We start from the raw sequence: 72,089 nt of genomic DNA on the forward strand, positions 1-72,089 counted from the left end.
TTCTGCTAGGTCAATCTCTTGTTCGTCTAAGTTACTTGGTTCATTTTCGTCGTACTCATCATCTTGGCGAACCCCTACGTAGGTTACCCTCTCTTTTTTATTCTTATTTGCTCTGAATTTTTCGTCCCTTAACCTTTCGACCTGTCTCACCCTATCTGCTAATTGCGCCATATCCCTCAGATACTGGGTATCTAGTTTCTTCCTTATAGAATAATCTAGTCCCCCTGCGGCCATTTCGACCAACTCATGTTCTGGCACCGGGGTGAAACATCTAGCCTTTAGCAATCTGAACCTATTCAAATAATCATCTATTGGTTCTGAGTGTTTTCTCTTAACACTGGCTAATTCTTTCAGACTTATTTTTGTTTGTCCCATGTAGAATTGTTCATGGAACAACTTTTCTAATTGGGTCCACGTATACACTGAGTTTGCAGGCAAAGATGTAAACCAAGTAAACGCATTTTTTGTTAAGGAGCTAGGGAAATATTTTATTTTCAAATTTTCATTACGGGCTATTTCCCCTGCCTCGATCAGAGAACGTGCCACATGTTCTATGGTGGACTCACTAGTGTCCCCTGAGAACTTTGTGAACTTAGGGACTTTCCACCTTGGTGGCAGTTCTTCTTGCAGAATATATTCTGATAGTGGGGATGCGTAACTAGGCCTTTGTAATCCCATGTTCATCCCATTTTGTGCCATTATCGTTTCGACCATGGCTGCCAAATTGTTTTCGACAGGCGGATTATTATACCGTATCCGTTGTTGCAATACAGCATCCGCGTCTTGGCCTCTCTGGATTACTATCCTTCTAGGCTCTTGTGGAATAGGGATTTCGACACGAGGCTGTTCGACTACATCCTCTTGGTTTCTGACGTTTGTTTGAGGATTATCCAACGGTATCTGGTTTATCGTAGGCTCTTCCTAGACCGCTACCACTGGGTTGTGAATCACTTGTTCTCTGTGTCGAGTTTGAGGGACTCCAAAGAAATCAGCAATGCGCGTCATTTGCACTGCCAACAATTGGTTTGTTTGGGTGGTGTTTTGTATTAGAGGGTTAAACATCGCTCCCATTTGTTGTGTCAACATTTGGACCATATCATGATTACTCTCGTCCATTTGTTGTCTAATTACCTGCGCAGAATTATTTGTTATCGGCGGCACATAAAGTGGTTGCTGATTCAGTCTACTCATGTTTCCACCATATCCTGACCCTTGTAAGGGTGAAGACACGTTGGCCATCGAATCAGAATATATTAACGGGGAATTGTGTAAATTTGCCATTACCGAAGTTGGCATTCCAAAGGGTTGTTCCCTACCAGGCGGAGGCATGGTGAAATTCGTTACAAAAGGCCTAGAAGTGTTTCCCATAGGAGGGGGTGTCCCAAGGGGCATTTGTTGTGCCCTGACATTGACCGCTGGCATTGACCCTGTTGGCGAAGGTACAACCTCTGACACAGGGACTGATCCTATATTGCCTTCTGTCGAAGGAACAGGGTTGGATACTGGGATGGATTCGTTTGGATCATTTGGCTGGTTCGCCATTTTCTTTACTCTTGTTCTTTTTGGTATTTCTACGTCGGATACGGCTAATTTACCGCTTCTCAGTCTCATACAACGAAGAACAAACTTTGACTAGCGATTATCTAACTTTCTAGATTTCTGCACTGTCCCACTGGGCGTGCCAATTTGTTCGCCGTGAATTTTGGCGAACAACCTCTGGTTTACCAAAACTTGTAGAATTGGGTTACTTGCAGGATCAACCACACAAATCCTGGGACATGTGCAGATCTAGATGACTTTGAAGATATCTAGAACAACTTTCATATCTTTCATTTTGGTTCTCTAAGTGTTTTATGTCGAAAGATATTGATTAAAACGTTTAAACAGATGTAAATTTAACAAGATAAAGTAAATGACGGAAAATAACTGACGAAATGTAAAGTGTCGAAAAAGAAAGTGCAGAAAGATAATTGACTGGAAAACGTAAAAAGGAACTTGCAAAGAACTTTAGCTTTATAAAATAAACTTTGAAGGGATTGGTGTTTGTTTACACATACATGTTCCAAATATGACTCTTTTCTCTCACACGGGTACTTTGAGTGTTTTCAGGAATTTTGTACAAGTAAATTCTCACACTTTTTTCGATAACAACTACCCTATTTATATACAAATAACATAACCGTTACTAACTACTAAATCCTAAAACTGTGACAAACGGCTTTCTTCTTTTCGCCAGATGCTTCCACGCGTCTTCTGCCAAACGTCACAACTCTTCTGAATTTGAAATTTACAGTTTACGTCGAACTGACGTCTTTCTCCAAGCTTTGTCGAATTGTCGAAACACTACAACATCCCCCATGTCTGTCAAAGTGCCTTCCCATCTGCAGATACCTTGTCGAAATATCGAAGCTTCAATTTTGTCGAAGTGTCAAACAACACTTATCAAACAAACCGTTTATCTCATGTCATCATCTGTCGAAAGAACCATTCTACATATCAAATCTCATGGCGTCGAAAACGCATGTATACACTATGACCCTTTGAACTGTTGTGTCCCTGATTTTTACCTCTGAAATAGTTGGTACCTTGCCTTGCATTAGAATGTCCTTCATGAGTTTGCACCTGCAAAGCAGCTACTTCCTCATTGATGCTGACAGAGGGAATTTCCATAGAGATGGAGCTATTCATCTCTCTTTCTTGTTGAATAACAAGTGAAAAAGCATGATTGATATCGGGGAGAGGATTCATCATCATAATTTGCGACTTTGAGTGGGCGAATTTTTCATTTAATCCCTTTAAGAATCGTATAACATAATCATGTTCTCTATATTTCTTAACTGATGCAATGGCACCACATGAACACGAAATCACACAAGAACAATACGGAATATGACGATAATTTTCTAACTCATCCCACATGACTTTCAATTGAGTGAAGTAGTTAGAAACATCGAGAGTACCTTGACGAAATTTGTAGATATCTTCTTGAATGTCAGAAATGCAGAAAATGACGCCATGTGAAAACCTAATTTGCAAGTTCTTCCAAACACCTGCAGCACTATCGATCCACAAGACGGATTTGGCAATGGATTCAGATATAGAACGTTGAATCCACGCAAGAACCATGGTATTGCATCGAATCCATGGCGCATAGAGAGGATCTGATACTGGAGGCTTGAGCAGAGTTCCATCAATAAATTTCTCTTTGTTCTTGGAGATTAAAGCGATTTGCATCGAACGAGCCCAAACATGATAGTTCTTATCGTTGAGCGGTGGAGCAACAAGAACAAGGGATGAATTTTCGTTTGGATGAAGGTAATTAGGATTTGCAGAATTGGTTGTGAAATCGGCATAGCTCTGGTTTGCCATTGGAAGATTCAAGAAAGAAAGGATTCGCGATCGAAAGAGGGCAAACAGAGGCGCTGGCAATCACGAAAAGAAAGGGAGAAAAAGAAGATTGAAACAATGGCTACCAGAGCTCAGTTAGCTCTGATACCATGTTGATAATGGAAGATATCATAAGAAAAATTGCAGAGTAAAACAGAAAGCATTGAAGATGAAGAAGAAAATAAAATATGTTATATTTTCGTTATCACCCAATGAGCAGGATCACTACTATATATACAACAAAGTTGATCCAATATAAGAGTGCCACCTAAGCTAGCTATATATAACCTTATCTATGTACAAGTAATACAATAAGGGAAATATACACAGTAATACTTATGTATACTCCAATAATAATGATCTAAAAGAGTAATGTTTAAATATTCTTTTGACTCTTTAGCCCTTATAATTCTCTCTTTCCAACACATTTCGTTTGAATGGTTTAGAGTATCCATCTTTCCTTAAAAATTGGTTTTGATAGCCACTTCTCTTTCCTTGGCCACATATGCCAAAATTTGAATAATAAAGCTCGAAGTGCTCATGTTAAAGTCCATTCATTGGTAGAACAATCACCCTGATCATCTTCATCCTCATTGTTGTTCACGTAAAAAAATTCCCATTATAGGTTCAACCTTGCAGTTAAAAAACATCTCCATTGCTTAATAATTTTAGATTTACATGGGCCAAATCTTCCCACATATTTTCATCTTTGAAAATACTAGAATTTACAACTTTGAAAGCATATTCATCATGTTCAACATGTTCCACGTAGGCTTCTTCATCCAACATAAAACAATTCTAAACCTAACAATAAATTATAGTTATCTTTCGAAGAAACAACAATAAACACGGTGGATCTAACCATAGGCCATAACTTCAAATTCAATGCAATCACTCCATTCAACATAGAAGTTTTTCCATTGAAATTTGCGACAAACATTTCATAAGGAATTAAATATTATTCAATATTCTTTGACTTTTCTATGAATCTTTCACTCATTAAATTTATTGTCAATCAACACAATATGAATTGTATTCCTTCATCAAATTTTAGTTGAACAAATAGGGTCTTTAGATTACTCTTCTTTTTATTAATAGCGCAATCAAAGAAAGATGAACTCCATAAAGGTTTCTACATTGCCATTGGCGATACACAATCATTTCTAAAGCATTAAGACCAAATACTTCGTCAACATACTCTGTAGGTAGAACGAAAAATCAAACCAACACCATTAATATCATGAATATCATCATTGAAATCTACTATAAAATCTCCATAGTTTTCCAATTTAGCATCCACATGTTTAGTTATAGTTCCTATGCTTTTTCCAAAAAAGTTATGATACATAACTTTATCATCAATGTGTTGCTTTATGGGAACATTGACATGCATGTTACGAGTTTCATAGTTTTGGTAAACTTACTTTTGAGTCCTTTGAGCCCTTCGAATTAGGTTCCTAGTCATTATATCCATTAACCAATTCAGGAGTACTTACTTTGAAAAAATGGCTTGAACTCCCCTTTTGGATAATTGGCTCCAACTGTCTCCCCTTTAGAGAATTCCTCGGTCTTTGAGTAGTTGGTATTTGAATGATTGATATAAGATAATTTTGGAAAATTGTTTAGTAAGAAGGCTATAGAAACTATATGGTTATAGGAAGTTATATTAGAATAGGGAGTTATATTAGAATAGGGACCGTAGTTTAAAGCTTTATGGGAGGAAATGACATTGGTTTTTTTAATGTATCAATTGTTTATTATTTTAGTTCTTTTTAAATATTTTATAATAGATTAGTATCATAATAGTTCTATATTTTTCTAACATTTTCATACACATTATATCTGAGAGAAATCTAAAATTTGTAACAATTTCAACACTCCTCCCTGATTCAAATTTCTGTGACTCTAAGCGTAGCTCGTAGCTCTTCAAATGTTAGTCTCGGCAAGGCCTTCATGAATATGTCTATAATTTGATTGTTTGTCATGTAGTAGTTGAGTTTGATTTCTTTAGTTGCTTCAGCTTCTTTGATAAAGTGATACTTTATTGATATGTGTTTTGTTCTGATGTGATGCCCGAGAATCTTCGACTTTGCAATTGCTGATTTGTTGTCCCAGTTGACTGTGATAAGCTTATCTTATTTTTCTCTCATGTCTTCAAGTATTCTGCGAAACCATAAAGATGAAATTCCTATGCCCTATAGGGCTTTGGTTTTGTTGCTTGTCTCGTTTATTATCATTTATCATTCATCATTTTAGTAATTGAGTCTCCTCTAGTTAGATATTTTCAAATATTCTAGAATTAAGTGCATTGTTTTTTAAATGGTGTTTTGCAATAATTCGTATTTTGCATGCATAGATCAAAGTCTTTGTAGTATGATCATTATGCTTTAAGTCAGCTGAATTAATTGAACAAGAATCATATTTGAGGTTGTGCAAGTTATGTAGAAAATGAAATCTCAAACTATTTTGAAAATTTTGAAAAATGAGATTTCATGTGTGTGACTTGAATCTCACATAATATTTGACTCGAATCAAATCTAAATAGGGGAAATAAAAGAATTTGCTGTCAGTGATTCGAATCACGGTTTATACTTTATTCGAATCATGCAACATTGTGACTCGAGTTACAAGATACACATGATTCGAATCACACAAGCTTCTATTAGTCAGTGCTCACTTTGATTCGAATCACAACTTACACATAACTCGAATCACATAGTTGCACATATTTTTCTGTTGGCCCTGTCCAATTTGACTCGAATCATAGTTTCTACTTGATTTGAATAATGACCCGTCATGACTCGAATCACAATTTTAACTTGACTCGAATCACAAGAAAATAGGTACCTTCTTTTATGTTGATCTTGTTCCACTCTACTTGTTCACTTAACTCAAATCAACAAATATTCTTGACTCGAATTAAACATTATTTTTCACTCATTTTGTGCATAATCTCAGTCACCTATATAAATAATTTTCCTCTCTTCCTCACCATCAATTTTTCAGATTATCATTTTTTATTTCTCACCATAATAATGAGAATGATTATTGTGACGATAAGCATATCTTTGAAAGCCTTTTTAAAAACTTGAAAATACACTTTCAAATAACAAGTAGAGTGGAATGTGAAATCTATTTCTTCTCAAATATCTAGCAAGATTAACATCATATTTTCTTCTCAAATATAGGGAATGTGAGATTTATTGTGGAGGAGGTTAATTCATGTTGATGTTTGTGAAGTTCTTGAGTTACATGTAAATATTCAGATTGTGTGTTGTTGTTGGAGTTTGGCAATCCAATAGGAAAAAGAAGAAGTTTTTTCTCCAGGATTACTTTGGTAGAGTTGTGTGGAATCCTACAGACGAAGTCAAAGTTTTTGTGCTCTTCAGATAGATCAAGAAATCCATGGGATCGGGGGGATTATGACATACGGAAGACTTGGAGCAGGTTAGTGATTATGGAAGATTTAAGTCGAGATCAGGTGGAACTTGCAAGATCGACGAAGCAGACACCGAATGCAACAGGAGAGGATCAAGATAAGAAGACTAGTTATTTTTAGGAGTATCTTGTATCAAGTGGTTGTATAATTTCTGTAAGCAATTGTCATTTTATTATCATTGGAAGACTAACAAATTTCCAATGGGAGACTATTGAAGAGTGGATTAAGCTGATGTGAGGATGATAGAGATGAACCATTACATATCTGGTGTACTCTTCTTCTTACATCTCTCTCTCTCTCTCTCTCTCTCTCTCATATTTAGGTTTGTATCACTTTCATAGAATAATATGTTGTTAGGATTTATCTGCTTATAGTGATTTCGTGATGAAAGTTTAGGTGTGTGATAAATCTAGTCATTTGAACATTATTTCTTATGATTATTGGTGTATGAACTCTTGATCGTTAAATTGATCATTCGATTAATCAAATTCAATTTAATCTTTGTGTGAAAATTGAATTATGATAATTGTTGAATAGGTTGTTTAAGAAAATTCATATTTCTCAGTTGTTTTGATTTATGATAATATGAGTTAACTGAAATATTCATTTAATTGTATGCTTTATAAAACAGCCAATATCTTTGACTTCTGTTTGCAATATGTTTTTACGATATCAACAATTGGCCTCAGAGCATGTAATATGTGTAACTATTGGTAAAACTCTAATTTTCTAAAAGGAAATGCTTTTGAAAATGGTTTTAAGGGAATGGTTTATTCACCCCCTCTAGACCATTTGGATCCCAATACCCTCCACCAACAAATGGTATCAGAGCCTACTCTTTTTATCAGGTCTAAGCGACTCAAAAGTTGAAGATATGTACTAGAAAAATTTGAATGGTGTGTTCAATTGAGCTCCCAACTTCAAATAGCGGAATCTATACAATTAAATAGATATTGTGTTTCTTACTTGATATAAGTTGATTAAATGACTTTAAGTTATATAAAGCAATCTAATATCATTATTTTAACAGTTTATATAATCATAAGTTAGAGTTTCAATGTGACTTTACCTAACCAGGATTGGGCTGAAAACGTGTTAAGGTATATGTGCAGGAATGGCCACTTAGCCATATGATTTAAATACTTTAAATATTTCAATTATGTTTAGAAATCTTACTTATCATGAAGCTTAAATTATCTGAATCTAATAAAAAGGAAAGAGAAAAGGATTTTTAAAATAAAGTAGAAGCATCTCTTTGAAGACATACTCTTCCAAGGTCACCGTGAAGGAAGATGGATATAGTTTCTATGAAGATGTTGGTGTGTTCGTTAATTATTCAACAATAATATGAGAAGACTCAAAGAAATAAGTTTTTGAGTGAGCCAAATTAATGTCAAGTGTTGAATAAGTTATCCAAGCTTGGCAACGCAAAGTTCAAGCAACGAAGTAATTAATCATTGATGAAAGGTAGACACAAACAAAAATAACCAAAACAAAGATAAAGAAAAGTAATTTAATCATTGATATACCTTTTCACTTTATTTGATATCTTATTAAGGAGTGTCTGATAATTTTTCTCCAGATATGAAAAGGAAGACGTATCCAATTGTATTTTATTTTGATCATATTATTATTTTGCTTAAGTTTTCTGTACTAACCATTACTTGTACAGCAAGATAGAGCCTAGATCATCAAATTGATATGATTTTTCCACCCTTCTTCATATTTTATCAGTGTACCTTTAATTACTTGTCAATATTTGTTTGTTTTATGTATTTTGTGTATATTTAGTATATGTTTTCTATGTGTGCATGATTTATACATCTCATTCATTTGTATTTCCATCTAGATCATTTCTTTCATATGTTATTTTTTGTGTATTCATCTGCATCATGGTATTAATTGCTATTAAAGTTTTTTTTTTGCATTAAAATACCTTCATTAATATCTTGCATCAAGTTGTTGTTATTCATTTGTGCATATTCTTATCCATTCTTCCATGCATCATTAAAATTATTTTTCATTTAGCATTAACCCTTTTAGCATATTCATTAAAATACGTTAGCTTTTAGAAACCCTAATTACCACTTTCGTAATTTCATAAAAGCTATTTTTTGTGCATTTAAATTTTTAAGATTTTTGATTAATGATTTGAATCATAGAGCATCATGATTCAAATCATATATCTTCATTTTTCTTGAAAAACTATCGATTCATTTGATTCAATCACACCACCATCTAATTTGAATTACAGATAGCTTCTCATAAAAAATTGAGTACTTGATTTTAATCATATTTATACCTAATCTGAATCATAGCTTTCAATTTTGAAATTTAGTGCATGTCTCCTCAATTTTCACTCAATAATTCTATTTCATCATTAAACACTTCCATTTTTTTACGAAAAGTATCTCATTTTATTTCATTCATATCATTTAATTGCGTTACATGTGCATATCATACTAGTTTCATTTTGATCATTCATTACTTCTTGTCATCTGCATCAAAATCATTTTCTTCATCTTGTTTTTTCATTTTGACTCCCTGATTTTATATTTAAAATATTATTAAGTGCACTCTTTGATTATGTGCATGAACATATCAACTAGGTTTAACCATTGTACTATCTTCAAATATTTGATGTCTTCTTGTTCCTTTGCCTAGTACTTTCCGACGACTTGCTTTGCCATAATTGAGAGTCACTTTTGGCATTTCGAGTTGATTCTCCCACTAACAGTGAAGTTGCATGTCTCTAATATATTAAGGGAGAGAACCCTAATAAGTTTTTGTTGTTTGTCTCTTAAGTTTTTGTTTCGATATTATTGTTTATTGATTCTCCTATTCAATTGTACATTTTTGGATTAAGTTTTGAATCTATGTGTTTTAGCATGCACAATTCAAGTATTTGCATTTGAGTATGATCATTATGTTTTAAGTCAATTGGTTGAGTTTATGGAAAAATAACCATATTTGATGTTGGTTCAAGTTATGTGGGAAGTGGAATCTCAAATTATTTTAAAAAACATGAAAAATTAAGATTTCATGTGTGTGACTCGAATCAGTCATAAACCATGATTCGAATCAAATCAAACAGACGAAAATAGGAAGAATTTTACATTTGTCACTCTAATTACAACTTTCATTTTATTCGTATCATGCAACAGTGTGACTCGAATCACAATTTCCACCTGATTCGAATCACACAATTCATGTTAGCCACTGCCTAGTTTGATTCGAATCATCACTTATACATGACTCAAATCACAAATTTCTAAAATTTTCCTATTTGGCTCTGTCCAAATTGATTTGAATCACAATTTATACATAACTCAAATCATGAACCATTATGACTCTAATCACACCTATAACTTGACTCGAATCACAAGAAAAATATGTCACTTCCTTTATGTTGATGTTGTTTTATTTTACTTGTTCACTTGACTCAAATCACCAAATTTTCTTTGTCATACCCTAAAATTTGTCATCCTGTTTTGCACTTTCATTTAACTTTTGGTCTATGGTTCATCTGCATATTCATTAGCATCATAACACATTCATTTTACCATTTACATTAAACATCATGGATTCAAAGGCTTTGATGTTTATAATCAACAGGGAGCTAGGGTTTCCGTGAAATTCAAATCCAGGGCACACCATGATACATTGACTAATGGTGACATTTCTCTTGAATTCAAGGTCATGAAACCTTAATCCTTGATATTTGACATCCATGGGTCATGTGGGAGGAATCTTAGTTTTGTATTTAATCAGGGATTGCAGATATCATATTTGTCGTACCCCAAATTTTGACCATCATTTTTTCCATTCACCTGAGTAAGAGTATAGGATATTAACCTATCCAGGGACCCATACAGATCATCTGATCAACCCTAATGACCTAAAAGATCAATGGGGGGCGTTTTGACTTTTTATTCTCTCTTAGGAGTTTCATCTTAGCTTAGGCTATAGTTGCTATTTTTGGACTCTTAAGGATATTATTTAGATTTTAAATTAACATATAGTTTTTATTCAGTTAACTAATTAGAATGACATAATTAGTAGAAATTAGGCTAAAAGGTTATTATTATTATTAGCTTACTAGGAAAATATTATAATTGGAAATTAAGATAATTATTATTTAGTAATTAGAAGTTAATTAGTGTTTTATTATTAATAATATAAAGTAATTAGTAGGATTATTAATAATATTATATATTAGTTATGGTTTTCTATAGGTTTAATATTAAGACATGTTCTATTGTTATGTTTAATAATTATTAATAGTCTTATTATTATTATATTTTTTGTTAATATTAAGATAAAGTTTATTATTAGACCAAATAATTATTAGAATTATTAATAGTTATTATATTTTTTCATGTGGTTGGTTAGTATTAAGTTTAGCCCGATTTTATTTATTAACGGTGTTTCATTATTATGGTAGATGTACCTGGTCAACTTTGTGATCAGGTTAGTCAAAATTGAACACAAGGCCCTCAAAAACTCTAGTTTGCGTGGAATCAAAAATCAAAATGAATCAAAAGGCATTGAATAGCAAAATTAGATCAAATATCCCTTTTATTGCATAAATATATCAGAACAATATGATTTACAAAGAAATCAGTCCAAATACATTACAAACCCTAAAATTTCTAACTGAATCAAATTAATCAGATTACAAGATTCCTAAAACATCAAGCAAATTAAATTTCAAAACCCTAAAAATCAATCTATAAATAAGAAGAAAAATCATAATAGAAGAAGAAGAAAAATGAAAAACCCAAAGATTATTATTGCTGCAAATCCGACCAAGCACTCAAAGCTCCAATTACAAAGTGTTTAAGGTTTCATATTGAAACCCTAACTCACTTGAGCTCTTCCTCATACATCATTGTCGGTGGTACCTTGCATAGAAGGAATAGGAAAAAGTCAGAAGGAGGGGGAGATAAATAATTCAAAACAAAAAGTTAAAGGAGAAGCTTTTACCTTCATCGAGGGAAGCCACGCTCCCGTATGTTGGTCTTCTTCTTCATAATTGAATCTATGATGCTTAATTTATACTGATATAAAGGTTAAGGTTCATATTATTTGCGTGACTGTTTACGTTTTCTTGATGTTTATAACTTAGGGTTTGATTCTTGGAAGAAGTTGGGGTTAACAAAAGAGGTTAGGGTTTGGGATTAGAAAATTATTGTTTGGTTTTTGGGATTTGAGAGTTGGTTTAAGATTCAGAGGAGACCAATCTATGGATCAACCAGAGTTTGGGAAGGATGTTGGTGGATTTAGGGCTAGTTTGGGTTTGGGTTAGAAGAAGAAGATGAAGCTTCATATTCTTCAAGCTAGGGTTCTTACACTTTTAGGGTTAGGGTTCTTTAAAACCCAATTAGGGTTCATTTGGGAATAGCTAGGGTTCAACTGGGTAGTATGTTAGGGTTAGGGTTCTAAGGAATTGAAGGTTGCTAGGGAAAGGATGAAGAATGTTTGAAGTTTCTAGTTTAATGTCAACTGGAAACTGGGGAATATAGTGGTTGATGAGGTGGTTTATGGTTTTGGAAGGTGGCCGAAAGGGAGGTTGAGAGGGAGAAGAGGGAGAGTAGAGAGAGGGGACGAGAGAAGAGAGGGGAAGAGAGATAAATAAAGTAAGTAAATAAAATGGTTATGAGGAACTTCCCCGTATATACTCCTTCCCCCGTGTCCAGGTCACACCCATGTGGCTCAAGAAGAGCAAGTGAATTAGCCTAGTCTGGCCAGTCGTTGTGTACACACGTTTACCATATGCTTCCTTTGACTTTCAATTTCCACCTCCCATTGTGCTTACCATTGACTAGTATACCAAGCCAAAGGTTATGATCTAATCCAGTCTTATGCCTCTGATCATGATCAGATGCCCCCTAGAGAGTCAACCATTGACTTTCTCTCATGGGCACTCTAGCCAAGCGTAGGGCTCAGAGGTCTCATGGGCCAGACTCTTTTGCTTTCTAAACCCCCAGCGAATGGGTCATTGCTCTTCACAACTAGGTTTACACCTTCTGGTTTATTTAACTTATTTTCTTATTTATTTTATTTTTACTTTTAATTATTTTTATTATGGTTAATTTTAGGATTAATTTCAAAATTAATTAGGATAACTAGAATAATTAGTTAACTTAATTAATATAATTAGGTTAATTTATAACTAAGTATTTTATAATATAAAAAAAATATTTTTATCTTTAATATTAAAAATCCCAAAAAATAAAGAAATATCTCTAAAAATTCTGCCAAAAGATTCAAAGAGAGAAGAATTGTGGCATCGTTGATTAGAAGTGACCATGGGAAGGAATTTGAGAACAACAAGTTTGAGGAATTCTGCATCTCTGAAGGAATTAGTCATGAGTTCTCTTCACCCATCACCCCATAACAGAATGGTGTGGTTGAGTACAAAAATAGAACCATTGAAGAATGTGTCAGGGTCATGCTTCATGCTAAGAAACTACCATATCACTTTTAGGCTGAAACAATGAACACTACCTGATATATTCTTAATAGAGTGACTATCAGATCTGGAACTTCTACCACATTGTATGAACTATGGAAAGGAAGAAAGACAAATGTGAAATATTTCCATGTATTTGGAAGCAAATGTTATATTCTAGAAGATCGTGAGCAGAGGAGAAAAATGGACCTTAAAAGTGATGAGGGAATTTTTCTAGGGTACTCCACAAACAGCCGAGCATACAGAGTGTTCAACTCCATAACCAAGGTAATTATGGAATCCATCAACATTGTAGTGGAGGACTCAACTAACGAAGTTGATGTCACAGATGATGTTGAAACATCAATGAATGATGTCCCAGAAGATGTTGCAGACACAAATATTAATACTGAACCTACAAAGAATGATTCAACTAACAAAGGGCCTTCCATCAGAATTCAGAAAGATCACCCTAAGGAGCTTATAAGAGGAAATCCAAATTAAGGAATTATCACCATATCAAAGGAAGTTGTGTCAAATGCTTGTTTTGTCTCTAAATTTGAACCCAAGAATATCAAGGAAGCTTTGACTGATGAGTTCTGGATTAATGTTATGCAAGATGAACTTGGGCAATTCAAAAGAAATGAGGTGTGGGATTTGGTTCCAAGACCTGCAGGAACAAATGTTATTGACACTAGATGGATGTACAAGAACAAGTCTGATGAACAAGGGGTTGTCACCAGAAACAAAGCCAGACTTGTTGCTCAAGGATACACCCAAGTGGAAGGAGTAGACTTTGATGAACCTTTGCTTTATTTGCTCGCTTGGAGTCCATCAGATTGTTGCTTGGAATGGCATGTCTTTTAAAGTTCAAATTGTTCCAAATGGATGTTAAAGGTGTCTTCCTAAATGGCTATTTAAATGAAGATGTGTATGTTGAACAGCCAAAAGGATTTATTGATCTTACATTCCCAAATCATGTGTACAAATTAAAGAAGAAATTATATGGATTAAAACAAGCCCCAAGATCTTTGTATGAAAGGTTGATTGAGTTTCTCATCAATCATGGATATAGAAAGGGTGGAATTGATAAAACTCTCTTTGTCAAAGAAAAGGATGGAAAACTTATGATGGCTCATATCTATGTGGATGACATTGTGTTTGGAGGGATGTAAGATGAGATGGTCCAACATTTTGTCAAGCAAATGCAATCTGAGTTTGAAATGAGTTTGGTAGGAGAATTGACATACTTCCTTGGGCTCCAAGACAAACAGATGGAAGACTTCATCTTTTTGTGTCAAAGCAAATATGCTAAGAGTATTGTGAAGAAATTTGGATTGGATAATGCTAGTCACAAAAGAACTCCTGCACCTACCCACTTGAAGTTATCTAAAGATGAAAAAGGCTTAAGTATTTACCAAAGCTTATATAAAAGTATGATTGGCAGCCTTCTATACCTTACAGCAAGCAGACCAGATGTAACTTGTGTTGTTGGTGTGTGTGTTATGTATCAAGCAAAACCCAAAGTAAGTCACATCAATCAAGTAAAGAGGATTCTAAAGTATGTGAATGGCACAAGTGAGTATGGAATGTTGTACTCCCATGATTTGAATTCTATGTTAGTAGGATATTGTGATGCTAATTAGGCTGGTAGTGTTGATGATAGAAAAAGTACCTTTGGAGGATGTTTCTTCTTGGGAAACAATTTGATCTCATGGTTCAGCAAGAAACAAAATTGTGTATCCCTATCCACTACTGAAGTTGAGTACATAGCAGCAAGCAGTAGCTGCTCTCAACTAATATGGATGAAACAAATGTTGACAAAATACAATGTCACACAAGATATCATGACATTATTCTGTGACAACTTGATTGTTATTAATATCTCTAAAAATTCTATTCAACACAGTAGAACTAAACACATTGACATTAGGCATCATTTTATCATAGAACTTGTTGAAGACAAAGTCATAACACTTGAGCATGTTAACACAAAGAATCAGCTTGTAGATATTTTTACCAAAGCCTCGGATGCAAGTCAATTTGAAAAATTAAGAGGAAAACTTGGGATTTGTGTTAATGAGCATTTATAGTAAAACAGCTAATTAAGTGTGTCAGACACGAGCATATATCTCATCATTACATTGGACACGCTTACCTAAACCACCTTACCTCATTGTGTGCCCGTTTGGACAAAACTACACTACCTTTTCCACTCAAACGCCTCATTCTCTTCCAGTCATTTGTGCTCTCTCTCTCTCTCTCAAAAACCTTTCCCAATTCCATTTGCCTCAAGTGGCTACTAACATGTCTCAACAATCTTCACCCACTCACATGCATGTCCCAACTGACACAAGTGGATATTCCTCACTAATGTCTATAGAAAATGCACAATTTCAAATGATCAACCTGGCAGATCTGGTTTTGGACGTTGCCCTTCTATCCACAGTTCATCCCCCTCCTCAAAAGAAAGCTACACCTTCTGTATCAAAAATGTCAAGACTTCTGGTAAGTCTTCTGAACCTATAATCCCCGATAAAGATAAAAAATGTTATTGAAGAAGAATCTTGGTTTAAAGGGTCTGATTTAAGAAATCCTAGTATGCATGTTGACGGCTCTGAAAATCCCACGGAAGCAGAAAGAAATGCAACTGATAAGGAACTTAGGAAGTTTGTTGCATCTGTTTTGAAGGAAGTAAACTCAAACGTTTTTCCAGATGTTCAAACATCTTTGACAAAAGATCCAAGCCCTGACAATGACTCTAGTGAAAAGGCTGAGGAAAGCGTTCCTGAACATGTTGCTCGTGAGAGAAGTAAAAATAAAATTGAGCTTGCTATCAATGTTGAAGAACTTACTTCTAATGAAGAACCCCTTACAAACATTGTTGCGCCTAGTATTGCCAAGAGATTACAAAGACGTAAAGGAAAGACTGTTGTTTTTGAAGACTCTCCCTCCAAGGAAGTGAAGAGAAAAGTTGATGGTTTAAAAGGTACTCCTTCTAGAAGCTCTACGGGAAAATCCCCTGTTGGGCCCACTAGATTATGGAGTAAAGTTGTTACCCTTACTAGAAAGAGGAAAGTTGTCTCTTCTAGTGAATCCGAGTTTGATGTTGAATAGGATGTCCATGACATCGCCCCTATAAAAAGATCTACTAACAAGAAACCTCATGATGCTAGGCCTAAAGCTCCACTGGACAGTGCTTCCTTACATTATGTACAAAATGCAGAATGGTGAAAGTATCAGAGGAAGGTAGCCCTAGAAAGGGAATTGGGGAAGTATGCCCTTAAGTGTAAGGAGGTCATGGAACTGATAGAAGTTGTTGGGCTGATGAAGAATGTCACTCACTTTGGACCTTTCTATGAAAACTTAGTTAAGGAGTTTGTGGTGACTATCCCTGATGGATGTGATGATACAAAGAGTGTTGACTATGGTAAAGTTTATGTGAGAGGAAATGTTGTAACATTCTCCCCAACTATGATTAATAAATTTCTAGGAAGAACAAATGAACCTCGAGCTGAGCTGGAAGTTACTGATGATCAGGTGTGTAAAGAGATCACGACCAAGCAGGTTAAACATTGGTCAAACAAAGGGAAGTTGTTTGCTAGTAACTTGAGTGTAAAATATGCCACCCTTCATAGGATTGTTACTGCCAATTGGGTGCCCACTAACCATACCTCAACAATATTTATTGGTCTTCGTAAATTTATCTATTTTGTTGGTACAAAAAGAGCGTTTGACTTTGGAAATTACATCTTTGAACAAGTGTTGAAACAAGCCTTCTCTACTGCTGTAAAAATGCCCATCTGTTTTCCATCCCTCATTTGTGGAATCATCCTAAATCAACATTCTGGTATCTTGTTACCCATTGACAGTGTGAAGAAAAGGGATTCTCCTTTATCACTCCACTACAAACTCTTTGCAGGAACTCATGTCCTAGACATTGTTATGACATCCTCTCAGGCACCTGGCCCTGTAACATCTAAGAAGAGTGTCATTGCTCAGCTGAAGGAAACTTGTAAAGAGCTAAAGGATTCCATCAGATCTATCACTGCAACAAAGATTAAACTAGAGACATTGATGAAGGCTATGATAGAAGAGAAGAAGAATGAAGTTGTACATAGTGGTGATGTTAATGAAGGGACTGATGATGAAGATTATGCTAGTGAAGATAATGCTAATAATGAGAAAAAAGATGAAGGAGAAGAGTATGCAACAGCTGACTCAGATAGTCAGGAAGATATCTAATTACAGTCTTGTTTTGTTTTGTTTGTTTTCTTTGGTTTTTGGTCTGTGACCAGGATATTTTTTCCCCCTTGTGTGGGATCTTGTACTTTATGAATACGGTTTTATCTTCTTTTGGTTAGATGATTACCTTTGTCAGATTATGGCTAAAAAAGGGGAGTATTGTCTGCGCTAACCACTAACCACTAACCTCTCTTTGCTGAAGGAGTAAGGCGATACAGGTCTGGCTCTGTCTAGGCTGTTGTATTGTGATGTATAGGTATGATGTCAAACTTGATGTTCTGACATCAACATGCTGGTGTGACATCAACTTGATTAAGGAAGTGTTTTGTGTGATGGACTTGAAGTGTTTTTCCATTGCATATGACTCTGATATGTGAGGAACCCTTGAGGGGGAGTCCTGGTTATATGAAACAAGGGCGGTACTGACTCTGACGGTTGTGATGGCATGTATACCCTTGTTATTTGTGTGTTTGATTTTGGTATGTTTGTGTTTCAATCCTATGATGTTATCATGGACTGTGGTACAGATGTGCAGAGTGTACTTGGTTGTTTTAGCCAAAATTTTCCAAAGGGGAAGATTTTTAATTCCTTGTATTTTTTATTGGCAGTAATTTTGGTAAAACAAACTTAGCTGCAACATGTTATACAAGATGTCCTAACATGTGGTTGTGACATCTTGTCTGAAACAAGTGTTACTCTTGGTAATGTTTGTGTCTAACTGATTCTAGAATATTCGTGGAATATTAAGCATTCCCATGTGGCGTTCATGATTGAGGAGTCAGAGATTCTAATTGTGGTTAACAGATTATGTTTTCTAAATGTTGAGATATTTTAGGAAACTTTTGATTGATAACCTAATGTTGTGCAGCTGGTTCATATGGAGTACAAGGCCCAAATCCAGTTCATTCTATGGCTATATATAGAATGTCTCAAAACCTAATTGAGCACGAAGAAAAGAAGATAGTTGATTGCATTAGGGTTTGAGTGTCTGTATTATTTGTGAGCCTCTCAAATATCCTCCTGGTTGTAAGAATTGTCAAGCACTCATAAGCTTTTAAGCATTGAGTGATTGTGTGTCTGTGAAGTGTGACTTCTGAATTCTTGTAATTGTTTAAGTATCACTGTTGTGATTAAAATGGACGTAAGAAGGGTCTCACACCTAAGAGATTCTTAGGTAAAAGTTAAGTGCGGGTAATGATTAGGGTGTTAATTGTAAATTAGAGATAGTTTGCAGAAGGCCTACAAACTAATACTATTTAGTGAATTTCCTCCTTGGCTTGGTAGCCTCACGATGTAGGTGTTGTTGTACACTGAACTGGGTTAACAACTTTGTGTGTTCTATTATTTTATGTTCCTCTGTATGTAAGTTGTCATGTTATTGATCAGATATCAGTGTCTTGATATCTCATAGGACATCTGATATCTGCATACCATAATTTCAATGACGTTGTAAGGGATGTGGCGTCTATTACAATATACTTCACCTTGATGGTTCTGGTACTCGCCCCTGAGATGAATGTTGTTTTGAGTGAGATGTGGACTTTGACATGCACCTGTTTTTCCAAAAGGCCAACCAGAGACTCTTGGAAATATCCAATGTTATTGGGATTCATTTGGAGCCCCTAAAAGCCCCTCCAGAATAGGAACCCCTAGAAGGAATTCTAGAACAGGATGTCTGCTGAGATGCCAAAGTTGATTAACACTTATTTCACACTACAATTGGCATATTTAATCATCATGACTAGGGGATCATTATTGTGGGGGAGTACACTGATTGTATTTTCTCTCAAAAAGATGATTTTGGGTCATAGTTCCTGCCATAGGCGTTATGAGCTTTTACGAGTACGATGTTTTCAATTAACACCTATTGGGTGTACCTTCTCCGAGATGAGCTAAATTCCCTCCCCCCCCCCCCCCCCTCACTCACACACACACAACCCTCCAACAATGGTGTTGGTGGTTGTTAGATGCCCAAAAGTGCTTATTTGAGCTATCAAATGTGGGCATCTTTCACTCCTTTTTGTTGCTAAAGTGTTCGAAACCGCCTTTGTTTTAGATGAATTGTAATACAATGTTAAACGATCTTGGTACCTTTAACTTGTGTGTTATTGTGCAGGAATTAGGCATGAAATAATAGAAAATGAAGGCACAAGAAAGTTGGCAAAGGGACCAAGAGAAGAAAGCATTCATCAGCATGCTCGCTAGGCAAGTGGTGTAGCGAAGTGCTCGCTAGGCGAGCACCTAGCGAGATGCTAGCGAGCATTGCCAGAATTTTACAGTAGCAAAAGTCAGCAAACTCGCTAGGCAAGCAGCCAGCGAAGGTGGTAGTGAACGTGCCCAGACTTGGTCAAAAGCACAGCCAGCACTTACTCGCTAGGCGAGCCACTAGCGAGCTCCCAGCGAGCAATTCCAGTAGCAAAACCATCCAAACTCGCTGGAGCGAAGGTTGAAGCGTAGGCTTTGCCTAGCGAAGGTTTTGTTCTCCTAGCGAACATACTTTTTGGAACTTAGATATTTCTCTGGGCGCAGGTGCCTCTGGTGCCTATTTTAGGGCTCGCTAGGCGAACCATTCTGCTCGCCTAGCGAGCATGACAGCTCAAACCTCACTTCTATAAGTAGCAGGGGCTACTTTTTGGAACCATACTTTGTACTTTTACTTAGCATTTTTCTTAGATATTTTCCAGCATTGCTCTAGAGATATTTTGTAACCTAGAAACCCATTTTTCTTCATCTCTTAACATTATTCTACAAAAAGAAGGTGGATTCCCATCCAATCTCGATTCTTCGACGTGGATGTTGATCAACCTTCAACCGAGACTTGTTTTGCAAGCCACCATGAAAATGAGTGGCTAATTTCTTCATTTTGTCAAGGTTAGATGTAGATGATCATAAGCTTTGTGTGTAAATGGGATGATCTTCATTTGTAAACTCTTTAATGATGAATATATGGTGAAAACTTTGTTTTATCGATAACTCTTTGTGTTGGTTTATGATCGAGAGATGTTTACCAACTCTTTACCTAGGTTTTCATCCAATCTTGTTTGTTAGCTAGAGATAGTAATGAATGATTTTGTTCACCATAAAGTTGAACCAAAAAGTTGTCATTTTGATAGATTGTGTTAGAGATAAACAATGGATCAAAATGGGAAAACCCACAATGTGTGTTAGAGATAAACACATTGGGAGGACTTCGTGAAATAGTTTATCATCTAAAGGAGTTTATGAGTTTTATTTATCGAACATATACATGCAAAGTGATCGTCGAACCCTAACTTTGACAATCTTTCTCAAATAGAAAAACCAAAACTTTCACCGCATTTTCTTACACTTTTATGCAAGCTACCGTGACTAAAACCAAAACCCCTTGTTACTACGAGTTAAGAATTAAAACAACTGTCGAACGGCGGCGATATCTCACAATCCCTGTGGAGACGATAACAAAAACCCGACACCAAAACTACACTCAACAAAATGGCGCCGTTGCCGGGGATTGTGAATTGATATTGCGAGCATCACAATAGTTGTTTAATTTTTAACTTTTGAATTTTTGACTTGTGCTTGTAATTTGTTTGGTTTTGTGTGCAACTTTCGTTTTATACGAGGGCAGGTACCTGAGGACAAACTTCTTTTTGATCCTGAGATCGAAAGAACCGCCAGGAGACTGAATAGCAGAACGAGGCGAAGGAGGCAACAAGCTAGACAACGACAAGAACAAGGAGAAAGTTCTTCTACAACACATCCACCACCTTTCATACCTATCATGGATCAACCACCACAACCACCGCCCATGTCCACACCTTGTGTCAACAGTCCAAGGAATACTGCTCAGTTTTCCAACCACACGAGAAGGCAAGCCGAGATGAAAACGGGAACTCTTAACCTACTATATGGAAGTCCATTCACCGGAATGGACCATGAAGACCCCTTTGCTTTTCTCACCAAATTTTATGAGATAGCATTGGCGGCTGGAGTTGATCAAGCTCAAGAGCTACCGTTGTTCAAAAGATTATTTCCCCACGCTTTGCTCGGCAAAGCAAAAGATTGGTACTTGGATCAAACACCTGCAGTCATGACGGATTGGAACGTGTTGGAAGAGAAGTTCACTGAAAGATTTTTCTCCCACAATCGTTTCATGGAATCCAAAACGGCAATCTCCGTGTTTTCACAAGGGACCAACGAATCATTGAATGAGGCGTGGGAAAGATTCAAATCCATGCTTCAGAAGTGTAAAGGGCATGGTTTTGAGAATTGACTCAAATCCACATTTTCAAAAATGGCCTTCAACCAAATTTAAAAACTTTGTTGGATGCTACTGTCATACGGTGAACTGACTTTAATGTGTTTTTAATCGCAATGTCGCGGTTAGCAAGAGTCGCCACCGACTTTTCTTTTATCCAATAAGGAAAGGTGGAAAAGAACAGGAAAGACCTTAATTTAGATTCTTAGGTTCGGGAGGTACATTATACAAAGGGAAGGTGTTAGCACCCTTTGTATCCATGGTTATCCATGGGCTCTTAATTGCTCAATCATTTATGTTTTTCTAGTTTGAAAAAGTGGTTGAGAGATGTGTAGGAAATGTTTTGAAAAGGAGAATTTAACTTTGTAATGATTCTTGAATGAATGTATACAAAGTGGTTATCTCGTTTAGTTTTGAAAATAGTTTAGAAAAATATAACTCGGCAATGATTCTAGTGCGAATGTATGCCAAGTGGTGATTTTCTAATGGAAGTTTTGAAAGGTGTAAGGTGTGAAAAGTAGTTTTAAATTGTGAATAAGCAATTAAGAGTTATACCTATCCGAGGTCTTTCCGGGCATTTCCTATCCTTATGAGGGTAAAACTGTCCTTACTATTGAGAAGTAAGTATTTTTATCCTTTGGATGTGAAAGGGTCATCGTAGGGTCATCGATTGGTCATTGAAGGCAACAGTTGTGAGGATACCTTAGCATTCGAAGGGACGATCATCATTTAACCGTAGGCTATACCGAAGGGTCATCGAGGGACAAAGGCAACATTCGAGGGACTATGATGATTTAACCGAAGGGTCTTTGCTAAGTGTATCCCCATATTCGCGGGACATGGCCATAATACCGTAATCGTAGGGTAACAAAGAGAGGTCCAAGATCGCATATTAAAAGGCAAAGTTTTACAATTAATTAGATAGCCGTAGTCGATTAAGTAATTAGGTCCATATTAAAATCAGTACATTAAGATCAATTAAGCCATTAGGGTGGATCTTCGCCATGAAATGAATACATTAAAATCAATTGAGTAATTCAGGGTGAATCTCCATAAGGATCTCCCACACATAAAGTCGGATTCCTAGCCGGCCGTTTCCTCGGGAATATGTAAACCTTTGCACAATTCAACACACGAGTTAGAGCATCAAAGTAAAGTACAATTGAAAATTGCACTACAACACAACAGTCATAATCTCAGGCCAAACGATGCAGAATTATAATAAGTCTTGGTTAGATAGACATAAGGCATAATAGAAAAGAAACAAAGCAGCCCCTGTCCCGTTCGCCTCTGCTTCGCCTGGCGAAGGCTCAGCGAATGCTCGCTACGGGCTCGCTTAGCGATGTGCGAGCGAGCGGCCACGGGTTTGGATTTTGACAGCAGCATGACCTCCGAAAACCTGAACTTGTATGGCACTTGACTATAGGAACAGCATGGACAAACATTCATGATATTTAAGCATATTTAAATTCGCATGTGAAATCAAATTACATATTCGAAACTTCAATCATGATGCTTTATGTATATAGCGATTACCGATTAAAAGCATAAAACAATAGTGATGCGCAAACCTGCTTGCAACTAAGCTGCTATGTTGAAGAGACTGATCGCTTTTGGTATCGGCTGGAGTTGGGCGGCGGTAGCTTCGGAACGGAGGAGCGGCCTTCAGGGTTTCTTTATTCGGAACTCTCTACGGTAGCCTCCAGGGTTTCTGTGCCAGGGTTTCCGTCTGTCCTTGTCTCTGTCTTCCTCCGTTTTTCCTCCCTTTTTCGTGACTGAAGCTTGGCTATTTATAATGCTCTTGTTGTGACCTAATGGGCTCAGAATGAAGCCCAGAAATTCTGATATTCGCAAGCTTCGCTAGGCGAAGGAGTTGCTCGCCTAGCGAGCAAGCTATTTTGGGCTTTTACTGGATCTGGCGCTTCGCTGGGGCGAGTGTCATGACGAGGGGTTTGCTAGGCGAAGGAATTGCTCGCCTAGCGAGCAGGCCAATTTGGGCCTTTTCTGGATTGGGCCACTCGTGAGCTGGGCCTTTGTTCTTTTAAGATCAGTGCCTTGCAGAATAAGTCGGAGTGCCTTGAAAAATGCTTTGTAATATCAACGGGCAAATTTTGGGGTATGACAGCTGCCCCTGTTCAATATTCTTGAACCGAGAGAGTAGAATGGTATGTGCACCATTCGTGGTCTGGAGGTGGAAGATTATTGAACACTAAAATGCCCCAAAAATTTGCGCTTGTCAACCAAGAGCTAGTCTTGATGGAGATGGGCTTAAAGATGCCATCCAGGGAATTTGATGATGAGAACTTCAGAGTGCGTCGTACATTAGACGATATCTGAAGACATGGATGTCGTACCGAGTCATACGATAGACCGTATAGTGAGTCATCCATTATGCTATCGACTTCGCTGGGGAGTCAGAGTGTGTTACACGCTGCTGGGGATAAGGGATCAGAATGGATCATACGCTAGACCGCATCTGAATACCAGAGTGAGTTGTTCATTGGGCGGATGACTTCGCTGAGGATGAAAAATCAGAATGGATCGTACGCTAGATTGTCTCTGAGTTGCAGAACGACACCTCCATTAAGCGGGTGATTTCATTGGGGATAGAAGATCAGACCGGATCGTATGCTAGATCGTATCTGAGTTGAAGATCCAAATGGGTCTTATGCTAGACCGTATTGGAGTTGCAGGATGAGTCGTCCGTTAGGCTGTGTCTGATGATGAAAGGGGGTAGTCATATGCTAGACTACACTTCAGAAATGTACCGTTCACTAGGTAGCATCTGAGCAGATGAAGGTCTAACTGGGTCGTATATTAAACCGTATCTGAGCAGAATGAGTCGTCCATTAGGCTGAATCTGACGATGAAAGGGGTAGTCATATGCTAGACTACACTTCAGAAATGTACCTGTCACTAGGTAGCATCTGAGCAGATGAAGGTCTAACTGGGTCGTACATTAAACCGTATCTGAGCAGAATGAGCTGTCCATTAGGCTGAATCTGCTTATAAAAGGGGTAGTCGTACACTAGACTACAATTCAGAAATGTACCTGTCACTAGGTAGCATCTGAGCAGATGAAGGTCTAACTGGGTCGTACATTAAACCGCATCTGAGCAGAACGAGCCGTCCATTAGGCCGAATCTGATTATAAAAGGGGGTAGTCATACACTAGACTACACTTCAGAGCTGAACCATACACTAGGTAGCATCTGAGGAGATGAAGGTCTAAGTTGGTCGTACATTAGACTGTATTTGAGCAGCATCAGAGGACTTGAAGGTCTAACTTGGTCGTACATTAGACTGTATTTGAGCAGCATCAGAGGACTTGAAGGTCTAACTTGGTCGTACATTAGACTGTATTTGAGCAGCATCTGAGGACTTGAAGGTCTAACTTGGTCGTACATTAGACTGTATTTGAGTGGCATCAGAGGACTTGAAGGTCTAACTTGGTCGTACATTAGACTGTATTTGAGTGGTGTCTGAGGACTTGAAGGTCTAACTTGGTCGTACATTAGACTGTATTTGAGTGGTTGAAGGTCAGAAGGTCAGAATGGATCGCACGCTAGATCGTATCTGAGTTGTTGAAGGTCAGAATGGATCGTACGCTAGATCGTATCTGAGTTGTTGAAGGTCAGAATGGATCGTACGCTAGATCGTATCTGAGTTGAAGGAGTCATATGTTGGGCTGAATCAGAACGAACCGTACGCTAGGCTGAATCTGATAGTATTTGTGTATGCTGTATTTGCGATAAATGTCTGGGATGAGCTTATAAATGCCATCATTAGGAGGATGTTAGAATGAATGTTGACATGGAGTATATCTGAAAGATGTATCTGAAGAAGAAAGTAGTCGTACGCTAGACTACACCTCGGAATGTACCATATGCTAGGCAGTATCTGAGGGATATAGTTGAATCTTGAATGTAATTGATAAAGATGTCTGTCTGAATGGGCCTTTGTTTTGACCGTATCAAGAGGATGATTAACCTGAAAAATAAAGTTAGCTTCATGCCATGTCATGATGCATGAGATGCAAATGTTGTATGCATGCGTGTGCTGTGAAATGATGTAATGAGTGAATTATGCGTCTGGAATAAATGAGAGCATTGTATACATGTATATGTTATGAAATGACGTAATGTATATGATGCGGAATGAAAATTGTATGTAGGTATGTGATGTGAAATGATGTAATGAATGCACTATGTGTCTGAAACGTTCTTCCAGGGGACTCTACTGGGGAAATAAATCTCAGTCTTCTGGTCGGAGATATTTGTATTGATGACCCTTCCTTAGCTAGGGGTATTTGACTTTTATCTGATGGCAGAGATATTCAACAGAGCCTGGCTGGGGTAGAAGAGATGACCAGTCTAGTGATGCCAATTTCTTCTGGGGAATAATTGGCGTTGTCGGGGAATCGAATTAGCAACGGATTCATTGGGAAGCGTGATTAGACCTTCTCCTCGATCCTGAAGTCGTGTAGTAATTGCTATTACTATTCTAGGCATGCATTTTTGGTAAACCTTGATCATATTCAAATGCATAAATCAATTCAAATTAAATCAATGGACGTTTACGCAAACAAAACAGAAAAGTGAAACGAAACCATCTTTTTGGAAATGAAATTGTATTGATTTTGAAAGAGGGCCTGTAAACAGGCAATTTGTGTACAAGGAGACAGAAATCCTAGTGAGAGGAAATCGTCAAGAAAACAAAGAGAAAGTTATGCAGAAAAGGTCCTATTGATTTTAATTCCACTACTGTCATTATGTCTTCAAGCGTCTCATCTCCTGTTGTCGGATAGAAGTGATTGGCTTGTTCAGTCCTTGGAACTTGGTTGAAGCTGACTGAGAACGGGACATAGTCTTACGCTTTAATCCCTAATTTTTGCCTGGACCTCCTTTTCAGGTTTTCAGTCCACCAGGATACCCTTTTTTGCCCAAGCCGCCTTTTCAGGTTTTCGACTTGCCGGGTGTACGTTTTTATATGTTTATCCCTAATTTTTGCCCGAACCCTTTTGGTTCGCCGGGATGCCCTTACTTTTGCCTAGATACGTCGACCTAGCGGGTCTCTTTTATGCGTAGTATTTTCTAACTATGTCCGCGTTCACAGGTGTCGCATTACGCGAAAAACCGGCGGGAAAACAAGAACAACAGAGTCGCCACCGTGCGTTATTTATCCCGAAAGAGGGAAAGGAAACGCTCAGAGTAAACCTGGAAAAAGCATGGTCTCGCGACCAAAGAGAATGGGATCGGGAGTCGGTTATGCGAAGGGAAGGTATTAGCACCCCTACGCATTCGTCGTACTCGACGGGATCCACGCACAATAGGAAGGAAAATGGTTGCTAAAACACTGCTCACACACATCTATACAGGCTGGAAGAGACACAAGAAAACGGACAAGACTGACTCGGCAGGACATCGCGTCCTGGGCCTACTTAGTCTATCAAGCCTAGACATCAGAGTCAAAGTAGTTCGGACCGGGGAAACGACACATGCTCGCTAGGATGTCGCATCCTATGCATACGTATCTCCTTTGGACGAAGGAGAATCAGAGCATTCGTAGCTCGGCTAACACGCACACAAAACAAACACAGGCAAAGGCAAACGTGGAGCCTGAATGCCAATCACTGGGCTTACATCAGCATCCGAACCAAAACACACACCAAAAAGGAAAACGAGGAGCCTGAATGCCAATCACTGGGCTTACATCAGCATCCGAACCAAAACACACGCACACTGGAACCCGAATGCCACTCGATGGACTTACATCAGCTTCCAAGCACACAACAAGACACAGGATGTGGAATGCCAATCGCTGGGCTTACATCCACCTCCTAACACCAACACAGGAAGAAGAAGGGTCTCGATTGCAACTAGGGCAAGAGAAAGGGGAGGTCTCAATCACAACGAGGGCGAGAGAAAAGAATTAGTGTTAGTTGTTAGTCAAACTCGACAAGACATCGCATCTCGTGCCTACGTATCTCATCTGGACATGAGAATCAGAGTTGCTGTAGTTCGGCTAAACTATTCTTGTTGGTTTGTGTTTTTTAGGTGGACAACGTCACTACGCAATCTACCGGATGCTCGACCTTTGGAGACTTACTCGCCTGTAGTAGAAGGAGTGGACGTATCCTTACGAGGGGATAATGTTTGTTTGTGTTTTAGGAAAGCTCAAGCAAGAAAGGAAGTCCTATACGAAGGAACCGTGCTACCTTAATTGACATGCAAACGAGACTACGCGGAGTCTAGCAAACCTAGGGGATACAATCACACCACACAAACATATACAACATGAAATAAACACACCAACAAGGGGCTCAAACATCAGGGTTAGGCTTTAGTCGAGGGGTCATATCAACCTCAACAAACAAGCCTCTGTATCGGGGTAAGGTTAGCTCTTAACCTTGCCATTGAGGGGCTAAGGTGAAGCTGATGAAAGGTGAGTGAAGATGAGACTTCACAGCTCTTATCCCTGGTCAGGGAGAGCTTCAGACAAAAGAGCGTGGGTTCAGAATGTGGGAACCCTTCTACGCTCAAGACTCTGACACAACTGTACATTGTACAAGATCTTGGGTTTGTGTCCCAATGCATCAACACAGTGGTGTGAGCAGAGGGACGACTCAACAGAATAGTGGGAGATAGATTGCATATCTCTTTGATCCACCAATTGCCTCATTGAGGCCTTTACCTGCTTGGCACAAAAGTAAACAATCACAAACATCGCCTCTTAAGGAGGACTTCAGACAGGTGCCTGGCCAAGTAACAGGCCAGGTCTTCCAGACTACATGGAGTAAGGAAATCATACCTCAGTGCAAATTGCTTAGCAAGCAAAGCAAAGCAATATTAGCAACTAATGCACCTGAAATCAATCAAATATCATCAGTATACTAATCACACAACTACACAGCAAATGGTTTACAATTAGCTATAAACAGACGAACACAATCCAATGCACCAAAGTGCAAGCAATTAAGGCTCAAACTCAAATGTAAAATCCTGCAAAACAAAGTCAAAATTAGCTATACACAAGTCACAAGTCAACTCCAATGAAAGCACATCATCAAGCATAGGCCATTTGTGCTATTAACCTGAAATACAACTCAAAAGTGAGATCACAAAGCCAAAACAGAAACTAAAATTCAACATGAAGCTCAATTAATCAAGTAATAACGTCCTAAAATTAAGGGAGCATGCAAGATTGAATTATTTCTAAGCCTAGGGGTAGAATAGTCATTTCACAGTTAGGGAGTAATATTGAATTAAATTTCTATTTACGAAAGTAAGTTCTATTTAAAGTCAATTAGAACTAAACTAAATTTAATATTTCTAAACTATTTCTAATATTTCTTTTTAATATTTTTTTTTTAACATTTTTTAATTAACTCTAAAGTTCTAAAACTATTATTTCTAAAAATTATTCTAATTCTAATAATCTAATTAACTAACTCTAAAATCTAATTACCTAAACCAGTAGCCTAAATTTAATATTGCTAATTAATTTCTAAAATCTATTAAATCCTATTTAAGACTTTATTCTAATATTCTAATTCTAATTTGACAACTAATTAAAATGGTTTCCAAATTCTAAAATTAATTTCTAATTGTCCTAAACAAACTCTAATCCTAATTTTCCTAATTAATTTCTACAGTTATTGTATTTCTAAAAAACATTTCTAGTACTAATCCACCTAATTGACTCTGAAGTTAATCCTAATACTAATGTATTCAATGTAACAGTCCTAAGATTAATTTCTAATTATTATTTAATTCTAATTCTGATTCTACAATTACTCAAGCAATATTCTAAAATCATTATTAAAAAAACTATTCCTAGCATTACTCTAACTATATCCTATCAATCCTACTTATTACTAATTATTCTAAATAACACCTAATCCTCTAATTACGCTAGTTACAAACTTAATTAACCTAATTATATACTAATTGATACTCTAATTAAACCAAAAACAGTTAGAATTCAACAAAAAAACTTGGAAGAAAACCTGAATTGGACTTTTGATCTGTGGGGGTGTAGTAGGAAAACGCACGGGCCTTGGACTCAAACGGCCACAGTTGAATGGAGAGAGTCCATGTACAACCTTCACGTAAGCTCAAATTGGACAGGGGAAAAGCACTTATTCAGAGAAGCTCTTGTGACGCGTTTGGATTCTTGGATTCCGGCGCCTTCAACCACTGCGTTCACGAGGATTTAGCACAAGCCGGGAGAAACGATCAACTCCAACACAACAATGCGTTATCCTTCTCACAGAATTGACTTCAACGATTATTACGATTCAAGGATTCAAGAACTCGCGGTGTTAAGCAATCCACCATGGTTCGCGATATTCGATCTTTATTGATAGTTCAGATACTCGAAGATCCGCGATTCATCTCACTCCATTATTGTATGTGCGGATGGAAGAAAAACCACATCGAAATCGGATCGGAAAAACTTACCAGATTAAAGCTCCAATTACAATTAGGTACGAATCTTCCTCTTTCTCTGTTTCGGTTCCTTCTACTGCTTCTTCAATTATCGGTTTCTTTCTGATTGTAGCTTCTCACCAATTCCGTTACGAGTTGCGAGCTTCTACGGATTTTGTTGAAGGTTCTTGGTGGATGATGAAGGCCTCGCTCGCATCTCCGCTTTGAGATGAAGACGAAGACGTAATACCGGTATTGCCGATCGAAATGAAGAAGAAGTCTCTTGGATCGTGAGTTTCCGATTATTCCGATCTCTTCTGGATTTCTCTTTTCTATTATTTCTTCTTTTTTCTTCTGCTTATCACTTCCGAGAAAGGAGATAATTGCTGCAGAATTGTTGCAGGATCTTTGGCGGTTCGGTTGTGATGATGATAAATTAATGTGGAAGAATTGAAGAGTGAAGATTGGAAGCGGTTGAAGGTTTCGGTGGACGGAGATTACGGTTACGGTTACGGATTCGTAGTGGTTGAAGGCTTGGCTATGGAGTTTTGGAGTTTTTGATGAAGGTGATTGTGAATTGAAAAAAAACGGTTACGGTTACGGTGGTTGAAGGTTTTGGTTGAATGATTGGAAGAGTTTGTGATGAAGTTTGGAAGAAGAAGATTGGGAGCGAGGAAGAAATGAGATTGAGTCTGATATGTGGAAAAATCTGGAAGTGTAGTGAGGTGAAGGTTTTTGATTTTTTTTAGAGTTATGAGATTAAGATTAGAAGAAAATTCTGTTATTTGGTTGTGAAATTTTTCTGTTATTACGCAGGTATGGAATTGCATTCCCAGCTTGGCTTGTGCACTTTTTCTTATGTTGGCTCGCTCGGAGCAACTTTTTGCTTGTGTATTTTGCAGGTTTTTTGTATCGGCTTATGCGGCTTGAAATCTCATTTGCTGTTATGTTTTGCAGTTTGAATAGCAGCTTGAAGTGTAGCTTGGTTTTGATGCCTTGGCTTGGCTTGGCAGTTATTGTGCAGGATTTTGTTTTTGGATTTATGCAGAATTTTATAGCAGAATTTTTATATGCATTTTATGCAAAATTTTTGATGTGTTGCTGAATTTTGATGTGTTGCTGTTAAATGCAATGCAGAATTTTTAATGCAGAATTTTGTTAAATGCAATGCAGAATTTTTAATGCAGAATTTTGGTTTTATACAAATGGATATGGGTATGATTGGATAATGGCAATTGATTTTATTAATTGGAATAATAAAATGAAATATGGGTGAATTGGAAGATGATTTGGATGAATAAACTTGGATATTAACAATGAAATTGAATTGGATTTGAAATGGATATTGAAAATGGGTAATGAATGGGGATTTGAAAATTGTTTAGAAACATGGGTTAATTTGGAAAATGATTAATGGGCCAAACTTATGGACTTAACAAAAAAAATGAATGGGCTCAATGCAATCCCGATTAAGTTTCCACAACCAAATCAACTTTCCAGTAATCAACTAGGATCATCCAACTCAACTTGAATTTCCAAGATTAATTCGAGAAACGAACGCAATGATTTCTAACCTCAAATTCTTCAAGATAAGTACTTGTAATGACAAATGACCTTCTTTGTGACATGAGGGAAGCGTCTCAAACCATCTCTTCACCTCCTAGCCCTCAGTCGACTCACAATTGACTTTTATGGGCCTCCGATGACTTGGTCATACACCATGGACTTTGAGCCTTCAACACTTGGCCAAACTGCATCAAAATGAACCTTGGATCATGTAAGCTCTCTAGAACACCCCCAGAGCCTTTATCTCATGGAAAAAACCCTTGCTCTCTTGTACAGATGGATTCTCCTGATCAGTTTTGACTGATGAAATACAATGCACTATGCAATGTGAATGCAATGTTAATGACCTAATATGAAATGAATGTACAAAATGGTAGGGTGCAAATTTGAGGTGCTACAACAGGGTGCGGAAAATCTTCGCCGTCCATTGTAGCAAGTATCATGGCTCCACCAGAGAATATCTTCTTAACCATAAATGGCCCTTTGTATGTGGGAGTCCATTTACCTCTGGGATCACCTTGCGGTAGAATGATACGCTTGATCACCAAGTCACCAATTTGATATACCTGTCTCTTGACCTTTTTGTTAAATGCCTGGATCATGCGCTTCTGATATATCTGCCTATGACAAACAGCCGCGAGTCTCTTCAATCAAATTTATCTGATCGAGTCGAGTCTGAATCCGTTTATCTTCATCTAAGCCCGCCTCTTTCATGATTCTTAGAGAGGGAATCTGAACTTCCACTGGTAAGATGGCTTCCATTCCATAGACTAAAGAGAACGGAGTTGCCCCTGTCGAAGTGCGCACTGAAGTGCGATAACCATAAAGAGAAAAGGGTAACATCTCATGCCAGTCTTTGTATGTTACTGTCATTTTTTGCATGACCTTCTTGATATTCTTATTAGCAGCCTCCACGGCGCCGTTCCTCTTTGGCCGGTACGGAGAAGAGTTATGGTGTTTTATTTTGAACTGCGTGCAGAGTTCAGCAATCATCTTGTTGTTCAAATTAGTACCATTGTCAGTGATAACTCTTTCAGGAGACAGCAGGTTTCTCAAATAGATATTTGATAGAATCCATCTTAGAAGTCAATAAAGTGGTATGATTCAACATATACTGTCTTAGTCGGCGAGCAGCCCAAGCCAAAGCACAGCAAGCTTTCTCGAGCTGTGAGTATCTTGTTTCACAGCCGGTACCTTTTGCTAAGGCAGTATATGGCATGCTCTTTTCGACCAGACTCGTCATGTTGCCCCAACACACACTTCATCGAACTTTCTAACACGGTCAAATACATGATGAGAGGTCTTTCTTCCACTGGTGGTATCAGAATTGGAGGTTCTTGGAGATACTTCCTGATTTTGTCCTTCATCATTCCATATCATCTCTTGATTTTTCTTTTTTAGTAATTTGAAGATGGGTTTGCAGGTAGCAGTCAAGTGTGGAATGAATCGGGCAATGTAATTCGAGTGCCCCAAGAAACCTCTGACTTCTTTCTTGTTTATTTCAGTACCCAGATTTACAATTTCAATTGATTCCTCATGCGGCTGTATAGTCTTTTCTTCTTGCAGTAGTCGGGCAAGTTCTCCAGGGACTTCACAATCTTCCTCGCTTCCATCCTCGGCTTGGTAGATCGGATTTTCAAAGTCATAATGAACAGTAGCAGAGTCATTACCAACAGGATCCAGAGTGGATATGGATCGGCAAATTGTTGCGTGAGTGTGTGCAATAAACATAGCTTGTTTGAAAAATGACAGGAAATATAAAGAGCGCAATATTTGAATGCAAAAAAATCCATTGATTTATTGAATGTGAATATGCTTATGAAATGACAAAACCCTTAAAATTAGCTATTATGCCCCGGGTATAGACACAATGCTTTTGAAATACTAAAATAGCAATAACAATTACTCCTGACTAAAGGAAATCGGGATAGTGTCTTCAGCTTTCCAATTATTGAGTCTGTCACCAATTGTTGGGTAGACCCAGCTATCCAGGTCGCAATCGCTGTCAGCATCCTCTATAGCATTAAGAGTTTTGTCATGATTAGGCAGAGGAACAGTGATGACCTTAGGAGTCTCAGGCGGATCCAATTCAAATTCTCCGGCGTCGATCATATCCTGAATTTTATTCTTCAACGACCAACAATCGTTGGTATCATGCCCGGGACTATCGGAGTGATAGGCACACCTGGCATTGGGATTATAACTAGGAGAAGTAGTGTTGGGTTTTGCAGGAGGATCTCTGAGGGTAATTAAATTTGCTTTTAGCATACCCTGCAGTGCTTGTGCTAAAGTCATATTGATCTTCGTAAACTGCCTTCTTCCCGGGTTAATGTGTCTCACAGATTTCTTGTCTTTTTTCTTCGCGAGCAAGAGAGCCTTCAGTTCTTCCTGCCCCTTGGATAAGTTCAAGATCATCTCCTGGAGTTGAGCATTCTGAGTATGGAGATCCTTGACAGTTTGTTTGAGGTCCATTTTTCTGTTTGCATGAAAACCGTGAGAACATTGATCCCTTTAGAACACCTGTTATGCAATGTTATGCTATGCAATGTATGAAATGTTTTCAAGGACTTTTGGAATTTAACTTTGCATAAACTACCAAAAAGGAAACTTTTTTTTCTTTTTTTTTTTTTTTTCTTTTTTTTTTTTTTTTACAAAATAGAGCAAAGTTAAATCCCTAAGTCCTCGAAATGGTTAGTTCAATGCCATGATGTTATGATGATGTTATGAGGTTATGATGTTATGATGTTAAGTAAATAACAAGCACAAGCAAGTCACACAACCGTCATTCCTAAGTTTTAAGGCTTGCATGAGTTCCACAGGTAAGTACCCTCCCCACTGAAGTTTGGTTGGTTCAACCTGTCCTAGAATAGTAACCGGGTTCTAAAAGGATCTCAGATCATCGACCTTTCTTTAAGTCCACTTCAGTGCAACGCCAAGTGGTTGACCAAAGCTTCCCTAAAGTCCAATCTCAAAGAGTGTAGTATCGAGTCTCAACCAACCCCAGTCGGAACCAAAGCCAGTTATCTCACTACTTTCTAATGGCTAGGATGAGTCAATTAGGGTTCTAAAGGTCTGGTTAATGCTTTGATGACACCACGCGAATGCCAAATTTTTCCTCAAGTAAACATGAGGAACATCAGGACATCCAAAGTGTCACATTAACCGTAGCCATCATTTTAACCATTCCAGTATACGCCGGATAGTCGCGATGATCTATTGCTACTTACCTAAGGTACACTAGATCCGGGTGTAGGATCTTTCACTCAAGCATAAAATACCCTCAAAAGAAGGAACAGTTTAAAACATAAATGATTTTTAAGGTGACCTCCCTCTGTTATCCCCAGCAGAGTCGCCAGTTCTGTCATACGGTGAACTGACTTTAATGTGTTTTTAATCGCAATGTCGCGGTTAGCAAGAGTCGCCACCGACTTTTCTTTTATCCAATAAGGAAAGGTGGAAAAGAACAGGAAAGACCTTAATTTAGATTCTTAGGTTCGGGAGGTACATTATACAAAGGGAAGGTGTTAGCACCCTTTGTATCCATGGTTATCCATGGGCTCTTAATTGCTCAATCATTTATGTTTTTCTAGTTTGAAAAAGTGGTTGAGAGATGTGTAGGAAATGTTTTGAAAAGGAGAATTTAACTTTGTAATGATTCTTGAATGAATGTATACAAAGTGGTTATCTCGTTTAGTTTTGAAAATAGTTTAGAAAAATATAACTCGGCAATGATTCTAGTGCGAATGTATGCCAAGTGGTGATTTTCTAATGGAAGTTTTGAAAGGTGTAAGGTGTGAAAAGTAGTTTTAAATTGTGAATAATCAATTAAGAGTTATACCTATCCGAGGTCTTTCCGGGCATTTCCTATCCTTATGAGGGTAAAACTGTCCTTACTATTGAGAAGTAAGTATTTTTATCCTTTGGATGTGAAAGGGTCATCGTAGGATCATCGATTGGTCATTGAAGGCAACAGTTGTGAGGATACCTTAGCATTCGAAGGGACGATCATCATTTAACCGTAGGCTATACCGAAGGGTCATCGAGGGACAAAGGCAACATTCGAGGGACTATGATGATTTAACCGAAGGGTCTTTGCTAAGTGTATCCCCATATTCGCGGGACATGGCCATAATACCGTAATCGTAGGGTAACAAAGAGAGGTCCAAGATCGCATATTAAAAGGCAAAGTTTTACAATTAATTAGATAGCCGTAGTCGATTAAGTAATTAGGTCCATATTAAAATCAGTACATTAAGATCAATTAAGCCATTAGGGTGGATCTTCGCCATGAAATGAATACATTAAAATCAATTGAGTAATTCAGGGTGAATCTCCATAAGGATCTCCCACACATAAAGTCGGATTCCTAGCCGGCCGTTTCCTCGGGAATATGTAAACCTTTGCACAATTCAACACACGGGTTAGAGCATCAAAGTAAAGTATAATTGAAAATTGCACTACAACACAACAGTCATAATCTCAGGCCAAACGATGCAGAATTATAATAAGTCTTGGTTAGATAGACATAAGGCATAATAGAAAAGAAACAAAGCAGCCCCTGTCCCGTTCGCCTCTGCTTCGCCTGGCGAAGGCTCAGCGAATGCTCGCTACGGGCTCGCTTAGCGATGTGCTAGCGAGCGGCCACGGGTTTGGATTTTGACAGCAGCATGACCTCCGAAAACTTGAACTTGTATGGCACTTGACTATAGGAACAACATGGACAAACATTCATGATATTCAAGCATATTTAAATTCGCATGTGAAATCAAATTACATATTCGAAACTTCAATCATGATGCTTTATGTATATAGCGATTACCGATTAAAAGCATAAAACAATAGTGATGCGCAAACCTGCTTGCAACTAAGCTGCTATGTTGAAGAGACTGATCGCTTTTGGTATCGGCTGGAGTTGGGCGGCGGTAGCTTCGGAGCGGAGGAGCGGCCTTCAGGGTTTCTTTATTCGGAACTCTCTACGGTAGCCTCCAGGGTTTCTGTGCCAGGGTTTCCGTCTGTCCTTGTCTATGTCTTCCTCCGTTTTTCCTCCCTTTTTCGTGACTGAAGCTTGGCTATTTATAATGCTCTTGTTGTGACCTAATGGGCTCAGAATGAAGCCCAGAAATTCTGATATTCGCAAGCTTCGCTAGGCGAAGGAGTTGCTCGCCTAGCGAGCAAGCTATTTTGGGCTTTTACTGGATCTGGCGCTTCGCTGGGGCGAGTGTCATGACGAGGGGTTCGCTAGGCGAAGGAATTGCTCGCCTAGCGAGCAGGCCAATTTGGACCTTTTCTGGATTGGGCCACTCGTGAGCTGGGCCTTTGTTCTTTTAAGATCAGTGCCTTGCAGAATAAGTCGGAGTGCCTTGAAAAATGCTTTGTAATATCAACGGGCAAATTTTGGGGTATGACAGCTACCTCGGGTGGTTCCTTGTTGTCTAAAAGCGCTGAAGAAGCTACAGATATTATTAACCGAATGGCTCTAAATGACCTTCAAAGTTAAAGTAGAGGCAACACTTTAAAGAAACCGGGAGTGTTAGAGCTTGGGACGAACGATGCAATTCTTGCCCAAAACAAACTCATTTCACAACAAGTCGAACTCTTAACTCAACAAATAAAAGAGTTGAGAGAACCTTCAAAAGCTAAACAAATAGCTTATTGTGAGCTTTGCAAAGGTGAGCATGACACCGGATTTTGTCCACCTCCCGGGTTCGAGGAAGTGAATTACATGGCGAACCAACGAGACTACCAACCGAGGCAACAACAACAACAACCGTATCAACCACATCCTCAAAATCAACAACAACACTTTCAAGGGAATCAAGGGTTCCAACCAAGGAGTAACTACTACCATAACCAAGGTTATGGGGGTGGTAATTCTAGCCGTCAAAACCCTCCCCAAAATCCTTATCAACCTCAACAACCGTCGGTCGTGACTTCAAAGTTGGAAGAGACATTGACACAATTTATGCAAATGTCAATGGCTAATCAAAAAAGCAACGATGCGGCAATAAAAAATCTCGAGACTCAAGTCGGACAACTTGCTAAACAACTAGCGGAACAACAACCCGGTCCATCTTTCTCGGCGAACACGCAAACGAATCCTAAAGAGCATTGTAAAGCGATAACGACGAGAAATGGAAGGGAGTTGATTAGTGAGAATAAAAAAAGAGATGAGAGTGAAAAAAGAGAGGAAGAAAAAAATGATGAGGAGAAAATAATAGAGGATAGTATTGATGGTGAAGTTGGGGAGTGAAATGAGGAAGAAGTTGAAGAGGATGAAAAAAATGGTGAAGTTGAAAATAAAGAAAGTGTGGAAATTGAGAAAAATAAGAATGATGAAGTGATAGTGGAGGAAGTGAAAAAGAAAAGAGCGAGAAGTTCTAGAGTTGCTAAAGGAAAGGAGGTAGTGAGCGTTACTCCAATCCAAAACCTTCCGTATCCACATGCTCCATCTAAAAGGGAGAATGAACGACATTACGCCCGGTTCATGGATATTTTCAAACAACTGCAAGTGAACATTCCGTTTGCCGAAGCATTGGAGCAAATGCCTAAGTATGCAAAATTCATGAAAGACATACTTACAAAAAAGCGGAGGTATACGGAACTAGAGACCATTGTCCTAGATGCAAGCTGTAGTGCAATCATTAAACGGACGCTTCCGAAAAAAGAGGTTGATCCGGGACGAGTTACTTTGCCAGTTAAAATTGGTGATGTCTATGTCGGAAAGGGGCTAATTAATTTGGGGTCAAGCATTAATCTTATACCATTGTCTATTGTAAAGAGGCTTGGCAACATTGAAATGAAGGCCATCCGGATGACTTTGCAATTGGCCGATAAGTCGACTACCCATCCTCATGGCATAGCCCAAGATGTTTTGGTTAAAGTCGACAAATTCTTTTTCCCGGTCGATTTCATTGTGATTGATATGGAAGAGGATGACGATGCTCCACTCATTCTTGGCCGACCGTTCATGAAAACCGCACGCATGATTATAGACGTTGACGACGGTTTGATGAAGGTAAGGGTCCAAAATGAAGAAGTTACATTTGACCTATTCAAAGCCATGAAGCATTCAAATGATAGACGTGATAGTTTTCGCATTGATGCGATTGAAGAGGCAACCTTTGAAGTTTCTAAGCATATTCATGAGATATCTCCTATGGAGTTAGCTCTTGATGACTCCTATGAAGTTTTCACAGTTGAAGAAGAGCAAGCTCTTGATGAATGCTTAAGGGAACTTGATAGTTTAAACGAACTACAACCGTGGGAAGTTGAGGAGGAAGACTTGAAGAAGAAGGTTAATGAAGAAAAATCGCCAATTGAATTGAAAATGTTACCTTCTACTTTGAAGTATGCATTCCTCGACGATACCAAAGCCAAGCCGGTTATCATAAGCAATCTTTTAACAAAGAATGAAGAAACCCGTTTGATCGATGTGTTGAAAAAGAGTCAAGAAGACATGGGTTGGACTCTTTCCGATCTCAAAGGAATTAGTCCTTCCTATTGCATGCACAAGATCTTAATGGAAGAGGACTTTAAGCCGGTAGCTCAACCACAACGCCGCTTAAATCCTACTATGAAGGAAGTTGTTAGGAAGGAAGTTGTTAAGTTGTTAGATGCGGGAATAATTTACCCGATTTCGGATAGCCCATGGGTTAGTCCTGTGCATGTGGTTCCGAAGAAAGGTGGCATTACCGTAATTCGAAATGAAAAGGATGAATTGATCCCGACCAAAGTTGCAACGGGGTGGCGTATGTGTATTGATTATAGGCGGTTGAATACCGCAACTCGAAAAGACCATTTTCCACTCCCGTTCATGGATCAAATGCTAGAAAGACTCTCGGGGCAACAATATTATTGTTTCTTAGATGGCTATTCCGGGTATAACCAAATTGCGGTTGACCCGGCCAATCATGAAAAGACTGCTTTCACATGTCCCTTTGGAATTTTCGCATACCGTAAAATGCCCTTTGGGTTATGCAATGCACCGGCGACTTTCCAAAGATGTGTGCAAGCTATTTTTGCCGACCTTATCGAGAAGACAATGGAAGTATTTATGGATGACTTCTCAGTATTTGGTGGTTCCTTTAGTCTATGCTTGGCAAACTTGGAAACGGTGCTTGAAAGATGTGTGAAGACAAACCTTGTTCTTAATTGGGAGAAGTGCCACTTCATGGTGACCGAGGGGATCGTGCTTGGGCATAAAGTCTCTTCAAGAGGGCTTGAAGTTGATCGTGCTAAAGTTGAAGTGATTGAAAAGTTACCTCCTCCGGTGAATGTGAAGGGAATCTGAAGCTTTTTGGGGCACGCCGGTTTCTATCGGCGCTTTATCAAAGACTTCTCAAAGGTAGCTAAGCCTTTGGGTAATTTGCTAGCTAAGGACCAGGTATTTCTTTTAACTGATGAGTGTTTACAAGCATTTGAGATTTTAAAGGAAAAATTGGTTACCGCTCCAATTATAGTCGCTCCAAATTGGAATTTAAATTTTGAGTTCATGTGTGATGCGAGCGACTATGCAATCGGAGCGGTATTAGGCCAAAGAAAAGAGAAAAATTTTCATGCGATACATTACGCAAGTAAAGTTCTTAATGAGGCTCAAATTAACTATGCCACCACTGAAAAAGAATTACTTGCGATAGTGTATGCGCTTGAAAAGTTTAGGTCTTATCTTATAGGGTCCAAAGTCGTAGTGTATACCGACCACTCGGCGATTAAATATTTGCTCACCAAACCGGATTCAAAGCAAAGGCTCATCCGTTGGATCCTCTTGTTGCAAGAATTTGATGTTGAAATCAAAGACAAGAAAGGATCGGAAAATTTGGTGGCAGATCATTTATCTCGCCTAGTTAATGTGGAGGTTACAGCTTCAGAGAAAGAAATCCGAGAAGAGTTTCCTGATGAAAAACTTTTTAAAGTTCAAGTTAGGCCGTGGTTTGCGGACTTTGCGAACCACAAGGCTAGTGGTTTGGTGCCTCACGACCTAACTTCGAACCAAAAGAGGAAATTTCTCTCGGATGCCAAGTACTACGTATGGGATGACCCATATTTGTTTAAGTTGGGTGGTGACAACCTTTTGAGAAGGTGTGTTACCGGCGATGAGGTGCAAAGCATTCTCTGGCATTGTCACAACTCGCCTTACGGCGGACACTATAATGGGGTAAGAACGGCCACTAAAGTCCTTCAGTCAGGATTTTATTGGCCCACTATTTTCAAAGACGCACATACCCATGCGCAAAGTTGTGATAGTTGCTAAAGAAGCGGTGGGATTGGTAAGAGAGATGAGATGCCTCTCCAAAACATCCAAGAGGTTGAAGTATTTGATTGTTGGGGTATCGATTTTGTAGGACCATTCTCACCCTCTTATGGTAACGAGTATATGCTTGTGGCGGTTGATTACGTTTCTAAGTGGGTTGAGGCGATTGCCTCACCTCGGGCGGATGCGAAAACGGTAATAATTTTTTTGAAGAAAAACATCTTTTCCCGTTTCGGAACCCCCCGAGTGTTGATTAGTGACGGAGGGTCACACTTTTGTAATGCACCGTTAGAAAATGTTTTAAAACATTACGGTGTATCACATAGAGTGACGACTCCGTATCACCCGCAAGCTAATGGTCAAGCTGAAGTCTCTAATCGTGAGATTAAGAGAATTCTTGAGAAAACTGTGTCAAATTCGAAAAAAGAGTGGTCACAAAAATTGGATGAAGCGTTATGGGCATACCGTACCGCTTTCAAAGCTCCAATTGGGCTAACTCCTTTTCAATTGGTGTTTGGTAAAACTTGCCATTTGCCGGTTGAATTGGAGCACAAAGCATTGTGGGCCCTGAAATTATTAAATTTTGATAAGGATTTGGCCGGTGAGAAAAGGAAAGTGCAACTGCTTGAGTTGGAAGAGATGCGCAATGCCGCATATCACTCGAGTTGGTTGTATAAAGAAAAGGTGAAAAAATATCATGACAAAAAGCTTCGAAAGAAGGAATTTGTGCCCGGACAGTTGGTCCTATTGTTCAATTCCAGGTTGAAGCTATTCCCCGGAAAATTGAAATCAAAATGGTCCGGGCCATTTCGGGTCAAAGAAGTCAAGGAATATGGAGCTATTGTCATTGAGGACATGGAAAAGAAAGAGAGTTGGACGGTAAATGGCCAACGTTTGAAGGTTTATCTCGGCGGTCATGTGGATCGCGGGAGCTGTGCTATTTCCTTGGATGCTCCTCTGTGAGCATCGAACCGTCGAGCTTATCCGACGTTAAACAAGCGCTTGTTGGGAGGCACCCCAACATTGTAAATATTTATAGTTTTCTGTTATGTTGTATTGGTGTCCATTTTGAAAGAAAAAAAAACTTGCTGAATGTGCTTTACCTGCTGTTAGGAAAAAACAAAATGTTGTCATGCTCGCTAGATGCTCGCTAGGCGAAGCAGTAGCGAGCACTGCATGGCAGCACTTTATTTCTGATTCACAGGGCCACTCATTTGGGCCCAAACACTTGTTATTTCATTTTATTTTTAGTCTGATAAAGTATCAACCTTATTCTCACAAGAACTCACACTCACTCTCACATTCCATTTCACTCAAACCCTAGCATTGCATTTCAAACCCCACCGTTGCATTCCGAATTCAATCAATCTCTCAAACCAGGTTTGCCCTTTCTCATTACTTTATGCTTTCACATTGTAAAGTTCTGAAGTATATGTCATTTAGGGTGAATCTGGGAAAATGGGTACATTAGGTTTTGCATGTGGGTGTAGACTTGCATGTACCTTAGAACGATGCCTTTCATGATAAATCACCTAGTCTCTGAAATGGGTGCTGGTAGACTTAGGGTTTTATGAAATTGGTTGTTAAACATTGCAGAACCCAAAACCCGTAACATTCGCTAGCACCTCGCTAGACGAATCAGTGGCGAGCATTCGCTGCCACTTCGCTAGGCGAACCTGTAGCGAAGCTTCGCTAGGTTCTCGCTAGGCGAAGCAGCAGCGACCATGACAGTAGTTGGATTTTCTATTTTGCTTTCTAATCTGTTCTGTGGTTTTGTGTGTTTCTTCTCTATGTATTTGCAGATGGAATCCAGGTCCGGCGCTTCTAAAAAGAGAAAGGGCGGGAGCACTTCCCGTCCCGTGCCCATACAGTTCGACACCGACAAATTTGTCGGGCCAAAGCAAGCGGCTAGATATGTGGCTTTGGAGAAGAGAAAATTTTTGTCGAAAAAGAGATTTATAATCAACCCCGAAGGCACCTACCGTACATTTGCCGGGTTGATTCATAGCAAAAAGTGGGACCGGTTAATTTCTCCCCTTGAGCATTATGACATCGAAACAGTGCGTGAGTTCTACGCGAACGCACTACCGAACGACGACGAGCCATTCACATGGACGACTAGAGTGTCTGGCCGTACTGTTGCTTTCGATCGGGATACAATTAACCGGGTACTGGGTGAACCGCTCCATCTGGGAGCCAATGATAGAGATGCATACCACCGGGATTTAAGGCTTCACCGGGATACCGACTCCATTTCTGCTGCCCTACTTTTTGAAGGGAAATCAGTTGAGTTGAACCCATCTGGGGTTCCGATGAGATACCATAGGGAAGACATGATTCCCATGGCTCAGCTGATCCTTATGTTGGTTCTGACAAATATCCAACCCAAGTCTCACACCTCAACCGTGCCAATCCCAGTGGCACACTTGGTTCATTGCATTCTCACGAATATCCAGATTGATGTGGCGAGGATAATTGCTTTAGAGTTGAAGTCCGTGATTGAGAGCGGGCTAAAGTCGGGGGCACGAGTTAACTGTCCCCTTGCTTTCCCGTGTCTCATCATGGCTTTGTGCCAACATGCGAGGGTAAAGCTACCCTCCCGGAGTCAAGTGAGGATCCCGCCAGCTATTGATGACAGATATGTGGCCAAGTACTGCAAACCGAAGAATTTCAGAAGTAGTTCAGCTGCTGATGTTACCGGGACTTCTGATGGTCCTGGTACTTTTGCTCATGGATCCGATCCTTTCCAGCAGGCTGTCTGCAACTATAATTGGGATTGGATGGCGGCAACTCAGCGCGCCATGCTTGATATTCATGATTCTATGCAGCTGTTACAGTTGCAGGTGCGTAACCCCTCCAGTGAGCACTCGATGATGACGCGTGAGCAGTTTCTGCAGCACGCTAGCTGGCCTGTGGACAGGCATGTGTTCGGAGAGGGGGCGGGTGTCGGTGCTTCTGGTGCTGGTGCTTCTGGTGGTGCTGAGGATGATGGTGATGAAGACGGTGATGATAGTGATGATGCTACCGGTTCTGAAGCCGGTAGTGATGAGGGTTTTGAGTCCTTTGAGGGCTAAGTTTGTTTTATTTTTATTGTATTTTGGTTATGTACTTTTGGGGTGTTTTGTCCCCCATGCACATTTTAAAATTTTTAAGTAATAGTATTGTTTATGTTTTTAATTTGTGTGTTTGGTTTAAATTTCTTTTGTTTTAATAAATTTTTGGTTGATTGAGTGTCAAACCTTCTAGATTGGTTGCTCCTCAAAAGAAGTATCCAATGAAGGTGCATTCGAGCTTGGATGACAATGATAAAAATAAACAACTGAATAATGCTAAGGTGCATGGTTACCTCCGGTTAGAATTTTAGAATGCATTAAGAACTTTACTCTTTTTGTAATTGAATATTGTTCTTTTTGCAACATATTGGAATGAATGTTTCATCTAGAACTTAGAACCACAAATTGTGAGGAAACCTCCATTGTACACTTAAATGTTGGATTCTAATAAACTTTGTTGATTCATTTGATTCATGCTTTGTCTTTTATTATTGTGAATTTGTGGAAGCAATTAGAAATGATCAAGGCGCTTGTTTTCTTATGAGCACAACCAGTTCCAAATACAACTTACCCGTGAGCAGAGAGAGTATTCGTTAACCCCTTTGAGCTTAAACAGTTGAATCTCAGCTCGAAATAAAGCGAGATGTCAAAAATCTTTTTTTCTTAAAACCCGGAAATTTTTGATAATTGTTCTTTTGCCGTAAAAAGTCAAGAGCATTCACTTAAGGTGAGTAAGAAATAAGTTGGGGAGAACGAAAAAGAGAATCGGTAAGTGCCACAACTCTTGAAAAACCGAGCAAGCATTGAAAATAAAAAAAATAGAAAAGAGAAACATATGTTTTGTAAATATGATGTGAAAGAAAAGAAAAAATAGAGAAAATGGAAATGAATGCTTGCTTAGAAGAAAAATAGTGAAAAATAAAAATTGAGTTGTGAAATAAGAGTTGTGAAAGTTTCAAATGAGAAACAAATGGAACGAAGTTGAGATGTGTGAATAGTGTACAATGAATGTCTCTTTTGCATCGACAATTTCGTTTTCAATGGCCTTAGAAATGACCCTTGTTTGTTAACCTAACCAAGCTACAACCGAAAAGTCCTTAGTGATCTTCGTGCTTCCGCATTACCATTTATAATTGTTAGACATTGTATGAATTGAATTGATTTCTTCATTGTTTGTTGGAGAGAGAGATTGTCCCCGCGGTTGCAAACGCGTAATTTCTTCAATCCTTATTCGAAGAGGAGAGATAGGGTGATTCATTCAAGATAATATTATTGTGGATTGTTACATGTTTTACATTGCTATTAAGTTTTAGTTCTTGTGTACTATATTATTCTAACCATTGGGAATTTGTATCTGGTTGATTCGCTTGTGTTTGAGCCGTTTTATCCAACTTCGGAGAAACCTTTTTCTTAAAGCAAATCCTCTTGTCCTTCAAGAGGCATACTTTGCTTGAGGACAAGCAAGAATCTAGTTGGGGAGAGTTGTTAGATGCCCAAAAGTGCTTATTTGAGCTATCAAATGTGGACATCTTTCACTCCTTTTTGTTGCTAAAGTGTTTGAAACCGCCTTTGTTTTAGATGAATTGCAATACAATGTTAAACGATCTTGGTACCTTTAATTTGTGCGTTATTGTGCAGGAATTAGGCATGAAATAATAGAAAATGAAGGCACAAGAAAGTTGGCAAAGGGACCAAGAGAAGAAAGCATTCATCAGCATGCTCGCTAGGCGAGTGGTGTAGCGAAGTGCTCGCTAGGCGAGCACCCAGCGAGCTGCTAGCGAGCATTGTCAGAATTTTACAGTAGCAAAAGTCAGCAAACTCGCTAGGCGAGCAACCAGCGAAGGTGGTAGCGAACGCGCCCAGACTTGGTCAAAAGCACAGCCAGCACTTACTCGTTAGGCGAGCCACTAGCGAGCAATTCCAGTAGCAAAACCACCCAAACTCGCTGGAGCGAAGGTTGAAGCGTAGGCTTCTCCTAGCGAACATACTTTTTGGAACTTAGATATTTCTCTGGGCGCAGGTGCCTCTGGTGCCTATTTTGGGGCTCGCTAGGCGAACCATTCTGCTCGCCTAGCGAGCATGACAGCTCAGACCTCAGTTCTATAAGTAGCAGGGGCTACTTTTTGGAACCATACTTTGTACTTTTACTTAGCATTTTTCTTAGATATTTTCCAGCATTTCTATAGAGATATTTTGTAACCTAGAAACCCATTTTTCTTCATCTCTTAACATTATTCTACAAAAAGAAGGTGGATTTCCATCCAATCTCGATTCTTCGACGTGGATGTTGATCAACCTTCAACCGAGACTTGTTGTGAAAGCCACCATGAAAATGAGTGGCTAAGTTCTTTATTTTGTCAAGGTTAGATGTAGATGATCATAAGCTTTGTGTGTAAATGGGATGATCTTCATTTGTAAACTCTTTAATGATGAATATATGGTGAAAACTTTGTTTTATCGATAACTCTTTATATTGGTTTATGATCGAGAGATGTTTACCAACTCTTTACCTAGGTTTTCATCCAATCTTGTTTGTTAGCTAGAGATAGTAATGAATGATTTTGTTCACCATAAAGTTGAACCAAAAAATTGTCATTTTGATAGATTGTGTTAGAGATAAACAATGGATCAAAATGGGAAAACCCACAATGTGTGTTAGAGATAAACCCATTGGGAGGACTTTGTGAAATAGTTTATCATCTAAAGGAGTTTATGAGTTTTGTTGATCGAACATATACATGCAAAGTGATCGTCGAACCCTAACTTTGACAATCTTTCTCAAATAGAAAAACCAAAACTTTCACCGCATTTTCTTACACTTTTATGCAAGCTACCGTGACTAAAACCAAAACCCCTTGTTACTACGAGTTAAGAATTAAAACAATTGTCGAACGGCGGCGATATCTCACAATCCCTGTGGAGACGATAACAAAAACCCGACACCAAAACTACACTCAACAGTGGTCTTCTTGGAACTTTGCTCTAACATCCTCATGAGAAGATGGTGAAAGAAATCTCTAGTAAATGATGTGTGTGGCCTAGGTTAGTTTTATCGGGGCCTTACGGTGAGCGCTAATTGTACTATCTAAAAGTATATATGCATAACAACCCCTAGTGATTAAGGATTGTTAAAGGCTTTAAGATTGTTTTGAGTTTAAGAGCTAGCTCACATAGGGTGAGAAACTCATGTATCTGTGTATTTTATGTGTTATATTCCCCACCTGTTATTCACGATACTAATGTATTTATAATCCCCGGGGCCTAAGTCAAAGTCTTCCTAGGATGTAGCAACCACTCCGGAAATCGGATAGTTGATTCCCTAAAATCTAGGGATTGTAGTTAAACCTCAATACTTTATATGTAACATTTGTTGTCCTAATGCACATTTTATGCACAAACACACGTTATCGATTAAGACACTAAAGGCACAAGCAACATATCCGAGAAAGGGGATCCTATCTAAAAGAGGAGCGCTCGAACCAATAAAAGAGATACTTCTGAAGAATGGTGGGAAAAGTGTATGCCTTCGTTAGTCCCTATGATCCCTTCATATTATACCACTACACAGTTGATATTAGTTCTATGAAAGTAAACACTACTATGTTTAATTGAACTCAATTGTATATTAGAATGTATTTCAAAGAAGCAATTTCAGATTAAAAATTGAGTTAATTGTATTTTATATGGTGTAATATTGATTTATTTGTTAAGTTAACATTGCTCTTTAAATACAAGGGAAGAAGAAATATATATATATATATATATATATATATATATATATATATATATATATATATATATATATATATATATATATATATATATATATATATATATATATATGTGTGTGTAAGTATTATATATTAGATAGCACAATCCAACCTGAAGTAATGAATAACTCCCGTTGCTGATTAAAAATCTAGGTACCCCAAACCTAGCACAATTTATTTTCAAAAGAGTTAAACATAATGAGGATGTCATTAGCAACATTAGCTATTTCTTTAATCCATTTAGTAACATAATCAACACAAACTAAAATATCTAAATTAGAGTATGGAGATGGAAACGGTCTCATGAAATCAATGCTCCAGTAATCAAATGGTTTAATCTCTATCATGCTTGGAGAGTCATTTCATTCCTCCGCGAGATATTGTTTGTTCTTTGAAATTCATTATAACTCATTACATATTATGCATTTTGAACTTCAATTTCATGGCATTGTGATTTTTCATTTAAGTGACACATTGCTTCAAAAATATTGAATAATACCCGCTCATCATGGAATTTGAACTTATGCTCCCCCATTTCTACATCAATAATGGATTTTCCAATAGCTAGGGATGGTCTTTCTTATATAAGATGTGAATCTGATCTTATACCATATCTATAATAACAAAGTCAGGTGGAAATGTGAGTTTAATGACCAATATGTCACATATATACTCGTGTTCTATATGCTACTGTGAGTGTCATCCTTGCGACCTTTTATTCTCCATAACTTTGCTTTCTCATCATTGATAGAGGAACTATATTGATGTTTGCACCTAAATCACATAATGCTGTTCCAACTTGGAGTTTTCCAATAGTGTATCTAATAGTAAAACTACTCATATCCTTTAGTTTATGAGGCAGCTTCTATTGAATGATACCACTACACTCTTTATTTAGAGCTATTTGATAATATGTGAGTTTTCTTCTTTTTCCAATAGATTTTTTTCATGAATTTCACATAAACAGTCGCTTTCTCCAAAGCTTCCCCGAAAGGAATGTTCACTCGAATTTTAAAAAATATTTCCAAGAATTTCTTGAACTGTTCTTTTTTTCATGTTTCTTGTCAATTTGAGGGTAAGGTAATATGGTATAAGGTTTGGTGTTTTCTTTATCTTTCTCCTTTCTTTCTTCTCTTACACTCTGTTATACTTTTTCTTTCTTCTCTTACTTTAGAATATAAAATGTATAATATACAAATCAATAATAATAGGATACATTTTATTTTATATGATATAGGTTAACTCTTGATTTTCTTACTTAACTCATTAATCAATTTATAGCAGTTAAATCCCTACAAACCAATCGTGCTTTTATACACACAAACAAACCACACCATATTCTTCAGTTTACATAAAAAATTCATTTCAATATTTTTGTAAGGTTCACCGAGGGCAAGAATGTAATTGAAGCAAATTGGTGATCAATTCGTCATATGAGTCATTATGTCGAATGTGGAATAGGAAGAATAAGTGATGAGTCTCGTGACTAATATGCACCACTCATTTCAGCCAATTAACTTTTATTTTATTTTGAGAATAATTCCATCTTTGAAATATCTAAGCTCATAAAGTTTCTACAAGAAAATAAATATACTCTTGAACCTTTTGACGATAGCACACATATGAATCAAAAATCTAGTCACAAAACATCTATGTGCTGTTCTAACATTGTGCCATAAAAAAAGTTTTATTGATGTCATCATGGATATTAAGATAGAAAATCTTTCATCCGTATAGTCTATATAGATTCTTCTTGGTAGAGAACTTGTGGAGTGTGTTAATTAAGAATTTAAGATTCTTGAATGGCACTACACACTTGACACATGAGAATCTCCAGCAATAAACAACTTAGTGAAAAAACTGCCAGCTAATTTGTTGACTGAAGACTAGAGATTGGGTAACAGATTGTGTGTTTGGAAATTTTAAAAATCACAGTCAAACAGAAGTTACACATATCAACTTCTCAAATATACGGTGATACACCGTCTTACCAAACATTGGCTGAATTTATACAAATATGCTTTATGCAAAAAGTGACAAACCAGATAAAATTGTATGTACAATGACTCAAATGACAGTTTGTCTTTAAAATTGAATTGGTTCAATGAACATGACCATATTCAGAATCTGTAGCCTAATGTACCAGTCCTAATTAGAGACACATAACTAGTGTATTATTCTTTTTTTGATTTCCTCAATTGGAAAAAGCACAGAGTAACTTTGCTAAATTGTTTATGAATTTCTGATGATAAGTAATAATATCATGACCCACACAAAATTTCCCCAATAACACAAAAGTCTCCATCTAATCAATGCAAGAAAATAAATAATGCAGGCAGAATGGTTTATATTCAAATGAAATGATTGAATGAGCATAGTTAGGCCCCATGGTGATCATTGATTGTGAACATTAAGTGGGATTACTACTCTAAGAAAAACCATTTCAATTGGGACCATTATCATTAAATATGCAGTGGTACTCAAGAAAAAGAATGACACAAGAAATGGTCTAAAACTCTTTTGTAGAGCATTCTATTCTGTATTCATATAACTCAACATTACATTACATCATTCATGAATCTCTAAGAAAACATCTGGTATTGGTACTAACATTTTTTATGACTATGAAGTTTCAATGAAAGAATCTGTAAAGACTTCCAATAAAAATTGTGAACTGAACAATTACAAATACAGAAGTATCACTATAATACAGGTACAGAGATGGACATTGGTACTGAAACATCACCAGCAGCGAAGCTTGTATCCCTAGTTTGAGCTGAATTGCTAGCGTATGCATAGCCTACACCTAATCCACCATAATGTAGAGATGCATTTTCACATCTCTGAAACACTCTCGCGAGTGAAGCGGCTTTTCGTCTAGCTCGCTTTGTTCCGGTAAATAGTAGGGTTTGAAGTAATCCGGCCAAAGCTGGTGCCTTAACCACCATTTCGGTTGCAGCTGAACCTCCACTCCGACATAACTCGAGTAATGCTGCAACTGCATTTTCTTTGCCTCTCGGCGTTCCACAACGCATCATTCCTATCAATCCTGCTACGGCTTCTTCCTGTTTGACTACTGCTTTGGCTCCAAAAGGCTGCCGAACAATCAAGGCCAGGGAACCTGCTGCTTCCTCGGCAACTCCTTCGTAGCCCAAAGCCTCGACTAGAGCTGTTACTGCTCCTGCCTCGATCATTCTAACACAATTCTCGGTGTGTGTCGAAAGATTGAACAGAGCTGTCACTGCATCCTTCTTTCCTCTAGGAGTCCCATTTTGCAAAAGCCCTGCTAGGGCTTCAACAGCTCCAGTCTCGTCCGCAATTATCTTCTTATAGTCATGGACTGCTGATAGGCTGAACAACGTTGCAGCAGCATTTTCCCGTGCTTCTGTTGTATGCCCAAATCTCAACACATCAACAATTGATCCAAGACAACCTGACTCGTCCATGATCCTGCTTTTGTTCTTGTCGTAAATGGATAGGTTGAGCAATGCAGTAACTGAATTCTCCTGAGCAACGGAATTAGGCGTCGAAAGTAAGTTCCGAAGATAAGGAATTGCCCCCGCTTCTGCAAGGAAGGCACGATTTTCTCTGCCCGTTTTTGCAAGCAACCGAATCTCCCGAGCAGCTATAGTCTTTCCGGATTGCGACCCATTAGCTAGCTGTTGAATGAGAAGATTGGCAGTAGCTTTATTTGCTTCAAGGGCAGCTTTGGTGGGAGAAGCAGATCCAAAAGCTTCACCCATTGCATCCATCACCTCTGGCGGATCAAGAGGAATTCCATGAGCATTGCACCACTGCACAATCAAATTCCTCAAGGCACGATTTGAGACAAGACGAGTGTGAGCAAGCGTTTGACCTGTTTTTGGACAAGTTGTATGCCCTTCATCCATCCACCTAGAAATGGAACTCCTATCATAAGTTTGACCAGTCGAAATAATCACCGGGTCTCTCATCAAGTCCAACGATATCGGACAACAAAAGTCCTTCGGAACAGTTAAAAACGTTTCAGCAATCTCTTGAGTAATCAAACCCATCTTCGGCTTCGTCTGATTTCCATTTTCCAAATCAAGCTCATCTTCCTCAAATCCAAAAATCAAAAACCTACAATACCGCGTCATAGCCACCAACCCTTTAAGCACCGAAATCGTAGGCTCAATATCCCCCTCATGGTTAACAATCTGCTCCTCCAAAGCCTCAATTTCACCTCTACAACAACCCGCATCAACAATCCCCAACTTCTCAACATAAAACCACCGCAATTCATCTGATTCCGGAATCCTCCCATTCTCAAACTCATCCAGAAACGAAAAAAAACGAATCCTAAGCGCATCATCTCCCATATCAATGAAAAGCTTAGCCCTCCTCGATTGCTTCAACAAAAGCTCAACCTGCTCCCTAACATCCTTACTCAAACCAACATCCTTAACAGGAAAAACATCCAAAAGAGTTGAAATCTCCTGATTCAAATCATGAAAATGACCCGAAATCGAATGATTCTGAAGCAAAAGCCATAACTTACTCGATTGCGCGCAGTAATCAAGAAGAATCTTCGACCTATACAGCAACAAATAAAGCTCCTTCAAACAAAGCAAAGCCGTAGACGGAAGATTACAACCCTTAGAACCCGAATCATTCAAATACTCCAAAAGCAACTGAAAAACCTCAACCTTTCTAATCAGAGAACGCGTGTTCTTCCTCTGAAAGAAAAACGAACACTTTGTAAAACAAGAAACAAGCTCGTTCACCACCGCAACAAGAGTCTGAACCAAAGCAACGTCGCTTAAGTCAACCGGAGCAAGAAAAGCTTCCAACGTCGGCGATCTTCGCCGCCGCAGCGACGAGAAAATTGCCCCTGAAGCCATTTCTAGGGTTTCCCTCAACTCAAGATAAAAATCTTCCAAACTCAGATAATAATAATAATTTCGAAAATAAATAATTTAAAGAAATAGAAATTTTGCAACAACTTAATTTATTCAGATCTATAGAATTTTTTCTTTTCTGGGAAAGTTTCTGAAACAGAACAAAAGAAACAGAGTATGAAACAGTTATTGTTGTTATTGGTTTGGTTTGAATGTTGAAAGAGTTAGGAAGAACAGATAGATAAAGAAAGAAGAAGATTGAGAGTGAGAAGAAAAATAATAATTCGGCCGAATTAAAAATAAAAAATAAAAATTGAAAATTAAGAAAATAAAAATATGACTGAATTTCCAAAGACTTTTATTTGTTTTCTTACAATTTCTAAATTTTTTTCTATAGTGAAAATATAGTGAAAATGACTTTCCTAAGTTTGACGAATTGGTTATGTTATGTAGACACTAGATTATGGTCCATTCATTTTTTTTTTAATTTAATTTTTATTTTTTGGGTTTTTTTTCTTTGCTTTGATGCAAGATAGAGAAAAGAGAAGTAGAAAGAAAGAGAAGATTAAAGAGGGTTTACTTGTCAACCCCTAAAAGTAAAGAAGGGTAGGCTTTTATGGAAATTACATTTATGTGTTGTTAGTTGGTTGGTGGTGATGTTGTGAGGAGTAAGGGGTAAATGGTAATTTATGGATCTTTTGGGGGTATTTGGTGGAAGTATGTGGGGTTGATATGGTTTTGACTTTGTGAAGTGGAGTGGGGGTATCTCATTTTTTTTTTGCTTTTCTTGGTTATGATATCAAATTTACCTAAAGTTTGTACTGTTTGTTGTTTCTTGATATGTGTGTTTTACAGTTCTTTCTTTTTTGTTTTGCACAAAAGGAAAGGAAATGGGGATGGGGTTGGGTTTGTTGCCGTTTGGAGCTTTTTATTGCTTATAGATTAGATTGCTTTAATTTAAAATTGGGACATCAAGACTAAAACATAAATGTTTTTTTGATTAGTAGTAATATTGTATTCGCATGTATTAAGATAATCTTTGAGAATGATATATACAATCGATCAAATTCATTATCAAAAGTGGTTTTTAAAATAAACTAAAGTAGATATATACATTATTTGACAAATCTGCGTAGCAGCGTAAAATTAAATAGAAAAAAGAAGTCGTGTATGAGTTTTATTTTTCAAGATAATTAACGAATCAATCGTTAATATGGATTGATTCATGAATTAACTACTTCTGGAAAGCAAACGAGAAGACTCTTTCGAGCTAATCAATCCAACATCAAACAAATAAAATGATGTAGATATTAAATCAATCCGATAACAATTACGATGATTGATACAGATATTAAGACACTATCAGCGAAGAAAATACCAACATTAAATCTTGAAACATGCATATCTCAATAGATCTGAAGACAATCAGAGAATCAAAATTTGATGATACCGACTCTACACCAGAAACACAAACCTGCGACCATGGCAAAATTGTTGAGAAACAGATGAGTTCTGTTGATAAACAAGTGTGAGTTATAAGTCTCACATTGTTTAGAAAAGTGGAGATTGAGTATTTTATAAGTAAGAGAACTCATACACTTATCACCTTAAGGTTTTGGGTAAACATGTGATGTCTCTCTCACTTATTTAGGTAAGTCTTTGACCTTTAGGTGAGTGTTTGATCCAATGTGTATGCCTCAATGATGACTCATCGGTGGTATCAGGGTCTGGTTCGAGTAAGGGACTGACTATTTGTGTCGAAAGTCTTCTTGACATAGTGGTCAGGCGACGCGTCCCGTAAGTGCCCATGACGAGATAAGGGTGTCTTCCAACGGTGGTACAAGCATGTGGATGAAAAAGCTTCCGCTTGAGGGAAAGCATAGTAGATGGAATCAAACTTAAGAGGGAGATTGTTAAGAAACAAATGAGTTGTGTTGAGAAACAAGTGTGAGTTCTAGGTCTCACATTGCTTAGAAAAATGGAGGTTGAGTACTTTATAAGTAAGAGAACTCACCTTAAAGTTTTGGGTGAATATTTGGTGTCTTTCTCACTTGTTTGGGTGAGTCTTTAACCTTTAAGTGAATGTTTAATCCAATGTGTATGTTTCTCCCTCCATTATGATCCATCAAAAACCATTTTTGTTTAAGAGACTCAACCCAAAAAATCTCACTGATGGAACAACTTCGAAAGTGACCCAATCGATTTCTAATCAACCTGCAGTAAACCGATAACCGACCATACCAGTTACTGCCAGAACCAAATCGCTGGAGAAAATGGAAGCAAAAAGCAACCAAAATACAGATCTATATGAGAGAAGAACGAGAAACTATCAACCAGATTTATATGAGAGAAGAACGAGAAACTAACAACTACATGTCGACATCGTCGTTCTGAGACAATCACCTAAAGACTACAGCAAAGACAACTCCAAAGATAAAAGAGATGTGTGGAGAAAGAACCTCATCGCACTTCAAACAACTTATAATAAATATAAATAATAAATAATAAATAAACTAATTGAAATATAATAAATAATAAATAAATAAATAAAACATTCTTACTTCTTTATACAATTTAACGGTTTATTTACATTATGTGTGCTAAAATGTTAGCCTATTTTTTACTATATATAAAATTATTCTTTTAACAACTTGAAACTACATAACGTTTTTAAAGGTTGTTAGTTTTTTTTTTTTTAAATTATGTTAGTCATTATTGGTAAAACTGGTGGATGCATATTTTCACAAATTAATGTTTAATTTATAATTGAGATTAATTGTTACACTGACAAGTAAATTATTTTACATCTACACCGAATAAAATCATGACAAATATATATATATATATATATATATATATATATATATATATATATATATATATATATATATATATATACTCTTAAAGATGTGATATTATTATATTATAAAGTAATTTGTTAAGATATTTATTAAAACTTAGACAAAATTGTATATAAATTAAATCTTTAAAACAAGGGGGACTGCATTATGCATTGGTATGAAGTGTTTATAGAGAAAAAATGGTTGACTAGAGAAAATGATGGGATGGGACCACGCGATTTGGAAGTAGCTTAGCTGTAACTTGGAAGTAAATGCCGATTTCCGCTCTTTTGACTAGAGAGAGCTACGAACCAAACCAAACGTTAAGTTGACTCACTACTCTCCCAAATCACAATCTTTTATATATACTAGTACTATAATTTATTAATTGCTGTTAACATTAAACTATTTTGCCTGGATATTTAAAAAACATGGCTTGCTACATGTGGGGGGCGAGGGTTCACCTTACCTAGTTTAGCAAGAAATCTTGTGAGCACAAAAAACAATAGTTTGTGAGGATAGACCGAAAGTGTCGATAATATTGATTTTATAACAATAATTCGACCATTAATCGATAGTTACTTGTTATTCCACCTCAACAGTTTGGATCTCACTATGTCTATAACTGGCTGTCACATCGTCTTTGTTCTTGACTTAACACCAATTGACATTTGAAGATATTTAAAAGTTGGAGAACCTAATTTGCAACTTAACACCTTTGTTGCTTCTTCGAGTCAGAATCTAAATATCGCGAGTGTCTATCTTGGATGCAAAGTGATAAATGTAAACTTAACATAATAAAAACAATGATAATGAAAACAATTGTATGAAGTACAACACCATTCTCTGAGATGGATTGCAAGAGTATGGAAATGTTTCAAAGTTGGTTTCTTAATGTAATTTTTTTTCCTGTTAAAATATTAGTTGTTAGTTAGATTTCTTTGTTAAAAATGTTTAATGTTAGTTAGAAAACATGAAAGTAACTTATTAATGTTAATTTTTGTGGTATCAAGTAAAATGTTTAATATTGTTTTTGTTGTTGTTGAGATTTAATATTTAACGATTCTATTGATTTTATTTATTTGTTGTTGTTGATGAGATTTAATGATTAACGATTCTATTGATTTTGTTGTTTTTGTTTTTATTGCTACTATTTTTGTTTTTGTTTTTGTTTTTGCTGTTGTTGTTAAGATTTAATGTTTATAGATTCTATTGATTTTGATTTTGTTGTAGTTGTTGATGAGGAGGAAGATTTAGAATTTTTAAACAAATTTGATATTTTTCATATTAAAACAAACAAAAAAACATGTTAAAACTAAAATTTTGTAAATAGGATTTTACCCCTCGGGTATTAATTTCAACTAAGGGGAAAATTGACATTCTTTGAAAATCCAAAAAAATATTGTTGTTGGGGATCAAACCCATGATCAGTTCCACTTTTTTCCTCGGTGGAATTTTATCCGAGGAATAAAGTGGCAAGTTTTTGTTTGTGTAAGCCCTAGAGGCCAATGGTTTTATAAGAACTTGGTAATTGTATCGAATCATTTATTAATAATTAAAAGATATTTCTTTATTATATTTTTTTCCAAAATAATAAAGTCCATAGAATTTCTAGTCCGTTTAATCAAATGTTAAGTGCGACTTAATCATGAGATCTCATTAAACATAACGACATTATTCTTAAAGTATATGTAGTTGAGCTTTATTGTGAAATGGGATAACATTAAAGCATTGAGACTATTATCTGGATAAACTGATGATCACATCTCATGGATCATGGATAAAGAGTTCTCAAGTCTTAACATAGATATGAATATTATGAGTAATATTTATATTTGATTGATCCGCTATGAGAATACTACATAGAATATTATGTAAAATATCATAAATTATTCTCATAGTGATAGTGGTGTATACCACCCTTTGACCTGAAACCACTGCGGACCTAAATGTGAAGTCGAGTATTTTATTGTTGATCAAACTTTGTTTGTAACTGGATGACCATAAAGACAGTTTGTGGGTACTCCATAAAGCATGATGAGGAACATGAGTCTCATAGATGAAATTTGCCCATCATGTGTAACAGGATAATATCTAAGAGCCCAATATTTAACTTGACAATAGTGACATGGTATATGACTTATGTTCAATATAGACATGAGAGTAAAAGGGTAATTGTACCCACAAGCATTATCACGAAAAGATTTTGTCAAATCACGTGATATTTTTGTGACATGGATAGCAGCGATGTGTTGCTAGATATCGCTTACTATTTTATATATTAACTGAGTGATTTAATATAATTGTCAATGTCACGAGAACCTACAGGGTCACACACATAAGAATAGATTGATGAGAGATAGAATAAATAAGGAACACTGTAAGATAATGTGTACTTGAGAGCAGTGGCGGAGCCAGATAAAAAAATTTGGGATGACCGCTAACGTAAAATAAAGATTATAAATAAAATGTAAATAGTATTTTAAATAAAACATTAAAGTTAAAATAAATACAAAGTTAATTACTAAAAATTTAAATTACATGACTTAAAACTACCTTAAAGTAATGCTTTACGCGTTCCGAGTGACTTGAAATCGTCAATAATTGACTCTGAACTAATGCTTGCACTAATCTCCCTTTCAATATATACTGTCATGCTATCTCCAAGAAACCCATCATCCATCGTGTTTCTCAACTTAGTCTTAATAATTTTCATTGCTGAAAAAGACCTCTCAGTTGTGGCCGTATAAACGGGAAGAGTCATGATAAGACGAAGTAGTCTATCAATCAAGAAGTAAGTTTCAGCCTGTCCAGATGCAACCAAACATGAACATAGTTCTTGAATAGTTGATAAATTATTCAAGTTTGATGTTTGACGAGAAACAAATAGAAAATGTTGGAGTTGAAATTGCAAATTATTCTTCTCTTGATCACTAAAATCCATAGGATAATATTTTTCAACTAAAGAATAAATAGTATCAATGTTAAAAGCTTTATATCCATCCTTAGGAGATAAAGAACAAGAAAGAGTTAATAAATTCATTGTCTGCTCACTGAATCTGCTATTTAACTCTTGTAACTGTTTGTCAATGGTAGTGAAAAAGATTTCAACTTTAAAGTAATGTTGAATTGTGACTTGATTCTCTTCAAGACGGGAGCGTCCAAATCTTGTTGTTGAATGAACATCATTAAAGTCAGGAATCTCAATACCATGCTTTTCACAAAAAGATACCATTTTAGTAAACAATATATCCCAACCATTTTCTCTCAAACCTTGAATAAGATGTTTTGTTGAACGAACTAAGTTCATAGCATTAACTACATCTTGATTTTTTTTGGTAAGGCTTGACAAAGCATATCTGTTATTCCCATGATTTCTTTCATCGAGTGCAAAATAAATATAAAATCAAATGCCTTCAAGTAATTGTAACAACTATCTGCATCCCCACGTGTAGCATAACTCCCTCTATCTTTTGCAATTTTTTTTAAAACTAAACAAGTTGCTTCATACATGTTTATCAAGCTAGAAATTGAATCGTAATGTGATCCCCAACGAGTATCTCCAGCTCGTTTCAATGTACCAACTTGATTTGCACCTTTACCAGTTACAATCTCATCAATCTCTAACAAATAAACAATTTCTTCTAATTGGACAGCTTGTAACTCATCATGACGCTTTGTAGAAGAACAAACAACATTCACAACAAAGATCAGCTTCTCAAAAAATTTATGAACAGGTTTGACTTCTCTTGATGATGTAACTAATGCAAGTTGCAATCGATGAGCAAAACAATGAACATATTATGCATAAGGACAATCCTTCATAAAGAGGGCTTGTAAACCATTCCATTCTCCTCTCATATTGCTAGCACTATCATACCCTTGGCCACGAATGTTAGAAACATCAAGGTTATGTCGAGAAAGTATATCACATATTGCTTCCTTAAGAGTTAAAGATGTGGTGTCTTTAACATGTGCCACATCAAAAAATCTCTCTTGTATTAAACCAACTTTATCAACAAATCTTAATACAAGAGCCATTTGTTCCTTTTTTGACTCATCACGAGCTTCATCAACAACGATACAAAATTTGGAATCACCAATTTCCTCACGAATACTCTTTTTCACCCTACTAGAAAGAATTTGCAAGAGCTCTTTTTGAATTTGATGTGAAGTATACTTGCAATTTTGTGGAGCATTTTCCAACACAACTTTTGCAACTTCATCATTGTAGGATGCTAAAAGTTTCAATAACTCAAGAAAGTTACCTTGATGTCTTGATTTGCTACTTTCATCGTGACCCCTAAAAGCACAAGCATGTAGTGTTAACCAACGAACAGTGTCAATTAAAGTCTTGAGTCGTAATCGATTATTCATTCTTTGACTTGAACTTTGCACTTGAATAACATTTCTAATATGACCATCTTGATTCAACAAGTCTTGACAAGCTTTCATTGCATTGTTGTGTGGTGAGCAAGGATCCTTCACTATGTGTTTAAGAAAGGAACAATGTTTTCCATTCCTAACTTTCTTCCAATTTCTAAAACCCAAAGAAATAAAGACAAGTGATCCGGGACGTCCACTTAGTTTTTTGCTAAAAAGGTAACATGGTAAGCAATATGCGGCATCTTCAGATGGTGAATATTCTAACCATGATGGAAATATGATAAACCAAGTATGTTGAAACCTTCTCGGATGATCCTCGTTACCGGACAAAGGATAGTTTTCTAAATGAATTCGATATGGATCCCATTTTAGATAAGCTCTTCGTATTGCATCCACTTGATTTGGTGGATATTGCCAAATCGGAGGACGCTTTCTAGGATCGCGTTCCAAAGAATTTTCAAAACCATGATGCTCTTCAATTGTTGGATTCTCAAAAACTGTTTCAGATTCGGATGTCGGGATTATAATTTCTTCATCTCTCTCTTCTCTTTCAATTTCACATGCTTTCCTTTTGAAAAAAGAATCAATTTTCCTATTATTCATCTTTACTCTTCCTATAATATCATATCAGATCCAAAAATCAATTTAGAGAACATAAAAATTAAAAGAGAAAAAAATTAATAAACTTAATTAATCAACTTTAATCCGTTTTCAAATACCGGTAACTTCACTATTAGAAATTAGCAGCAACAATGATTAAATAAACCTTATTACAGTGTATAACTATATTTGTAAATTACAGTGTTATGAATTGGCTTAATAAACCTCATATAGATTATTTTATAACATTAAGAAAGAAGAACCCTAAAAATCTCAAAAACACAAATCAAGCAATCACTTTAATTTGTTACTTTTTACAAAAGAAGAATGAATAAAGTTTTTTACCTGTTAGATGTCGATCACTTTAATCTGTTCCGATTCCGGTGTCGATAGCAAACCCATATGAGAAAGAAAGGAAAGGTAGGAGTTTTTTACCTTATCTGTATTTTAACCTAACTTTGAATGAAAAAGAAAAAAGAAAAATTAATTTTAATTTAAAATAAGGATGTTTTAGTAATTTAATATATATGAATTAAAAAAAAATAAAAAGTTGAGGGGTGACCGTGGCCTTCCCACGTCCCCTCAGTTCCGCCACTGAGTGCTGTTTGAACAATTAAATGATCAAATTGACCTTTTTTAAAATTAAGGGACCAAAATGAACCCCGAAATAAAGATAAAAGATCAAAAAGGATATTTTATCTTTTATATTCGAAGTTTAATTTTTTAATGTGTATCTACGATTACAATTGAATTATATTTTAAAAATAATGTGACACTTTTTTTTTGTCTATTTGAAAGTTATGAGTCAAATTTAAAAGTATTATTTAACCATTTAAGTAATGTAATACTTTTTTATTTTAATATGGATTTAAAAATTATTTTATTTATAATTTTTATCGAGCAAAATATTATATAATATATTTTAGGTTCGAAAAAAAAGTGGATAGACAAAAAAAAAAGAGGAATGATTAATATATGAAAAAGAAAATAGGAAAATGATTTGCTGAATATAAATAATGGCATTTTAAAATATAACTATTAAATGATGAATACTAAAATATTTATATTGAGATATTTTAAAGAGTATGACATCAGATTTTAATTGATGTGGCATGAATGATGATGAATTGTCAATAAGTTAGTTCATGACTTAGATTTAATATATTATAATAAATGTTAATAAAGTGAATATCGTTCATCTAGATTTAAAGACTATTTCTCAATATCAAGTTAAATCCAAATATCAAGTTATAATTAATGCCACTATAGCATACATTAAACTTGAGAGTAAGCACTGAAACAATTAATAACTAAAAGTTGTGTAACATATTATTAAGAGTAATACATCAAAATATAGTTAACTACATCTAACCCCAAAAAGAGAAAGTTTATCTACACATGATCATGGTTGCAGTACAAACGAAACAAATGAAAGGACATAATATCAGGAACAATCTCTCAAATTTATGTCAATTTCCATTTCAACACTCCATCTTTGTGTCAAACATTATAACTCATTGTCTCCCAATATGAAATGGTATAATAACGTTCCAAAATGATATATATAACAATATCTCATAGTGATGCTCTTGACTACTATTTATAGAATTCCTTTATGTTAACCATTTTGTTTAAAATTGCTTGACTAGCAAATTGAGCTTTCTAATCTCCTTACATTCTCTAATTGAAGGATTCTTTGATTAGCAGAACAATCACGTTTTTCTTTAGTTTCTCCCACCTCAAATTTTCAAATCGAAGTAGAATTCGTTTAGAGAGTTCAGTGATAGTTTTGGTCCCTTAGTTTTTAACGCATTGCTCCTTGATCCTTGAGGTTTGCTTTCAATCCTTCATACCCAACACACTAAAACAATGACATATTAAGATCAATTTCAATTGTTCAATGCAACCTTAATATTCACAAAAATTAGGGTTTATGCAATCTTAATATTCATGTGGATAAGTGTTTAACATTAAATGTGATTTTCAAGTAAATTACACATTTGTCAATGGGTTAAACCCTAACAAATTAGTGTCATTAACCACTCAATTCATCTACATTTGTATAAGTCAATAGACACTGATTCACTCAACTCAAGGTTTGGTAGGGGCTAAAACCCTCACAGATTATCTATATGGACACAATCCTATTCATCTCATATGCAATACATTAGTTCTTCAAAGGCGTTCACAGGTGTTAAATCCTCACAAATTTTACAAGATTATGCCCCTCAAGTTTTTCAAGAACAATATTCATGTGAAATCATTTGCGATGACCTTATTTCTAAGACATCTTTTCACAAATATTTTATCCTCAGGAAACTAACGTTTTGCTTGTAGGGTTAAGGACATGATGCATTACTTAGCTTGTATATTTAGAAATAAAACATAAAATCATAGAATGAATTGAGTCATTTTTAGTTTAGTAAGAAGGGTATAACAAAAATTCAAAAACACTTGAATGAAATGATAAGAACTTTTTTTTTTAATTTAATAAGAGATCTTAAATTCGAATTCAACATTGGATATACTAAAAAAGAGTCTAACTAAATCCTAAAAATAAGATACTCTTAAAAACATTTTGTTTAAGAATGTAGCTGAACTATACATGATATGTACACTTTGCGCTTGTGAGATGTAGCTCTACATGCATAGCCTAACACTAGATAAATTATATTACATGGATTGCACACCCTAACTACCCTTTACCTCCCTTTTTAATCTTGTTTTTAAAGTACTTTATTACAACAAATGAACATTTTATCCCTTTTATTTCTCTCACTCACTAGTTGGTAAAAGTTAAATTAATAAAATTCTATTACATAGGAAGGTTTTGCCAAATGCCCAAGCTTGGAGGGTGCTACCACCAAGTAGAAGGAAACATATGTGTTGCTTAAAATCTTAATTTAATAAAATGTTAGAAAAAACCAAGTTAATGAAATACTTGCCCTTTGAGTCAAGGCACAAGTGGTTACTCAGTCTTTCACTTCTAAGAAGGGTTACTATTTTTCTGGTCCAACAAAATGACCGACCATGGATATTTCAAATTATTAAGATCACACAATTTCTTTACCTGTGAATAAAGGCAGGCCAAAGTCATAAGTCAAACATACATGCATATGTTCTTTAGAATTAAATACATGAATCAAGTATCACTCTTTCTAATGTGCACCACATGTGAATTGGAGACTTGGAAAGAGATAATTCAAACTTGTTAATTGCTTAATTTAATGATGTCTTATCTATGGCTAAAAGTATACCAACCTTTTATGTTTTCTGAAGTGTTTTAATATTTATCTTGAAATAATTTGCAGAGATTTATAAATTAAAAAAACATGGACGTTTTCGAATCACTAAACTCTCCTGTTTCTGATTATTATAAGAAGAAAAAAGGCCAATTTTATATTAATTAAAAAAAGTTAGTTAAATATGATTAATTCTAAATGCAAGTTAAATAGTTTTTAAATAATTTATTTTATTTATAGTAATTAACGTTTGAATATTTTTGCCTATTTTTTTTAATACGCATATATGTCAATGTATAAATAATATTTTTATTAAATATTAAATATTAATTTAAATAATTTGTATAATAAATTTTTTGATATACATTCTCATGTCCGATTTTATTGAAAATAATAATAGTTTAAAAAAGCTACACTATTAATTTCTTGATGACTAATTATGTCTAATTATGCCTATTAATTTCTATCTTATATTCCATCTTTTTTATTAGATTTTTTTAATAATTTATTTGAAAAGTTATTATTAAAATCTCGATGAGTAATTATGCCTATTAATTTCTATCTTATATTCCATCTTTTTTATTAGATGTTTTTTATAATTTTTTTGAAAAGTTATTATTAAAATCTCTAAAAATCTAATTAACTCAAAACAAGAATTCAAAAGAATCCGTCTTCTTTGGGATCCAAGGGAAACACACTAGAATTGATAAAGTTAGGTTAGAAATGTCAAATACAGGTTTTGAGGAATATTCCAAATAGAGTTTTGGATAAGTAGTAGCTAACTTTAGATTGGAAATGGATTTTGAATTTTAGTTGTGAAGCAACCAGATTCCTCATAGAGTCAATAGTCTTGGTTTTATTCTTAATCTTGACATATCTAGGGAAGAACTTACTATTTCTATCACCATCAGTGTTCCATTGCACTCTAGCTTTATCCTTCCAAAATACTTCTTCTATTGTGAGGGCATAGTTCACATTAAGGTTTGAGAAGCTTTTTCCTGATCATGAAGAGCATAAGAGTAACCATGCACATCAATTTGATCATGTATGGTCTTGAGTCTAGCTTCAACATCCTTAACCTTGTTATGCACATTACCGAAATAAGATTTATTCCAATCATTAAGCTTTGCTTTCAAAAGTTTTAGTTTTTTTGTCCAAAATGGACATTGGACACTCATAAAAAGTGGTTTTCCAAGTCTGAGCAATTATCTATTTGCACTCATCATGAAGGAACCACGTTCTCATAAATCTGAATTGAGAAGCAAATTTAATTTCCACTAAATAAAAATGAAATTGGGTAGGATAATGGTCGGATTTGTTCCTGATCAAAGTGCTACAACAAACATGTTGGCACATATCAATCCACTTGCGTAGTGTCATACGGTGAACTGACTTTTTGTGTGTTTTTAATCGCAATGTCGCGGTTAGCAAGAGTCGCCACCGACTTTTCTTTTATCCAATAAGGAAAGGTGGAAAAGAACAGGAAAGACCTTAATTTAGATTCTTAGGTTCGGGAGGTACATTATACAAAGGGAAGGTGTTAGCACCCTTTGTATCCATGGTTATCCATGGGCTCTTAATTGCTCAATCATTTATGTTTTTCTAGTTTGAAAAAGTGGTTGAGAAATGTGTAGGAAATGTTTTGAAAAGGAGAATTTAACTTTGTAATGATTCTTGAATGAATGTATACAAAGTGGTTATCTCGTTTAGTTTTGAAAATAGTTTAGAAAAATATAACTCGGCAATGATTCTAGTGCGAATGTATGCCAAGTGGTGATTTTCTAATGGAGGTTTTGAAAGGTGTAAGGTGTGAAAAGTAGTTTTAAATTGTGAATAAGCAATTAAGAGTTATACCTATCCGAGGTCTTTCCGGGCGTTTCCTATCCTTATGAGGGTAAAACTGTCCTTACTATTGAGAAGTAAGTAGTTTTATCCTTTGGATGTAAAAGGGTCATTGTAGGGTCATCGATAGGTCGTTGAAGGCAACAGTTGTAAGGATACCTTAGCATTCGAAGGGACGATCATCATTTAACCGTAGGCTACACCGAAGGGTCATCGAGGGACAAAATTGTATTTTCGAAGGCAACATCCGAGGGACCATGATTTATTTTATGATGATTTAACCGAAGGGTCTTTGCTAAGTGTATCCCCATATTCGCGGGACATGACCATAATACCGTAATCGTAGGGTAACAAAAGAGAGGTCCAAGATCGCATATTAAAAGGCAAAGTTTTACAATTAATTAGATAGCCGTAGTCGATTAAGTAATTAGGTCCATATTAAAATCAGTACATTAAGATCAATTAAGCCATTAGGGTGGATCTTCACCATGAAATTAATACATTAAAATCAATTGAGTAATTCAGGGTGAATCTCCATAAGGGTATCCCACACATAAAGTGGAATACCTAGCCGGCCATTTCCTCGGGAATATGTAAACCTTTACACAATTCAGCACACGGGTTAGAGCATCAAAGTAAAGTATAATTGAAAATTGCACTACAACACAACAGTCATAATCTCAGGTCAAATGATGCAGAATTATAATAAGTCTTGGTTAGATAGACATAAGGCAGAATAGAAAAGAAACAAAGCAGCCACTGTCCCGTTCGCCTCTGCTTCGCCTGGCGAAGGCTCAGCGAATGCTCGCTACAGGCTCGCTTAGCGATGTGCTAGCGAGCGGCCACGGGTTTGGAGTTTGACAGCAGCATGACCTCCGAAAACCTGAACTTGTATGGCACTTGATTACAGGAATAGCATGGACAAACATTCATGATATTCAAGCATATTTAAATTCGCATGTGAAATCAAATTACATATTCGAAACTTCAATCATGATGCTTTATGTATATAGAGATTACCGATTAAAAGCATAAAACAATAGTGATGCGCAAACCTGTTTGCAACTAAGTTGCTATGTTGGAGAGACTGATCACTTTTGGTATCGGATGGAGTTGGGCGGTGGTAGCTTCGGAGCGGAGGAGCGGAGGAGCGGCCTTCAGGGTTTCTTTATTCGGAACTCTCTGAGGTAGCCTCCAGGGTTTCTGTGCCAGGGTTTCCGTCTGTCTTCGTCTGTTTTCGTCCTCTCCCTTTCTGACTGAAGCTTGGCTATTTATAATGCTCTTGTTGTGACCTAATGGGCTCAGAATGAAGCCCAGAAATTCTGATATTCGCAAGCTTCGCTAGGCGAAGGAGTTGCTCGCCTAGCGAGCAAGCTAGTTTGGGCTTTTACTGGATCTGATGCTTCGCTGGGGCGAGTGTCATAACGAAGTGTTCGCTAGGCGAAGGAATTACTCGCCTAGCGAGCAGGCTAGTTTGGGTCATTTTCTGAATTGGGCCATTTGTGAGCTGGGTCTTGGTTCCTTTACGGTCAATGTCTTGGAAAACAAGTTGGAGTGCCTTAGAAATGCCTTGTTATATTAACGGGCAAATTTTAGGGTATGACAGCTGCCCCTGTTCAATATTCTTGAACCGAGAGAGTTAGAATGGTATGTACGCCATTCGTGGTCTGGAGGTGGAAGATTATTGAACACTAGAATGCCCCCAAAAATTTGCGCTTGTTAATCGAAAGTTGGTCTTGATGGAGATGGGCTTAAAGATGCCATCCAGGAAGTTTGATGATGAGAGCTTCAGAGTGCGTCGTACATTAGACGATATCTGAAGACATGAGTGTCATACTGGGTCATACGCTAGACCGTATAGTGAGTCATCCATTATGCTATCGACTTCGCTGGGGAGTCGGAGTGTGTTATACGCTGCTGGGGATAAGGGATCAGAATGGATCATACGCTAGACCGCATCTGAATACCAGAGTGAGTTGTTCATTGGGCGGATGACTTCGCCGAGGATGAAAAATCAGAATGGATCGTACGCTTGATCGTCTCTGAGTTGCAAAATGAGACCTCCATTAAGCGGGTGATTTCACTGGGGATAGAAGATCAGACCGGATCGTATGCTAGATCGTATCTGAGTTGAAGATCCAAATGGGTCTTATGCTAGACCGTATTGGAGTTGTAGGATGAGTCGTCCGTTAGGCTGTGTCTGATGATGAAAGGGGGTAGTCGTACGCTAGACTACACTTCAGAAATGTACCGTACACTAGGTAGCATCTGAGGAGACGAAGGTCTAACTGGGTCGTACATTAGACCGTATCTGAGCAGAATGAGCCGTCCATTAGGCTGAATCTGATGATAAAAGGGGGTAGTCATATGCTAGACTACACTTCAGAAATGTACCGTACACTGGGTAGCATCTGAGGATATGAAGGTCTAACTGGGTCGTACATTAGACCGTATCTGAGCAGAATGAGCTGTCCATTAGGCTGAATCTGATGATAAAAGGGGGTAGTCATATGCTAGACTACACTTCAGAAATGTACAGTACACTAGGTAGCATCTGAGGAGATGAAGGTCTAACTGGGTCGTACATTAGACCGTATCTGAGCAGAATGAGCCGTCCATTAGGCTGAATCTGATGGAAAAGGGGGGTAGTCATATGCTAGACTACACTTCAGAAATGTACCGTACACTAGGTAGCATCTGAGGATATGAAGGTCTAACTGGATCGTACATTAGACCGTATCTGAGCAGAATGAGCCGTCCATTAGGCTGAATCTGACGATGAAAGGGGTAGTCGTATGCTAGACTACACTTCAGAAATATACCGTACACTAGGTAGCATCTGAGTGGATGAAGGTCTAACTGGGTTGTACATTAAACCGTATCTGAGCAGAATGAGCCGTCCATTAGGCTGAATCTGATGGAAAAGGGGGGGTAGTCATATGCTAGACTACACTTCAGAAATGTACCGTACACTAGGTAGCATCTGAGGATATGAAGGTCTAACTGGATCGTACATTAGACCGTATTTGAGTTATTGAAGGCCAGAATGGATCGTACGCTAGATCGTATCTGAGTTGAAGGAGTCATATGTTGGGCTGAATCAGAATGAACCGTACGTTAGGCTGAATCTGATAGTATTTGTGTATGCTGTATTTGCGATAAATGTCTGGGATGAACTTATAGATGCCATCGTTAGGAGGATGTCAGAATGAATGTTGACATGGAGTATATATGAAAGATGTAGTTGAATCCTGAATGTAATTGATAAAGCCGTCCGTCTGAATGGACCTTTGTTTTGATTGTATCAAGAGGATAATTAACCTGAAAAATAAAGTTAGCTTCATGCCATGTCATGATGCATGAGATGCAAATGTTGTATGCATGCGTGTGCTGCGCAATGACGTAATGAATGAATTATGCGTCGGAAATAAATGCGAACATTGTATACATGGATATGTTATGAAATGATGTAATGTATATGATGCGGAATGAAAATTGTATGTAGGTATGTGATGTGAAATGATGTAATGAATGCACTATGTGTCTGAAACGTTCTTCCAGGGGACTCTACTGGGGAAATAAATCTCAGTCTTCTGGTCGGAGATATTTGTATTGATGACCCTTCCTTAACTAGGGGTATTTGACTTTTATCTGATGGCAGAGATATTTAACAGAGCCTGGCTGGGGGTAGAAGAGATGACCAGTCTAGTGATGCCAATTTCTTCTGGGGAATAACTGGCGTTGCCGGGGAATCGAATTAGCAACGGATTCATTGGGAAGCGTGATTAGACCTTCTCCTCGATCCTGAAGTCGTGTAGTAATTGCTATTACTATTCTAGGCATGCATTTTTGGTAAACATTGATCATATTCAAATGCATAAATCAATTCAAATTAAATCGATGGACGTTTACGCAAACAAAACAGAAAAGGTAAAACAAAAGCATCCTTTTGGAAATGAAATTGTATTGATTTCGAAAGAGGGCCTGTAAACAAGCAATTTGTGTACAAGGAGACAGAAATCCTAGTAAGAGGAAATCGTCAAGAAAACAAAGAGAAAGCTATGCAGAAAAGGTCCTATTGATTTTAATTCCACTACTGTCATTATGTCTTCAAGCGTCTCATCTCCTGTTGTCGGATAGAAGTGATTGGCTTGTTCAGTCCTTGGAACTTGGTTGAAGCTGACTGAGAACGGGACATAGTCTTACGCTTTAATCCCTAATTTTTGCCTGGACCGCCTTTTCAGGTTTTCAGTCCACCAGGATACCCTTTTTTGCCCAAGCCGCATTTTCAGGTTTTCGACTTGCCGGGTGCACGTTTTTATATGTTTATCCCTAATTTTTGCCCGAACCCTTTTGGTTCGCCGGGATGCCCTTACTTTTGCCTAGATACGTCGACCTAGCGGGTCTCTTTTATGCGTAGTATTTTTTAACTATGTCCGCGTTCACAGGATGCGGGAAATCTTCGCCGTCCATTGTAGCAAGTATCATGGCTCCACCAGAGAATATCTTCTTAACCACAAATGGCCCTTCGTATGTGGGAGTCCATTTACCTCTGGGATCACCTTGCGGTAGAATGATACGCTTGATCACCAAGTCGCCAATTTGATGTACCTGTCTCTTGACCTTTTTGTTAAATGCCTGGATCATGCGCTTCTGATATATCTGCCTATGACAAACAGCCGCGAGTCTCTTCAATCAAATTTATCTGATCGAGTCGAGTCTGAATCCGTTCATCTTCATCTAAGCCCGCCTCTTTCATGATTCTTAGAGAGGGAATCTGAACTTCCACTGGTAAGATGGCTTCCATTCCATAGACTAAAGAGAACGGAGTTGCCCCTGTCGAAGTGCGCACTGAAGTGCGATAACCGTGGAGAGCGAATGGTAACATCTCATGCCAGTCTTTGTATGTTACTGTCATCTTTTGTATTATCTTCTTGATATTCTTATTAGCAGCCTCCACGGTGCCGTTCATCTTTGGCCGGTACGGAGAAGAGTTATGGTTTTTTATTTTGAACTGTGTGCAGAGTTCAGTTTAGTACCATTATCAGTGATAACTCTTTCAGGAGACAACAGGTTTCTCGAATAGATATTTGATAGAATCCATCTTAGAAGTCAATAAAGTGGTATGATTCAACATATACTGTCTTAGTCGGCGAGCAGCCCAAGCCAAAGCACAACAAGCTTTCTCGAGCTATGAGTATCTTGTTTCACAGTCGGTACCTTTTGCTAAGGCAGTATATGACATGCTCTTTTCGACCAGACTCGTCATGTTGCCCCAACACACACCTCATTGAATTTTCTAACACGGTCAAATACATGATGAGAGGTCTTTCTTCAACTGGTGGTATCAGAATTGGAGGTTCTTGGGGATATTTCTTGATTTTGTCATTCATCATTCCATACCATCTCTTGATTTTTCTTTTTTAGTAATTTGAAGATGGGTTTGCAAGTAGCAGTCAAGTGTGGAATGAATCGGGCAATGTAATTCGAGTGTCCCAAGAAACCTCTGACTTCTTTCTTGTCTATTTCAGTACCCAGATTTACAATTTCAATTGATTCCTCATGCGGCTGTATGGTCTTTTCTTCTTGCAGCAACAGTCTGGCAAGTTCTCAGGTACTTCACAATCTTCCTCACCTCCATCCTCGGCTTGGTAGATCGGATTTTCAAAGTCATAATGAACAGTAGCAGAACTATTATCAACAGGATCCAGAGTGGATATGGATCGGAAAATTGTTACGTGAGTGTGTGCAAGAAAACATAGCTTGTTTGAAAGATGATATGAAAGATAAAGAGCGCAATATTTGAATGCAAAAAAGCCCATTGATTTATTGAATATGAATATGCTTATGAAATGACAAAACCCTTAACAAATTAGCTATTGTGTCCCGGGCATAGACACAATGCTTTAAGAAGTTCAATTGTAAAAACTAAAAAGTTGCAACACTAAAATAGGCAATAACAATTAATCCTGACTAAAGGAAATCGGGATAGTGTCTTCAGCCTTCCAATTATTGAGTCCGTCACCAATTGTTGGGAAAATCCAGCTATCCCAGTCACAATCGTTATCAGCATCTTCCACAGCATTGACAGTCTTGTCATGATTAGGCAGGGGGGCAGCGATGACCTTAGGAGTCTCAGGCGGATCCAACTCAAATTCTCCGGCGTCGATCATATCCTGAATTTTATTCTTCAACGACCAACAATCGTTTGTGTCGCACCTCAAAAAAAAATGATAATGCGATCCCTCGCGATAGGACGCGGAAAAAATGTTCGAAACAGAGTCGCCACCGAACTTTATTCATTCCAATGAAGGAATAGGAAAATATCGAGAAAACCGTTAAGTAAAAGGAATAATGGTCGTCGCAACCATATTCGGGTTCGGGAGTCGATTACGCAAGGGGAAGGTATTAGCACCCCTTACGTCCGTTGTACTCAACGGGAACCTCTTAGTCTGATTTTGCTATTTGACTGTTAATTGACTGTTACTTG

At 37.2% G+C, this 72,089-nt stretch overlaps 2 protein-coding genes and 1 long non-coding RNA gene across 3 annotated transcripts; 2 read left to right on the top strand and 1 right to left on the bottom strand.

Annotated features, from left to right (window-relative positions):
* Positions 1-16,580: 16,580 nt before the first annotated feature.
* Positions 16,581-17,525, top strand: LOC127114756 (uncharacterized). The gene has a single exon (XM_051046658.1). The coding sequence runs from the start codon at positions 16,581-16,583 to the stop codon at positions 17,523-17,525; it is 945 nt and encodes a 314-aa protein (XP_050902615.1).
* Positions 17,526-29,895: 12,370 nt separating this feature from the next.
* Positions 29,896-30,857, top strand: LOC127115871 (uncharacterized). The gene is made up of 3 exons (XR_007800906.1): positions 29,896-30,250; positions 30,325-30,481; positions 30,595-30,857. It is a non-coding gene; the product is annotated as an uncharacterized LOC127115871 (long non-coding RNA).
* A 19,478-nt stretch (positions 30,858-50,335) lies between these two features.
* On the bottom strand, positions 50,336-53,016 carry LOC127080465 (U-box domain-containing protein 17). The gene has a single exon (XM_051020788.1). The coding sequence runs from the start codon at positions 52,690-52,692 to the stop codon at positions 50,533-50,535; it is 2,160 nt and encodes a 719-aa protein (XP_050876745.1). The 5' UTR covers positions 52,693-53,016; the 3' UTR covers positions 50,336-50,532.
* Between the last annotated feature and the right edge of the window lie 19,073 nt (positions 53,017-72,089).

This window comes from Lathyrus oleraceus, chromosome 1, assembly GCF_024323335.1.
Source record: "Lathyrus oleraceus cultivar Zhongwan6 chromosome 1, CAAS_Psat_ZW6_1.0, whole genome shotgun sequence".
Lineage (NCBI taxonomy): Eukaryota > Viridiplantae > Streptophyta > Magnoliopsida > Fabales > Fabaceae > Lathyrus > Lathyrus oleraceus.

What these genes read in the sequence shown, in the direction of transcription:
- LOC127114756 (XM_051046658.1), top strand. Translation starts at nt 16,581, where the DNA reads ATGGAACTGATAGAAGTTGTTGGGCTGATGAAGAATGTCACTCACTTT.
- LOC127080465 (XM_051020788.1), bottom strand. Translation starts at nt 52,692, where the DNA reads ATGGCTTCAGGGGCAATTTTCTCGTCGCTGCGGCGGCGAAGATCGCCG.